General features: G+C 40.6%; 5 protein-coding genes and 1 pseudogene across 7 annotated transcripts in view; 3 read left to right on the plus strand and 3 right to left on the minus strand.

Moving 5' to 3' along the window:
- gdf5 (growth differentiation factor 5) overlaps positions 1-3166 on the minus strand; it is a 4501-nt gene extending 1335 nt beyond the window's left edge. The window contains exon 1 of the mRNA XM_086150266.1: positions 3014-3166. Within this exon, the coding sequence (XP_086006392.1) occupies positions 3014-3119 (106 nt within the window). The 5' untranslated portion in view covers positions 3120-3166. The remainder of the gene's footprint in view (positions 1-3013) is intronic.
- A 12474-nt stretch (positions 3167-15640) lies between these two features.
- sdc4 (syndecan 4) lies at positions 15641-28165 on the plus strand. Of its 2 annotated transcripts, none has more exons than XM_086150276.1 (5): positions 15641-15919; positions 24114-24303; positions 24402-24424; positions 25332-25521; positions 25641-28165. In XM_086150276.1, exons 1-5 carry the CDS (start codon positions 15869-15871, stop codon positions 25790-25792), a joined length of 606 nt encoding a protein of 201 aa, XP_086006402.1. In that variant the 5' UTR covers positions 15641-15868; the 3' UTR covers positions 25793-28165. The 2 variants fall into 2 exon arrangements, with proteins under 2 accessions (XP_086006402.1, XP_086006403.1); XM_086150277.1 differs by having other exon boundaries at positions 24117-24303.
- Positions 28166-30630: 2465 nt separating this feature from the next.
- oser1 (oxidative stress responsive serine-rich 1) lies at positions 30631-33763 on the minus strand. Of its 2 annotated transcripts, none has more exons than XM_086150267.1 (4): positions 33415-33763; positions 32648-32757; positions 32465-32578; positions 30631-31992 (listed from the first exon to the last, which is right to left on the minus strand). In XM_086150267.1, the coding sequence occupies exons 2-4, from the start codon at positions 32722-32724 to the stop codon at positions 31224-31226; spliced, it is 960 nt and encodes a 319-aa protein (XP_086006393.1). In that variant the 5' UTR covers positions 32725-32757; positions 33415-33763; the 3' UTR covers positions 30631-31223. The 2 variants fall into 2 exon arrangements, with proteins under 2 accessions (XP_086006393.1, XP_086006394.1); XM_086150268.1 differs by lacking the exon at positions 33415-33763 and adding an exon at positions 33157-33225.
- Positions 33764-36544: 2781 nt separating this feature from the next.
- Positions 36545-37339, minus strand: LOC147233051 (uncharacterized; annotated as a pseudogene).
- A 2056-nt stretch (positions 37340-39395) lies between these two features.
- On the plus strand, positions 39396-48152 carry manf (mesencephalic astrocyte-derived neurotrophic factor). The gene is made up of 4 exons (XM_086150256.1): positions 39396-39603; positions 41249-41376; positions 46544-46685; positions 46980-48152. The coding sequence occupies exons 1-4, from the start codon at positions 39516-39518 to the stop codon at positions 47162-47164; spliced, it is 543 nt and encodes a 180-aa protein (XP_086006382.1). The 5' UTR covers positions 39396-39515; the 3' UTR covers positions 47165-48152.
- A 912-nt stretch (positions 48153-49064) lies between these two features.
- On the plus strand, positions 49065-54589 carry rbm15b (RNA binding motif protein 15B). Its single transcript, XM_086150255.1, has one exon. The coding sequence runs from the start codon at positions 49267-49269 to the stop codon at positions 51703-51705; it is 2439 nt and encodes an 812-aa protein (XP_086006381.1). The 5' UTR covers positions 49065-49266; the 3' UTR covers positions 51706-54589.
- Positions 54590-67222: the final 12633 nt, after the last annotated feature.

The following is a 67222-nucleotide window of genomic DNA, read 5'->3' on the forward strand; positions in this document are numbered from 1 at the left end:
AACTTCATTCTATGGCTTATCAACTTTATCACTCTATAGTTACTCCAATTCTGCACATCCCCCTTATTCTTAAAAATGGGTACCATTACACTTCTTCTCCATTCCTCGGGCATCTTCTCTCTCTCTGAGATCCTGTTTAATAATCTAGATAGGTGTATCATCAGGACCAACTACCTTTCCACTCTCCATCCTCTTCATTGCCTTCCTCACGTCAGTTACTAATCTCTGCTACTTTGTGGTCGACAACAGTCACCTCTTCCTTCATTCCCTCCCTTTAATTTTCTCATTCATCAGCTCTTCAAAGTACTCTTCCCATCACTCTATCTTTATCTTTCACTGTATCCCCCTGTACTCCTGTCTGTTCTCTTCAGTCCCCTCAGTGTTCAACTTCTTGTTTGTTAACTGCTTTCTCCGTATATTCTCTTGCACCTCCTCATTCCACCACCAAGTGTTCCTTACCTCCTTTGCTTCCAGATGATGCACCAAGTACTCTCCTATCTGTCTCTCTTATCACATTAGTTGTAGTTGTCCAGTCATTTGGAAGTGCTCCCTGGCCTCCCCACCCTCACCTACCACTACTTTGCAGTCAGTGATCTCTTTCAGATTAGCTTACAAGATGTAGTCTACCTGCGTGTTCCTACCACTGCACTGATAAGTTACTCTAGGCTCCTGTATTTTCTGGAAAAAATGTATTCACTACAGCCATTTCCATCCTTTTTGCAAAGGCTACCACCATCTGTCCCTCTGCGTTTCTACCCTGGATACCAAACCTGCTCATCGCTTCTTCATCATCTCTATTGCTTGCATCAACATGTCCAATGAAGTCTGCACCAATTACCAACTCTCTCATCATTCTGCATCACTTCATCTACCTCAGTCCAGAACTATTCCTTCTCCACTTACTCACATCCCACCTGTGGGGCATAACCACTAACAACATTGAGATCACACCTTAGTTTTGTTTGTGTGTGTGTGTGTGTGTGTGTGTGTTTGTGTGTGTGCGTGTGTGTGCGCGCGCGAGTGTATTCGTGTGTGCGCCTCCTGAATAAATAAAGGTGGTATTCAGAGCTGATTAAGAGGCTGAAACACAAATCTTCAGCAAACTTGAAATATACTCAGCTTAGCTTAGCTTAGCATGAAGTCCATAAGCTTAGCATTGAACCAGATAGCTATGTATGGCGCTTATGTATTCAGTTAAGATCAAAACTGACACGCAGGCTGGCATGAAATCCTAACCAATGTTATGTGCCAGTTTGTTAACATGTCTCGCAGTCTGTTAGTGTGTATTTGTGTTTCATGGTTTGTTTCAGACTATGTTTGTATATGAGTGTGGACCTTGTGTGTCTGTGTGTCAATGTGGTTGTCTCAGGTTGAGCTTCAATCTGAATTCACGTTTCAGGTCATATGTCATTGTGTGTTTTATGTCAGGGTAAGCATCCATTTATGTGTGATTGTTCAGCATGTATTTGCTTGTCAGATTGTGTGTCACTATGTGTCTTCATCACTGTGAGTGTGTGCAACAGGGTGTGTGTCAGAATGTGCTGCTCTGACCATTTTTGTGTCATGTGTATTTTCTGTGTCATATTCTTTGTCAGTGTATGTTTATGCATAAGGTTGTGTCAGTGTGTTTGTTTACCAGGTTGAAAGTGATTGGATATTATGTAAGTGTCAGGCTGTTGCAGTTTGAATTTGCATTAGTGTGAGTCTGGGTTTGAATTTGTGGTTGTGTGTCAGTGGTTGAATATCAGTTTGTATTGTGCATCAGGTTGTGGAAGCTTGTCCTCAGGATGGGTGTCAGTGAACATCTGTGCACATGTGTGTATCTCAGTGTATGTTTCAGATATTCTATATATTAGTATGTGATTTTATGTAATGCAGCCTTAGGGCGGCACTGGCCCGTGTCTCTCCAAGCCTGCCTTGGGGGGGCACGGAGCAGTGTCTCCCTGTGCCGGTCCCAAGCCCGAATAAATGCAGCCGGTTGCGTCAGGAAGGGCATCCGGCGTAAAACATTTGCCAAAACCAAACATGCGAGTCAACCACAACTATACCATACCGGATTGGTCGCGGACCGGGTTAACAATGACCGCCATTGATACTGATGACCTACAGGGTACTAATGGAAATTGGACTACTGTGGGTCAAAGAACAAGAACAAGAACAAGATGAGGAGTGCATGTTTGGAGGCAGCCAAGGGGTGCTCTTACGTGCCGATGAACCTTGGCATACTGGCACTGTGATGACAATAAATGTTAATAAAGTTATTCATTGTTGCAAGTTGATCAATATTTCTTTTCTGTGAAGTTAATAAAAATACAATGTTGTGCAGATGTCTACATATATAACAATATTAGAGACATGTCTATGGAGGTTCTCAGTCATGATGAATTCTTGTTGAAACTGGACTTGAATTTCAAGTCCAGTTGGCAAGATAAGATTTTTTTGGTGGACTGTGGGGACGGGCGAAATGCTTAATAGAAAATAATTGAGAAGCACTGGTGTTATGCATGACTTTCTGCAACTCCGAAATTGACCAACGTCATAAAAGGTATGGTAAGGAAAAATAAGTCACCAAATGTCTGATTGTTATTTTTATGTCATCTTACAAACAGCTTCGTGATTAATTCCAGAAATTGTTAAACAATTAACTGTTCTTTGAATTTCATGTTGGTTGTATATTTCTTTTGTCTTCAACTTTAGTGCTTTGTCATTTTCAAATCAGCATTTCAGTTGAACAAGCAAGAAAAAAATGTATAGAAGGAAATATGCTCTTTCAATATGTATAAGTGATCAGAGGGGTTTTTACAAATGTTACAAAAGTAAAGAAACAATACAAAATATGCATAGCATATAATCGCACTTTTAAAGTTTTCCAGACTACTGAAATACAATACATTAAAGTTTGAAGGGGAAATAATTACCACTTCATTCACTTTGCTTTTTAGGTTTGTAGTTAGACATTGGGGCCATTGGGCCGGTAATTCGACCGGGAAATGCATCAAACAGGGGTCCTTACCTTGTCCTTTATCCACAAAGCTTGTCACGGTGTCGGCGGCTCCTTCCGCGAGAAGCGCGCTCCGGTTCAGGTCTCCGGAGGACCGGGACCAATACAGTGCTAGCATGTAGTCGTGCGGCGTCACCAGCGGCTGGCCGTGGGGTTCCCCGACTCTCCCTGAGGGCTTCGGACCGACGGCTCCGTCGGCTGCGTGTGCGCTGAAAGACATTGGCGGTTTCAAGTGAGCGCCCGGTAGCGCGTGGCGCTTGGCGTCCCTCTGACTCCCGGCGGGCTCGTCCTGGGGGCCGTCCCGGGGACTCGGCGCGACTCCCCTCAGTTTCACGACCACACCTTTAATCAACGGCGGGGCTGCACGAATGCGCGTGATCCTCTCGGTTGTCACAGGCGCGTCGGGTCTCCACGTCCGTGAATCCGACGGCGGCGATTTGCCGACTCGCCTCCCGGCGACGTGAGCGCCTACGCGGCTGCCTGCAGCCAGGCCTCTCCGCGGTGGTTCTGTGGATCGGTTCCGGCTCAGAGACGCGAGCACGAGAGTGCAGAAGCTCAGCACCACGGACACGCGCGTCACCCACATCCTAAACACCTTTGACCTTCTGGTCGGCCGTCATGGCAACGAACCGCGACAGTTACTGCGTCCCCCTCGGCCGCGCCCCACCGGGACACACCAGCACGACGGACTTGTATCCCGCCGGGAGACCAGTGCAGACACGTGCGACGACGGGGAGCTGGAGAAGGAATAGCGGTAGAAGCAGAGCCGGATCCTCCCGCGCGGCAACGGAGAGACCCATCTTCATCCCTGGATACGAATGTTTTGCCCTGCGTCATGTCGGAAAGCGCTTTAAGACCCCGGGTTTTCTCATCATAATAGTGCGCTTTTTCTCTTTCCCTCCGAGTTTGAATCGGATCCAGAGAAAACAGTGCAGCGCAGCTGCTCAACCGGAGCGGGAACTCCTTAATCACCCAGTGACGTCATGCTGTCACACTCACTTACAGCAGGTAGACACGCGTGCCGCACTCGCGGATCACTCAAACAAACTCGCGTCCAAGTGTTAGCGCGCGCGCGCGCACGCTGAGTCGTGAATCGGCCGGAGCCAATTTCCCTCCTAGAATCTCTTGTTTCAAGCAGTGATACGGTCATTTTGCCGATTCTGAGATTACTATCTTAAAATTGACTTCACCTTGAAATTACGGAATTATAGATATGCAACCATTTTCAAGAAAACGTCCGACAGGAAATTATTATATTGATGGAAATACAATAAAATCCTTATGAAATAAACCAGTTATTACAAGAGAACAGGGTTTCTAGCTTTATGGGGGCCCTCGGCAATATCCTCTTTTTTGCCCCTTATTAGTTTAACTGCAATAGATAAATTGTGAGACATGGAGTAGGTTCATTGGAGATCCCTTGATTTCCAAGATGGGTGAATAAGAGAGTGAATGGTTGTGTGTCTATGTATGGCCTTGCAATCAAATGGTGACCGTTCCAGGGTGAACGCTGCCTCTCACCCAGTGATGAATGGGATAGGCTGCAGCATCCCTGTGAAAGTTGCCACTCGATAGTGCCGGGACTACCTTATGATTTTCCAGTCTCACACTTGAGACCAGAAGTCAAAAGGAAATCTTAGGAGTCGCACCGGCGACCTATTCAAATCGCAGTGCGCTCCCGTCATCTAGGTCATCAAGTGTAAGCTGGTAGTCTTACAATCTTAGCACAGTCTTAGTTCAGTTTTTGCCTACTCTTGGGGCTTACGACAGTATCAATCATGTTTGATATTAACACAAGTCTTTGTATTACTTCACTATAAAGACTGAATCAACAACCAGTAGATGAGCTTGATCAAAACTGGAAATAAAAAACCTGGTACCAGCATGATGGGAATACATTGAAAGATGGGGAAAAGAAAGTTGTAGTTTTCCACAAGTCTTTTCAAAATCTTTGCAAAGTCTTCAGATGTAAGATCCACAGTCTTTATACTGAGACTACACTGAGGCTATAGTGACACTTGGAACTCGAAAAACTAATCTTTAGATAGAGCTTGTCTTTCAAAATCCTTTCAAGGTCTTAAGGTGTAAGCCAAGTTTAAGTGGTAAAGATAATGGATAGATTGATGGATTTATAGATTCCTAAAGATGTGCAATAGATAATCGGCAATCAATTACATTATACAAGGGAGACAGTCCAGAGTCATGAAAACCTCTCTTTTGGGATCCGGGATCATCAGTCTTTGCAGTTCTCCACCAGAAGCTCTCGTCAAGCAGCAGCCATGCCAGAGGGTGGACTCCTGCAGGTGTGCAGTGCACACACTGTGGATCATCAGGCCTTCTCAGGCTGAGGTTAAGAGGACCCTCCTGCCAGCCCTTTGTTGCCATATTGTTGGTTTAGAGTCTATTTTTAAATGTCTATTTTGAATTATGATAAAAAGGTCCTTGAATACAAAACTATTAAGAATAATACTACTGTTGAGGTAGCAAGGAACCTTTAAAATGTAACATGAGCCCTTTTGAGAATCTTTTTCAGTTTTCATGACGCTGTACAAGATAGAAGTCAACACGCAACCAAAAATAAAAACACAGTAGTAAATAGCCTGACAAATAGTAAATGTGTCAGGCTATACTATCTTTATTATAACTTTTATTCTAATCTAATAAACCCTGTTTTCGTCAAATTAATGCAATAATTCATTTTTCAGGAGTGGGTTATAACCCACTAGAAGCAATCACCCACTGCCAAAAAGTAGTGTTGTACAGCACACTTCACATTGGAACAGTAACAACATAAGTGGTGCTAAAGTAGCAGATGCCATATAATTATTTATCCTGAACATTCAATATACGCCTTCCCTCAACCTGCATCATGATAAATAACTTACATCTCAAGTTTACTATTGTCAGCTTTCTTCATGTATTTACTTTTTTGGTTTCTCTGCACCAAATAAAAATTCATTTTGTCACACTATTGACCTTAGCTGTGGAGTATGGTGCAGTCCAATTCATCACTTTCAAATGTCTATCCATCCATCATCTGCCCCTTATCCTGCACTCAGGTACTTGAAGGACGCTGAAGCTTATCCCAGCTGTCATTGGGCTAGAGACAGGGTACACCCTGGACAGGTCGCCAGTCAATCGCAGGGTCACATACACTAACAGACAACTATTCACTCACTCAATCGAAGCAATTTTCCCAATTTTTTCCAATTAACATGCTTCATGTTTTTGGACTGTGGGAGGAAACCATAGAACCAAGAGGAAACCCATGCAGACACAGGGAGAATTTTCTTCAAAATTTTCAGGAGAAGTGTTTCTGATTTTGAGGTTTTTTTTTTAATTTTATTTATCAATTTGCATAGAATATGTCTGATTTTGAATCCATGTTTCTCTGAACTTGCATGGACACTGATCTGACATCCTGGAGTAGCTATCACTGGGGGACAAAAAACTGACTTGTATTTACAAGTGTTTACAATATTTCAAATGCAGAAGTGATTTGATGAAGATTCTGGTTTCGACTACGTTGATTTTTTGAAAGAAAACACTTGTTAAAGCTCAGCTTAGCTTATTAAAAAACAGTGTCCGTTACCATTTAAATTAAGTAATTTCTTATACAAATCTTTTTTGTTACTTTTCTGTAAGGTGACAGGTGGACAGGGTCCTTTCAGAATAAAAGTTACAGTGTAGTCGCCAAACAGAAAAGCTTCTCAGCAGGTGTTTTGCCCCACATTTCTGTGGCTTGGCTTTGAAGCCACAGTTGTGTTTACTTTCACCCCCTGGAGTTGACATATTCCCTGCCCTCGTTACCCACAGTGTGAGGGAGGTGGTCAATCTGGCTACTGATAAAGTGCGTGTGTGTTTGAGGAGGATGACGATGGCGATGATTGTGGCAGCAAAATTGCAGCCTCTCACCTTTCACAGCTGCCACTTCCTTTGACGCACGGCGGGAACCTGAGGAGGATAGTGCCCAGGTGTTTCTGTTTTAACTGGGTAGAGAAGGAGGAGGAGGAGAGGGAAAAGTAGGAAGAGAAGGAGAGGGAGAAGTAGGAAGAGAAGGAGAAGGAGAAAAAAAAGGCCAATACTATGTTGACAGTAGCTTCTCCTCACTCCTGCGGCTTGTTCCTTATCAGAGATTATTAATGTTATTGATTATCAGCTGATCGGCTTTTCTTCATCTCATCATCTGGTCTTTGAAGTGTTAGATTTAGGTTCTAGTGTTTCCTCTTTTTTTATTTTAAGGGGGGGTAATATTGTCAGCCCTCTTAATAACGGTTTGAAATAATAGTTTTGCCATATGGTCAATTCACACAGCCAGTGTTATTGTAGAAAGTGAATTTAAAAAACGATAGATCCCTTCCAGCAGACCTTTGAATATATAGTGTACCTCATACAATAATTCAATTGAATATGAAGGTAGTTGGTGTGAGAGAGGAAGATACAGAGAATAGGGTTAGATGGAGAAAGTTGACTCGCTGTCGCGACCCCTGACGGGAAAAGCCGAAAGAAGAAGAAGAAGATACAATAATTTAATTGAATGTCTTAATGAATCAACAGTATGTGCATTTTCATCTAATCCGTTATATCGAATACACAAAAAATGAATCAGAAATTTAAATGTTGCTGATTAAAACAATTTAGAAACCTAATTATTGAAAATTAATTTTGAATTCTGTAAGAAATTTCAGAAATGTCACCATGTTGATAATATTGTGATAGTATTGTTTTGACTGCAGCAAACTGTGTTTAAACCCTCAAACGTAAGAAGGTTGATCATGTAGTTTCCTCTTGCACATTTTTTTTCTAAGGGAATGTATGTCCATGAAGAAACTGTTGTCCATAGGGACGTCACTCTGTGAGCATGCCATTCTGTAAAGATGTGGATCTATCTATGAGCTCTATCTGTCTTCTTCTTCTTTTCCTTTCGGCTTTACCCCTCAGGGGTTGCCACAGTGAATCAACCTTCTCCATGTAACCCTACTTTCTGTATCATACAGTCAACATAAAAAATTAAGTAATAAATATTGGTAGATTTTTTTTTTATTCATCTCTGTCTTTCCTCAGTCCATAGAGGACCCCTCAATACACACACACACACACACACACACACACACACACACACACACACACACACACATACACACACGCTGCAGTGCAGGGCAGAGTTTATTTAGCAGGCAGGTTTTCGTCTCTCGCCGCCAGAGACAATATTATCTTGGAATGAGCAGGTAGAAGTTGTTTGACAGAGATGCCACTGTCAAGAAAATAATCTACTCCCCTAGATATCCCCCCCACCTTCCTGCCTTTGATTCCCATCTGATATCTGTTTCCAAGGCAGTCTTTGTCTCTGAGGGTCATTAACTCTAGCCTCAGGATTAAACTGCAATTACTCTTTAACAAGATATTTTGTCAAACACATAGGGACCTACTACTGTGACCTCTGACTTCAAAATGTATGTATTGATTACACACTTTTTAGAAGTTTTATGTCATTGTTTTCATTTCTTTATAGAATTAAGCTTTTTGCAAACTGCTTCCTTTTAAACTTGTTAGCTCTGTTTCTCCAGTTATGTTGTTCTTATTGTGTTAATTAACTCACAGCTAATATTCAGATCATTTCTAGCACTTTTATAGTCACAAATTTTTCCAAATATTTCACATATTTTAAGGAAATTGTTTGATTTTTTTTTTTGCTGATTATAATCTTTCAGAAATGGTCTTGCTACTCTTTGTTAATTACCTGCTATTGCTATTTTGCGGATGCACATTGTGACTTTTTGTTGTATGATTTTTTAACATTGATGGAACCCCTTTATTCTATCTTTAGTTTATTGTTGATATCTATGACATTTGTACTTAAAGTCCTTGTAATTTTCTCACTGACTTTTAAGTCATTCACTCTTCGCGTTACTCACATATCAGATATGCTCGAAAACTTTTTTCTTCCAAATTCACCAGAGTATGAAGCCATGGCATCAGGACAGCACAGAACTCGCCAAACAGTAGAATTGTAATCTGTCAATAAGTCTTAGAATGAAACTGAACTCAGAAATAACACCTGACAAATTCACTGAGGGTAGTCCAGGCGATGGACTAAAACCCAAGGCTCCACTCAAACCACCTGTGACATAAGCAAAGAATCATTCCACTGCAGGACTTTGGTGTCCTCTAGTGTTTGTCATTGAACAGCAATCTTTCGCAAAACGCGGGTGTCCTATTTGGAAATTTCATCGACATTTTTTGAAAAATGGACAAAATCAGCATCAAAACTCGGACATATCTTATGTTTATACAATATACAAAATTAGAGGGGGTCTGCAAGGATTCAAATCTAAATGAACAGTAAATTCACAAAAAATAGAAACAGAACAAGAAATTACAGGCAAATCATCTCTATAAATGGATAAAATACAAATAAATGTTTGTGTATATTTACAATAATATACCACATGTAAATATTCTACAACTTTTTTCTGCAATAGTATGCATAGTATACTATAGTATGTGCGTGTTTGTATATACAGTATACCAGTGGTGGGCCATCAGGGCCTGCAAGGCCTTCTCTGCTGGCCTAAAAAAGCATGACATATTAAAGAAAGGTCGGGTAACTCCTAAGCTAGCGAACTTGTCACAACCGGGAAAAGAATTTGTCCGACATTTTCAAGCCACGAACTACGACCGGTACCCCTGGCTCACAGGCTCCGAGGTACACAGCAAATTGTATTGCTGGGAGTGCTTGGAGACGAAGCACACGGATAATCTATACAACAGAATAATTGAGCTCTTGAGGAAAGAAAGGAGGATGGATTTTGTCTAAAAATGATCAGAATTTTGGTGATTAAAATGCTGCTATTTTCCTTAATAATACTGAAAGTTTATAAGGTTATTATTAGTGTTTTTTATGTGTCAAAGCTGTTTGCTATAAAGGCATTTTGTCACGGGGCGCGGGGGTGGACTCAGGCAGGGAACCACACCTTCGAGGCTGAAATCAGGGTTGAAGTGCTTTATTTAGCTAGACAGGCAGGTAGGGTGTCGCTGGCAATTCCCTGGCCCCGAGACAGAGTCACACAAGGCTGGGTCTCACCAGGACGGGCCCCAGGCAGGGTCAAGGCAGGACGGGCCCCGGGCAGGGTCAAGGCAGGATCTCAGACAGGGTCAGGGTCCGGTGGTCCACCAGGGGGTCTCACGGGGTCAGGGTCCGAAGGTCCAGAGGGGGCTCTCACAGGGTCGGGGTCCGGTGGTCCACCAGGGGGTCCCGGTTTACACTCAGGGTCCGGTGGTCCACCAGGGGGTCTCACGGGGTCAGGGTCCAAAGGTCCAGAGGGGGCTCTCACAGAGTAGGGATCCAGTTGTGACAGGTGTCGTGGGGATGAACATGGCAAAGGGGGAGTCCAGGAACCATGGCTGGGTCCAGTCGTGGGGCTCCACAGTGGTCAGGGTTGTTGGACAACCACAATCCCCCGGCGCCAGGCAGAGCGTGCCGCTGCCCTTTATAGGGATCTTGATTAGCGGCCGCTGCTGCAGCTGGCGCCGATTACGAATTGAACCCAGGTGTGAGACCCTGACACATTTATTGTGGCTTCTGTCCGTTTTTGTGGCTCCCGCCACGGGACCGGACTTTGTCTCGGTGTGTTCAGATTTCATTCAGGGAAAAGCGTCATAATGGTCAGGAGCTGATCAAGCAAGAATTGTTTATTCAAAGTAAGGAAATACACTTACGAGATATCCCGGGTCAGAGATATCCCGGGCTACAATGAATGTAACCCCGAGAGGATCGTTCACCCTCTCTGGACACCCGCTGAGACGCGTCTCGCGGATGTGCAGGTGAGGAGGTTCTGGCCCCGAGCCGCGGTCATTTTATACCATCGCCTCAACCGTCGGGTTTTTTCCTAATAAGGACTTGTTTAACACACTCTGGAATTTGGCCACTTGGGGTGCCGGGCCGCGCCCCGGGGTGCGCGATCGATTACGCGTGGGGGGGGGGTGTCAGTGGAAGAGTACAAAGTTGGGCATCCCTTTGTCGTCACATGATGCGCTCCCGCGGGCGAATTTTAGCAGTACACGGGTTTTCTATCTGCTATGCACCCCTCTTTATACTGCATTTCTGCATAATAATGGATTGATTCGGTGGATTGATGCGGAGCACCACTGAAGGCCTAGGTGTAAAATGCACGGGCCGCCACTGCAGTATACTTTTGTTTCTGCAGCTTTTAGTGTCTATGTGTCTGTGCGTTGCGCGCGCGTGTGTTTTCTGAAAATCTGCCGAAATTTCTGGATTTTCATTATCTGCAAGTTTGTTGTCTCAACAATTTAAATTACTATTCCAGTATGTAATGACGAATATTTTAACTATTTTTTCTCTATTTAACAAACAACTGTGTGCATTATTAGTATCATTAAGAGCAAAAACAACTCCAGTACAGTACTAAAAAAGTTTTCCCGCTAGGAGGCGTCGAAAACCATGGAAATCTGTATGGATGTCAAAATAAAAGCCCTACTCAGAAGAAGGCGCATATTGTTTCAAAAAGCATTAACAATTGGATTGTCGGATTACTAAAGCTTTTTAAATCTAATATTAATAGTTTTTTTCCTCTCACTGCCATGTTTTGTATTCTTTCTCAGAACTTAATCTATGGTAGCGATTTACGAATGTTAATGTTGTGTTAATTCTTATTTTCTGTGTGAGTTTGGGGTTGCTGGGAATAATGTTGATATGGTTTGGGGGTGTAAGGAATTCTGTGGGTTCACCTGGAATTGAGCGCGAACGAGTCTCCCTGACTACCAACGTTATAATGTTATTTAAATCTTTTTGTATTGTATCATCAATTATATATTATGACTAATAAAAGAGTATTGTAGATTTGATTTAAAAAAACAGACGATCCAGGGAGCTATTTTTTTTGCCGCTTTGATGTTAAAAACTCAGTTATTTGTTGATGTAATGAAAATTGCTATGCCTTCTGTGCTCACAAACTTGAACATTAACGACCTTTAGCTTTCTGTCACATGATTGTTGTCACGTGACCTGCATTCATCTTATTCTAAGTAATCTAATTCTTGTGCAAAGCTGTTGAAGTGAACAACATAAAGGGTTTTTACAACATCTTACTGAATGGCAGAAAAAGGAGACCAACATTTTCAAAAGTAACAAAAAAAATCCTTTAAATAAGGGAAATAAATGTCAATTATATTTTAAGAAAAAAGGAAATTCGGCAAGGAATTGTCCTTATAGCCTCTATGAAATCAAACTACCTAAATAAATTAATAAACACTTTCAATAAAACGGGTCAGATGTCAAGCGAAGGCATCATTTCTATCATTGAACAACTAATTGTGTATTCAAAAAGTGATTGGAAATTAGACGAATAAAGCGAGAGAATGTGCCATTATATTGAAATGATATCCTTTTTTTCTGATACTGAGTTAATTCCTCTGATTTATTTTTATGTTTTTATTTAAATTAAAAACTGACAACATTTATGAGGGTATTTTGAGGGGGTGGTGTAATATTTGCTTTTGATGGCTGTAGTGAACACCTTTTTCCAGAAAAAACAGGAACATAGGGGAACTTATAAGAGCGGAGGTAGGAGCACACAGGTAGAATACATCTTGTATAGACGAGGTAACCTGAAAGATCGGTGACTGCAAAGTAGTTGTAGGTGAGAGTGTAGCCAGACAGCATAGGATGGTGGTTTGTAGGATGACTCTGGTGACAAGGAAGATGAAGAGGACAAAGGCAGATCAGAGGACAAAGTGGTGGAAGCTGAAAAGGGAGGAGTGTTGCATGGTTTTCAGGGAGGAGTTGAGAAAGGCTCTGGGTGAGCTTCCGGATGATTGGACAACAACAGCTAGTGTTATCAGGGAGACAGGTAGAAGAGTATTTGGTTTGTCATCTGGAAGGAAAGTAGATAAGGAGACTTGGTGGTGGAATGAGGAAGTGCAGGAGTATATACAGATAAAGTGGTTAGCAAAGAATAAGTGGGATACTGAGAGGACTGAAGAGAACAGACAGGAGTTCAGGGAGATGTGGCTAAAGATAGAGGTAGCAAAGGCAAAACAAAGGGCTTACGATGACTTGTATGCTTCGCTGGAAAGTAAGGAGGGTGAGAATGATCTATACAGGTTGGTGAAACAGAGGTCCGGGTGATTAAGGATAGAGAGGGAAATGTATTGATGGATGCTAGAAGAGTGATGGGAAGATGGAAAGAGAGGAGCTCTGGTATTGTATGAGGAAATCTGGAGTGGCAGAGAAGTACGTTAGACTGGTGCAGGACATGTATGCTAGCTTTGAGACACTGGTACGGTGTGCTTTAGGGGTAACAGAGAAGTTCAAGGTGAAGGTGGGACTCCATCAGGGAACAGCTCTGAGCCCCTTCTTGTTCGCAATGGTGATGGATAGGCTGACAGATGAGGTTAGACAGGAATCCCCATGGACCATGATGTTTGTGGATGACATTGTGATCTGTAGTGAGAGCAAAAAACAGGTTGAGGAAAATCTAGAGAGGTGGACATATGCTCTGGAAGGGAGATTAATAAAAGTTAGTCGCAGCAAGACAGAATATATGTGTGTGAATGAGAGGAACACGGTGGAACTGTGCGGCTACAGGGAGTGGAGATCAAGAAATTGGAGGATTTCAGGTACTCAGGGTCAACAGTCCAGGGCAACGGAGAGTGTGGAAAGGAGGTGAAGAGACAGGTTCAAGCAGGTTGGAATGGGTGGAGAAAACTGTCAGGGGTACTATGTGATAGAAGACTATCGGCCAGAATGAAAGGAAACGTGTAGAAGACAGTGGTGAGACCAGCGATGCTGTATGGACCAGAAACAGTTACAATGACGAAAAGACAGGAGGCAGAGCTAGAGCTCGCAAAGATGAAGATTCTGAGGTTCTCTTTGGGAGTAACCAGGATAGATAGGATCAGGAATGAGTCTATCAGATGAACAGCACATGTTAGATGTTTTGGAGAGAAGGTCAGAGAAGCTAGACTGAGATGGTTCAGTCATGTATGGAGGAGGAATCGTGAACATATTAGTAGACGGACGCTGGAATTGGAGCGGCCAGGCAAGAGGTCTCGAGGAAGACCAAAGAGAAGATTTATGGATGTAGTGAGAGAGAATATGAAGTTAGTTGGTGTGAGAGAGAAGGATACAGAGAATAGGGCTAGATGGAGGAAGTTGATTCACTGTGGCGACCCCTGAAGGGAAAAGCCAAACGAAGAAGAAGAAGAATTCCCAATATTCAGAGTTCCTCCTCTCAGTCCTAGACTCTTGCCCTTCCTCTTCTCTCTCTGTTTCGGAACACGCCTTCCTCCTCTCCTTCTTTGACCTACACAAGTCCAGTTTCGATTGGTTCCCTATAGGTCATCAGCACCAAAGGCGGTCGTTGTTAACACAGGCCTCAACCAATCCGGTTTGATCTGGTTATTATTATTGATTTGCATGTTTGGTTTTGGCAAAAGTCTTACACTGGATGGCCTTCCTGACGCAACCCTCTGCATTTATCCGGGCTTGGGACCAGCTCAGGGAGAGACTGGCCCATGTCCCCCTCAAGGCTGGCTCGGGGAGACACAGGCCTGTGCCGCCCTGAGGCTGCATTAGATGTACCGTTATATGTATACGTAAAAAAAAGAAAGACATGAAAACTGACCTTGGAATTAATTGACAAACATTGAGTGCTTAAAATGTGTTCATTGTTTTAAATTTGGACAGCCCAACCGAAGTCCATCCATCTATCCTTCCATAATCTTTCATCGGGCAAAAGGCATGGTACACCCTGGGTGATTAAGATCAGTAAGATTAGAGAAAGTTTATTGATCCCCATAAGGGAGATTCCCTTGTCACAGCAGTGTAACAATTATGTCAAAAAAATGAAAAAGTAAAATAAATATGAATATAAATAGAGACAGAAGACAGAAGATAGCGAGACATCCATGAATAAATAGACAATAGCAGCAACATCAGAGATAATAATGGACAACATAAAGGAACAGTAAGGTTGAAACAGACGGCTCGCTACAGACCCCAAACAACCTCACTCTCCTCAGGAAGAACATCCTGCTCTCACCTGATAAAATTTAAAATATGATTTCTTATGAGTCAATTCCATAGATTACCAGATGGTCTTATATCAAACAATTGCTGTAAAAACTTTTCAAAATTCAAGATAACATTACACCCTTCTTGGGAAATCAAAACCAACAGTAGTCCTGATTGTCAGTTCCCCATTGTTATTTTTTTAATGTCAGTTTCTTTACATCACCACAAAGGGGATTTTGATGTTTCCTCTTTTATTGAAACAGAAAGTAAATAATCATGGGGATTTCTGGGGGTTATCACAGTGTGATGTCACAGATTAAAAACTGGGACTTTCAAGTGAATAATTTCCATTCTTTATCGCACATCCAATACGAAACACAATGACGATACAATAAAAACTATGTTAAAAATGGTTCAGATTTGCTATGTTATATTATTGTTTGTATCTTGGAGACCCTCCGGTGTAGGTGGGGCCAACCTATTGAAAGTGACGAATTTCCCGTAAACTGCCGAGGTGAAGAGATACGTCATGGAAAAACTGATCGCTGATTGGATTATACTTTTCAGCGTGGCTTATATAGAGAGAGTTCGCTTTCAGTGGACTCAGTGAGGCAACAACAAGGGAGGGAAATTCTCGAAAGTGGACTTATCCCTAAAAGGCAATAAATTAAGAATATATATTGTGTAGAACGAGAAATTAATTATATCTGGATACAACAGATTCCTAGGGCCAATCAGAACCAACGTTTAACTCGTTCACTGACTTGATAAAAAGTTTTGAGTCGCCGCTAAGCTAACGGTCGCACCTTCACAAACAACTTTAAACGACAGCCATGTTGCACATCTGTCTGCTGTTCGTGCTGTCCTCCGTCGCTTCCGAGTCGGTAAGTTTTCTGCCTACCCTTTGTAGAGGCGGGATCAAAAGCCGTATCTTTGTCCGAAGTTATTCTTCGCTGATGGTAATACAACCATGGGAAAACAGATAACAGGCTGGTGAGCCTGGACATCCTCTCCGTTCTTTAACTTAATGACTATTTTTGTCAGATACTTAGTTTGACCGTCGAAGCGGTTTTATGATCTGGAGTGTGTTCAAGACCGGTGAGTGTGTTGTTGTGGCGGTGGGAATAGGGGGATCCGGACACTGGATTTCTTTGACTGCTCTTCATCCGTCTGTTGGTTTAGTCAGACGGAAATATGCCGTTTCTTTCATGTGTGAATGAAACGCTAGTTCATCTAATCGTCTATTTTGCACATGTTACCCCCCGCCCCCCCTTCGTTGTCTTGTTTTACTTTATTTGTGTACAGCGGGTTTTGTTGTCAGGGGAATTTCTCGAAGGGCTTTTGATTTGATTCAAATTTGTCCAGGAGATGGTCTTGAAATCTAATCAAAGTAAAAATATTGGGGGGACTATTAATCCTTTCAAGGATCGATTGGAAACTGTCGTGGTGGTTTTGCTGGGATTTTTTGCTCATTGGTTTGTACTTTTCGGGAAGCTGTGGTGGTTTTATGTAATTTTGTATCTCTCGAGATCGTCTCCTTAATTTTGGAAACGATTGGCTCATTATTCACTCATTAAAATCACATTGTCAGAATCCGCAGTAGTTCAATCAGTGAATCAGTCTATTTAGTTTCTGTATGTTTGTCTTAGGGGGGCAGGATGGCTGGGTCTCCGGTACATGATCCCGATCAAACCTAATGACTGGTCCTGAAGCTTTTGGTTTAGTTGCTTCTCAATGTCGCACTGAAAATATATGTGGAAATGCGTTAATCCAAAAGGCATCGATGCCGCGTTGGGAAGGATGGTGGTGGGGGATGGGGGGTTAGGCCAGCAGGGTCTTGCTTTGTTGAAAAGCCAAAGGGTGACTTAACATCAGAAGAATGTGAGTGCTGCGGCTTTTTGCTCCGCTACAGCCAAAACCAATCCACCGCCGAGATGTGCACACCTTGGTGCTTCCTGTCATCAGTCATTCGTATCAGTCAGTATATTTCACGATCGTCTTCCCGCCAAAGGCAGATAAGCTTGTACATGCCTTTTATGATAATGACACTTGGATTTACTCAGTTAATGGCCACTATCAAAATGGAAAGGCGATATACTATATATAATTGACTATGTTTCTACACACTTAGTCAGTAAGAAAGTGTGGTTTGAGGAGGGAAAACTGGATTTATTCATTGTTACCATAAACATGTGAAATGATTCAGAGATGACAGTGAATTAATCATGATAGCAGATTCCTCTTTTCTACTTTATATTTTCAACCATACCAAATCTTAGTTTTAAGAAACAACCAGAATCAAATTTTGAAAAGCATTTCTATAATTATGTCCCCTTGTGCCCTCTTCCTGCGTATCTGTGTAGCAGGCGTTTCCCAGCATTTTCAAGTTTATCCCATTGAGCCACCACTCATGGCTGAAACATTACACAAACATTTGTGTGCTGTCAAATGCTGCATCTCAAGCACTAGGAAGCCTAAGCAAAGCAAGACTCACTACAAAGGTCTTTGAGAATATTTTATGAATCTTATGGAAAAATTAAACTGTTGTTGTATTGTGAACTGTTGGGGCATCCTCATTTCATATTAGGAACATTTTAATTGCCATTATTTTACTTTCTGTTTTTATCTGATTTGTTTTCCATAACAGTCACATTTTCATCTTCATAGCCACACAGTTAACAGCAACCTCTTTTTTTCCATGGCCATTTCAACATGGTGCAGCTTCAACATCAATGCTTATACCAAGTTTTTCTTAAGTATCCTGCTGAAAATTTGTAGTTTGAACAAAGTCCTTATATTTTGAGACTGACTTTGTTGTTTGATTGTGTGACCTTTGCATCCAATCCATTGCTGATACCCTGAATTTGCTTAGAATGCAGACGGACTCAAACTGACCATCCACACATTAACCTCCCACCTAGTTGGTCAGAAAAAATGGTTAAATGAGATATCCAGGAAGAACCAGTCTGCTCCACCATGTGATGTCATCTGAGGACACCAAGCATGTCCTCAGACAAATATCAGTCTGTTAACCAATATGATGTTCCCAACCCCCTAAGCTGCTACTCCGTAGCTGGACCATTCGAGATCCTCTACCAACTGCTCAGCTTTTTTAATTTCCCACTGGAATGTGACCTTTGATCTTGACTGGCCCTCCTGTGGTTCTGCGCACTTGGTGGGATCTCAATGGGCCAGGGGTTTTTCACAAGAGATCGTGTTAGCTAGTTTGTCTAATGAGAACAATCCCCCCCCCACACCCCCCTGTTTTCCATCACTGCAAAACATAGAACGCCTAAAGAATTAAGCAGCTCTTGCTAGTGATTGGTCATTTTTAATCTATAAGCTGATCTGTTAGAGGGAGGCAGTGTGGTTTGAACTGCAGCCTCACCACAAAAAGGTTCCTGGTTTGATTCTGGAAGCTTGTTGATAAGCTGTTTTTTTTGTTTGCATGAATAAGAGAATGTGTGAATGAGAGCTGAATGAATCATTGTTCGGTTAAACCTTGCCTGATGACATCCATGATCAGCATTGGTGGGATAAGCAGTCAAGAAGTATCAACTGCCCTGTCTATTGTTGGAAAAATAAAGTCAAGTGGTCAAGTCTTAATTAAGTAAATTCTAAAGTAAATATTAAGTATTTTATGATGTTTGCCAAGTAAATATTGATTGTTTTATGATAAGACAAATTCCATGTAGACCTGATGAACAAATCTATAGTGCCTGTTTTGTTGCCTGGGCTTGAAACATTCATCATCTCAGGAAAATCTGATACTAATGAAGCTAACTATGTGTGTTGGTGCCCCCCACAGTGCAATTCTTATAGACTGTAAGCCATTAGATACCATTAAGAATCACTTATTTCAGAGTTGAAAGGGATTAGGGCAAAACTCAGTTGATGAATGATTCAGTACTAAAGCTTGAAAAATGTCAAAGTGTAGTTAAATTTGTCATTCTGAATAATTAGATTCTTCAGATTGAGACCTTCAATTAATATCTGCTAAAAGGTAGAAACTGTTGGTAGTCCAGTTGCCACAGCAAGATTTATAAGGACTATAACTGAGAATTCTCATAGATCTATTGAGATTATTGTGACATTTGAAAAGTTTTAAAGGTCATGTTTATGGAGCAGAAAAAGGAGAAATGATAATTACCTTTTTGATTGTATGTGGTGACACCTTGAGTCTTGTGTGTCTTTTAAATAGCATGTGATGTTTCAGGCTATATGGACTTTGTCATCCAGAAGGATTTTACTTCAAATAAGAAAAATAATTGATATACCCAGAAGAGGTCTGGCAGATCTTATGACGCAAGTGCAAATCCCCCCGCGTGCGTGCATGTGCACACCCACTTAAAAACTGCATATAAAGTTGCATGTCACGATATTGCCCCACAAACACACCCACACATTACCAGCGGCAGGATCAGGCAGAGGGTAGGTGGGATGTAATAATGTCTGCTGGTCTATAAAGTCCTCGGGGCTGGAATGTTGGCACTGAGAGCTGTGTATTGTCCTTGGTGTCATCCAATCAGATTGCTCCCTGCTCCTCCTCCTTTCAGTCTCTGTGTTCCATCAAGAATTGATCAAACTTCTTTACAGGTCTATTTTAACTGCCTCCTGTTGGATGTGCACATGATACATTGAAGCATTGTTGTAATTTTCATTTTGAACGCCGAGCAAGTGTTACTGCTTAAATAACAACTCAACATGTGAAAAATGTTTCACCGAGAGCATCAGTTCTGCGACACTCATATGTCGTTTGGGTTAAAAGCCGAGGTGAGAAGAGATTGTCAAGACTGATTCTGTTTGAAAACCATCAGGTTCATGTTTTGGTGGTTTAGAAGTGCTGGCTGACCTTGTTCCTGTGTAATGTGATCCAGCTGGGTTTTCATTGAGAATGGATGCAGCTGGGGGGGTGTAGGCTCTGAGCCAGAAATATCTTAACTACATTGATTGTCTGGATCACATAGCAGAACAGCACATGATTGTGATGCAAAGCCACTTCGATAATCACATTTCACCATTTAAAACCCAAGAAAGTGTCAGAAGCGAAAAATGTTCCCTTAGGTTTGAGAGTCTTTGATTCTTGTCTTGAAGTTGAATATCAAACTGTTGTGGCTAAGATGGCTTCTGGTGGAAATAAACAATGTAATATAGGTGATAGTTGATCGCTCTTGTGTCAGGTAACACACCCACTTCCAGACCACCATCTTGTACTTAAGTGCTCGATAAGGTTCTGTTTGTCATGCTGACTTCCCCTATCAATTAATCTCTGGTTATTATAGTGAATATAACCAAGGACCCTGGAAAAGGAAAACACCAAAATGAAATAATAGAAGTAATAAAATTACAATGATTAACAATTGGAAGTTCCTGTCTGTGCAATCAGCAAACATTCTATGTTAATGAATGGAGCTTTTGTTCGGTGAAAGATGCCACACACTGTCCGGTTTCTCTGAGAGGGTTGATCTGCATCTTTTGTGAGTTTTTTTTTCTGTTAATATCCTGATGATGATGGAAAATACATCTCTTACGACAGTATAAGCAGTTACTGCAAAAAACATAGAATTATAATCAAATTTCTTGTTAATTGCTTTAGAATGGTCTGAATGAGATGAGACTTAACTAAGGTTCTGCTGGGTAAGCACGCTGAAGGAATGTGGCGACTCATCAAACCCACTGAGAAACACATTCCACTCCTCTGAGGACGCACTGTCCTCACTGAGGTCAGAGGTCATCCACTGAAAAGAACACTGGACTTTTTACATTTTTGCTTCATAAAAATGTTGAAATTTCAGTGTCTGAAAATTGTTTCATTGTGTTTTTTGAAGTAGCTGTATTCCAGTGAAGTTTAGCTGCTTCTTGTTAGTCTTAAGAAGTAGGCTTTAAATTGTTATATCATTGACTAGTCCGCACGCATCAGGTCATTGAAATATTTACTGCACACAGATCCCAGATCTGATCCTGCAGTCTAGTGGTCCAGAAACAGGTAGGACTTTCTTGTTTGTAGATGATGAAAGTAATTGGCAAGAATGTGGATGCCACCAAGAAATAAGCAAACATTTGAAAACTTACTTTTCTCAATAGTGAAAATTAAGACAATAGAGGAGTTGTGCTTGGTCTTCAGTCAGTGATGTTGGTCAGACAGTAAGCATTTTCTTTTAACCTGCGTGTGTGTGCGCGTGTGTGCCAACAGACCTCAATACCACACTTAAAAAAAAAAAAAGAAAAGTCATTTTCAGCAAGCCAGCAGACACTTGTTTTTCATGGCATCTTTGGACATCAGAAAAATGACCCCAGGAAGACTGTTTAACCTTAGGGAAAATCCTGTATAGGAAATTAACAGAATCAGCTGAAAGTTATTCTCCAGTGTGGGAAGAGTAAACGGTCGATTGGGTGGATGTGGTATGGACCAATAAGAAGGCTCTGGGCAGCCGTGTGAGCGCTTGTTTCCATGTTGCCTCAGTTATATAACATTCTCATCATTTAGTTCTGGCTCCATATTTATGTCCACATAGCCACTGTCCTGCCTTTCTGGGCCTCTCGTACACTGTCAGGGCTTGTCTGCAGGGGAATAATTATTTCTTTCTGATATTCAGTCAGCGGGAAAAAGGTATATGGGTTGTACAGTTTGTAATGTCTCAATCATTTTTGGGGGGGGGGGATTCCTGTCAATTATCACCATGTCTTTTTTAGTGTGATACCTGGAACTTGGATATTAGAACTTAACAGTATTAACTAGATTAGGGATACTAAAACAATGTTGGCGTCTGGTGTCGAAAAATACAGTATCAAGTGTCCTTGGTGTTAATTACATATGGTTTTGTGTTAAAAAAATCCTCTTGTGATGCACCTCTCTCTCTAACACACACTCACAGTCAGTTCCAGACTTGTTGAAAAACAACCAGTTGGAGAGCCCTCCACCTTCTGCGGAATGAATTGTAAGAAGTCAGGATGGCATGGAGGGGGGTGGGCTCGTCCAGAAGAACTGTTTGATTTGAAAAATGAATCTTCCAGATAACATGGCTCAGGACCAACAAGGTGCACATATCAATGTCTCATCAACTTTAAGCTGCACCATGAATAGGTGGTGTTTTGTTTGTTTCTTTATTTGTTTTGTTTTTTTTACACCCCAGTAGATGGAAGTAGAAAGCTTTTAGTCTTGTTTTCATGTAAAATATTGTGCTGACATGAGACACAAACGTAACGAAACAAATTGCCCCAGTATCTATTTAAAGTCTGTGTACTTGATTGATCACTTAAATGAGAGTGGGGACAAAGCAACAGGTGATAAGTGACATGCTGGGTTAGTTAGATAAACAGGCTTGTAGTTGAGTTCACTTCCTGTAGAGGTACATGGGGGAAAGGGTGCACTGAACAACCTCCACAGTCATAACCAATGTTTAAAAGACTTGGTAAACATTACCTGATTGTTTTCAGGAGATTTCTTTGACAATAACAAAAGACTGGGGATCACTCTTAACAACTGCACATGATCGAATCAAACTCACTACAACAACAAAGTCAATGAGCATGACTTATTCGAGGGACTGTTAAGAGGGTAGATAAACATAGACAACAAACCACTTGGTTTTATCATGGTTTTGCCCACAGCTAGCAGCTGTTTCTTCTATTAATGTAGTCCTGTTTTGCTTTGTCAGCCCACTGTTTTCTATCGTCGTTTTGACATTCTGTTTCGACTTTGTCCAGTGGCAATATTTCCTGCTCTTTTTCAATGGCTGTTGGTGTCATGTTTACTGTTGGATCGGGTCTCTACATACTACCTGATTGTGGCCTGTTTTTTTCTCTAAAATTCAACCAGCTTTAACCACAAGTGAAGTCTGCTTGGGTCTGTGCCCCTCACACACCTGACAACTGTGGGTCTTTTCCCCTGAAACACTATCAGATTTCTGTGCTAAGTAGCCGCTGTTCCTGGCGCAGACTGAATCATGGGTAAAATCTTACTGTTTCTTCAGCTTCAGCAACACTTTAACTAGGACAGGGTTGACTCAACCAGCACAAAGGGCAAAAAAACATCACATTAATTCAAAGAGCTGCACAACAAATGAATGTCTGCATCTCTGCAGCAATGTTTGCAACTCAACTGCTGAGCGGTGTTGACTGGTATTTTCTTACCTCTGTTTGATCAGGGGGGACATTTAACAGTGTTTTTAAGGTCTACCTGGAAGTAACTCCCCTCCATATGTGTCCAGTAGAAAACAGTAATTTCTTGATTTTTCTCTGTTTGTGTGTATGTGTGTTGGGGGGGGGGGGACTCAGAGAAACTGGTCAGTTTCATTTACTGCCTTTGGGAAATTCCTTATTAATATTAGTATGGGGAGCAAGCTGAAATGAAGCCTTTGCATTGAAGCCTTAAAATGCGACCATGAAGTGTGGCACATCGAACAGAAAAGCTTCCCATTTCACTGGACAAAAAATGACCACACAGATGAGAATGTCCTGTTTGCCTCTTTGCATCTGCCCTATGCTTTGTTTCCCTGACTCTGTAATTGCAATTTACAATGTCGTCCTGGCCTGTGGATAAGCAAATGCTCAGATCGGGTTTGTGATTTTCAACCAGTGTGCTGTGAGAGATTGTTGAGTGTCACGTCTGTGACACGATGACATAGAGGTCAATGTTAGTTAGTGCTGCGCGACACTGGCAGTTTGGGATCACAGCAAGATGAGCGAGTGACAGTGATGAAGATGGACAAAAGAAAAAAGAAACGCCGGGGAGCTCAAGGCAATACAGTGAAAGCTATCTTTCATTTGGATTCACTTTCACTGGGGATGCAACGGCACCGACACCACTGTGCTTGGTGTGCAGTGAGAAGCTATCCAATAGCGCCATGGTGCCAAGCAAGCTTAAACGGCATCTCCAAACAAAACACCCTTCCGTTCAAATCAAGACGATGTACTATTTTGTACGCTTATACAAACAATGAGAAATGTTTTTCTTGAGGAATTGAAAGGAAAGCATAAAGTCAAGGTTTTTTTTTCTGCCATCTTCTTGCCAATTTGGATCCTCTGGATATTCTGTGTGACTTTTTTGACTTTCTGACAAGGTCCTTTGTGTCTTAGCAGGTCCGGGAGACAGAAACTTGGATGCCAATGAGGACCACACAGACTGTAGCCATTGCAATAAACCCAGACAATTTGCAAGCATCAGGAGACTTTGACTTTGATGAGGAAGATGACTTTGACTTCGATGAGGAAGATGAGGATTCCGACACCCAGGACGAGGATGAACTTTCTGGATCGGGCGATGCAGGTTTACTTTCGAAATCAGTCCCAACTTTTAAAGCTGACATTGAGAAATACTGTCTTCTTTTAACTAATCTTTCACTCTCTCCCTCGCTGCCTATGAAGAGACTGTTCTGTATGGACAAGAGGTGAGGCACACAGTCAAACTATTACTTTTAAATTATTTTTTTAATTTTTTTTTATTGACTGGAAATGAAAGTTTAAACTCTTGTGACATTGAATACATGGAATGCAATGTTGTATGGACAGAAAATTGGCCCTTCGCTAAGCTGTGTCTGTGTTACACAAGCTGACAAATCACAGCACAGTGTCAAACAGACAAGCCGAAGTACAATATCGTAATGGCAGATCTTTATTGAGTCCTATGTAACCCTTTCATTTTTCAAGTTTAGTAGACTTTAAGTATAGATATGGTTAGTCATTGTCCCTTGGGCACTTACATTGGTGCTATAGAGAGTAAAAGGAGACTCTCTTTTCGACCTATTGACAAGCACATCTTGTTTACTCCAAGGAACGTGGTGATGAAAACATGTTTTCATGGACTAAGCAGCACATGTTTAGCATGTGCTGCTATGTTTGTCTCTATAGCTGTGAATTTTAATAGCTATTAATCATGGTAACAAGCTAGCTAGTGAAAGGAACGTAGCCAAGTAATGTTAGTAATGTTGGATTTTATATAATTTACTATTTCTTGTCTTTCTAAAGCATTATGTAAAATTTTCTGTCTAAAAGACCTTTTTTTTCTTTAAAAAAAAAAAAAAAAGGTCTCCAGGGAGTTCTGTGGCAGGCAGTGGGGCAACATGCTGACCCTGACAGCTCGGGCAGCCTGTTGGACATAACAGTAATTAAAGGGGGCAGGGCTAAGTGAAGGTTAAATTATCTGGAAATTAGGAGTGGAAAAGTTAAATTAAAACTAACAAAAATTTTGAAAAGTTTTTTAAGTTGTTTTTTTTAATTTTTTTTTATTTAATATTTTGACCTTTCAGATATTGATCATTAAAAGATAAGCTTAACAAACTTCTGTTTCCCATGCAGCCTGACATCAATGACAACCATATTGTTGAAAATCTGATCCCGTTGCGGCCTAACGTTCGTGTTGTCCAGAACAACAATGGCCTTCGGGTACTTGGAAACCATGGCGAGTCTGTCGAGGAGAACCCATCCAACGTGCTGATGTCACATGCTGGAGACGACAGTCTGCTAAGCAAGACAGAGGTTCTTGCAGGTCAGTATACCATGTCAGACATGAATTAGCCACTAGTGATCAGAAAATTCCTCAACTGTTGACTATTTTGCAGAAAATTTACTAAAGGTGACTCACTGTCACATGACCTTTTGCTTTAGCTCTGATTGCCGGCAGCGCCGTGGGCCTGATGTTTGCCGTCTTGTTGGTGCTTATTCTCATTCACCGTGTGAAGAAGAAGGATGAGGGAAGCTACGATTTGGGGAAGAAGCCCATCTACAAGAAGGCCCCCACCACTGAGATCTACGCATAGATACCACACCATTGCAACATGATGCCTCCTCATCCTCCTGTTTCTTCCACTGAAGAGGAGGGGCCCCACACACTGTCTCCTCCCTTCTGGTACAGTTCTATTGGTGCTCTCTGAGCCAATTGGAGGCCACGTCACTCCTTCAGGGCGACGTTGCCACTTTGTGGAATTTATATTTCAACTGGTTATGGATCAGCTGACTTGCAGGTATAAACACTAATGCTGCTCACATCAATATGCATCATGCCCCCGTATTTATTCTGTCCTTTGACTGAAGCCCCATCTCTTCTTGTTTCGTTCATATGTTTGTCATCCCAGACTATTGAGTTTTCTGAGCAAATGATTCTATTACTTTTTTATGCTGTCCTATTATCCTTCTGATTTATATACTGATCGATATAACATGCTGCTGATGGACCTTTTCAACCATCATGAACTTATTCATCTCCTAGTTCAGTGACTTTTTTTTTCTATCTGCCACAGATTAATCCTCCTTGAAATATTAACTAAAAGAGAATATCTTGTAAAAACTTAAGACTGTCAAGTAAAAAGTAGTGAAAGTCTAAAAAAAATCAAAAAAATCTCTGTATACTTGGAGGGAAAAAACATCACAAGTATTTAAGTGTCCAGTTTGATGTCACTATATTCATCTCTTGTGCAAAAGTCATACAAATCAGGTCCAAAGAATTTCAAATGGCTTATCTTGTAAGGGCTCCACCTTCAAGAGTTTTACTATAATGTAGTGAGACTGCAGAAGGAAACCAATTGAGATTTCTGCTCTGTTTTTTTGCCAGTCTTGTAGCATAGTGTCAAAAGACTTGAGCACTGCATGACCTGAGTCACACACACGGAAAAATTAGCTGCTCAACACCACTGGCTTTGTTTTCTTTTTGTTTTCAAGTCAAACTTAGTGAAACCAACACTAACTGAGGTATGACACACCCATATTCCCCATACACACAGAGGTAGGTACAGTTGGTGTTTTTGGGTCATCTTGTGTCCTAAATTTCTCAGTAATAATCAGATTGGCAATGCCACCAAAAATAGGCAACTGGTTTCAAAAATGCTTGGGTTCATTGTCAGTCTGATAACGATTGCATTGTACAGCTCAAAATTAACTAAGCTTAGAGCCTCAAACTGTTTTCAAGCCATCTGCAAGAAATATTCTTAGTACATACAGCTGCGTTTGGACCATGATTTTTTTAATTTCATAACCTCGTCCTTGCCATTGGTACAGATAAGGGATTTTTCCCCAATAAAGTAAAAAAAGAAAACAGCAAAAAGTTGTGGAACCTCTACTGTGATTCATTCTGTCTTGAAAAAGATGAAAATTGTTGTTGAAACAGGCTCAGTAAAGTTGAGTTTTTTTGGTCTGAAGGAAATTTAAGGTTTATTTTATAAATGGTGTGTTAAGATTAGAATCTGCTTTTTTTTTAATGGTCTGAACATTTGGTGAAACTGAAGATTTTGGGCAAAAAATGAGGAACTGTCAGGTTTTAATATAATGTATGCTTAAAAGGATTCTTTAAAAAAAAAAAAAAAAAAAAGCAATGTCACACAATAGGTTTTTCTTAATTAACAAGTCCGCAATTGATGATCCGTTTAAGTTTTCACTGAACAATTTTGGTACGTCGAGTTTTTTTCTTCCAGTTACGAGGTCGATATTCCTCTATAAGCTACACAGTGTTTATGTAACAGTGACTAGGAGCTCTGAAAGCTATGGATCAGTTCAGTGGTCATTCTTTTGGTCCAAACATTTATGTAAATAACAATTTAGTTTTCAAAAATGGACATTGTCTCTGGGCTGCCACAATTAAAATGTACCAAATATTTAAAAGCCAAAATCTTGAGTTTCCTGCAGAAAACTGCCTGCAATTGACTGAAGGTGATGTGACAAACACATTTGATTTCTTCCCACTTTATTAAATGTCAGGATTCTATTGCCTTTTTTGCCTTTTTTGGGGGGGGTCCCCTCATTAAGCTGTTTGTACATGATTTAAATTTTTATACGCTAGTTTGAGATTCCAGATCTAAATAGTTTAAATGTTTTATTTTGTAAGAGTTTCTTTTTATCTCTCATTAAACTGTTGCTTTTTATATTTATATGGATATTTGTTAGAAGGAACCTTGTCTGATCGGCTCTTTCACTGCAGCCCAGATATGTTTGAGCAGATCTGGATGAATGATGCTAGCTTTCTGTGGACAAAACTCCAGGAATTAACCATATGTTGTCACATTGAGAGGCAGGAGCTGACAACATTGTCCAGGTCTGCTTTTAGTGAGGGGATTCTGCTGCTTCTGGTCACAAACACATTGTGAATCACAGACTGACTTTTCTGACGATTATTGAAATAAAGCTATTTTTATGCACAACTACAATGTAGTTGGAGTGATTGTTTTTTTCATAAAATTGCAGCGATTTTTAAATGTATTTTACAGAAAATTAAGACTCTTTTAAGCACAACCAGTGTCCAGTAGAGCAAAAGGATGATACAGAGAAAAGGGTTAGACAGAAAAGGTTGTTTTCACTGTGGCAACCAGTTACTGTCACACCTTCTCAGCAACATCAAATAACCCACAGATAACCTAAAAATAGTTGTGTAATAAGACCAGTAAAATTGAAATGGGTGGGGGTTGTAAAACATTACTTTTACCTGGAAACCATTGAGGAAAAAAAAGTTTTTGGAAAATCAAATTTCTTGGGTATTTTAAAGAAATAAGTGATGAAGTTTCTGAAAATAGAGGTGAAAAACACGAGAGAAAAAAAAAAAAAAAAAAAAGCTGCATAGGGATGATTCCAAAACAGGAGTGAAAATGACAAATGACCAGGCACAAAAATGAGAAAAGTACAACACATGGACAAAAATGTTTTAATTGAAACGTTCTTCAAACTTAACATTGTTTTTCTAGTCAAGTAAGCCCAAGGGGGAAAAGAAAATAGCTTTTGCTTTGTTTAAAATGATGTTCAAACAAAGTCTGCTCCCTCATGAAACTGAATGAACAAATGAAGGCATGAGTTAAAGTTCAACAGGAAACACAAACACTTTGAGAAGCCAAGTTTTCTCTCACTTTCTTCATGTTTCAATTATTTAACTTTTACCTTTATGATGTATTGTTGATACCTAAAGTCGCTGTACTTAGTCTTTGTTTTTGAAATATTCTTTTGCGCCATTTGTCCTAGGCCCAATGTTCATATTTGATCAGACCTAAATCATCTGACTGAAAACAAATGAAAATGCTTTTTAAAAAAAGGGATATAAAGTGTATCCGTGATTTGTGTGGTTCATTTTTTTTTTTTAATGTTACCACTGAATATTTAACCTTTTTGTCCAAACTGACGTCAATAATCAAATCAAAATTGTTATTACTTCTCACAATTATATTGAGTTCAATTAATATTTGTTTTAGGACTCAAAATGTGCAAGTTTAAAGGCTGCAAACAACCACAAAAATAGGCAAGAAATGAAAGGGTCCATCCATTGTCTGCCACTGATCCTGCGTTCATGGTAACAGGGGAAGGTGGAGCCTATCCCAGCTGTCAACCGGCACAGTAAACCCTAGACTTGTCACCAGTCAATCACAGGGACACATATACAGACAAACAACCATTCACTCATAGCAATTTTTTTCCAATTAACCTGTTGGATGTTTTTGGACTGTGGAAGGAAAGCCAAGCAGACACTGGGAGAACATGCAAATTGCACACAGAAACATTCCTTCGTCAGAATCGAACCAAGGTCATTTGTGCTTGGGCCGAAGTGCTAACCAGTGCGCCATTAAATATATTAAACAAAAAAAAAAAAGAAATTGTTAACAGCAGAAAATCTTTATCTAATGCAAATAATTTTGCATTAGAAAAAATTTGACTTTCAAATACAAAGCAAAGTTCATAGCTTTAAAGTTGGTTGATATTTATCACCTGATTTTTACCTAACCAATGTATTCAGCTCATGCAGCTCATGCTGGAAGCAGAAGTAAGTCCCAGCTGTGATCAGCAGGATTTTAAACTGGACCAGGCACCTGACTATTAGAGGGCTGCATAGAAACATTGAGACAATTACTCGCTCATTTACATCTAACAATCAATTTAGAATTTTATACTTTATTAATCCCACACAGAGAAATTGATTCTATGAATCATCTATTAGCCATTGCTGCCATCCATCGCCGCCAGGGGAGCAGTTAGGGGTTCAGTGTCTTGCTGAACAACACTTTTACACACTAGGAGGAGCCGGGAATCAAACCAGGAACGTTTGGTTCCAAAGGTGATTGCGCCACACCATCACTTGACAGAATCTACTGCCATAAACCCATTGATGATCCGTGCAGGCATGGGAGAGCATGAAGACACCTGCACAAATGTGCTCAACTGTTTAATGGGACTCCTACATAAATCTCTGAAGACTTGTTTTTTTTCTGGGAATGTCTTGACTACTTTCTGCATCATTTCCTGCTAAACTTTTGCGAGTGAGTTGGTGCAGGAAAAGTGATCACTAGAGATGAGAAACTATTTGATAAAATGTGTTGTAACTGTTCCTGATGGTAAATCTGGGGATCAATAGTTGCAACAACCTTCTTAAATGACTTTTTTTGACAGATTACGATAAAAGATCAGTCACGAACCAGTGTATGATAAAGCTGACCAGTGGAATGAACCCATGAGAGGATATCACAACACCGTGCGTGCTGCGACGCCAATGCCATCTGCTGGGCACATATTGCTGTTAGCAATTACATACCAATTACATTTTCTTGCTAGCATCTTCTTGCTTGTTCAGAGGTTTCAGTCATTAGAGGATGTTTGATAAAAATTATATAAAAAGGTCAAATGAGGTGGAAAATTCAACTGAATCAAAACCAAGTTTTTTATTTCTCATTCAGAACAAAATTTATTATGCTAAACAAATTACTTTTTTCATTTTCAAATGAAGTTTCATATGTAACTGCAGTCTGATGAAAACAATGAAGAACAAAAATAGAGTGTGATTTGGATCCAGGGATCAAAAGTTGTGACTTTTAACCAGTCGATGCCATGGCACCTTGTAAAAAAACACCAAGTGGTCACACATTACCACAACAACCAGCTCCAAGCTAGGGAGCAAAGTTCAGCTTAAGTCCCACCAAATATTGTCCCTGACTATTCAAATCAAAATGAACAGATTTTCATACTTCACATAATTCTATTTTGAAAAATCTGAGTTTGGCTATTCCATTTTTCAACCTTAGTCCACTTGATCCAGATAAGTAAAAACTGTTTTTTTACCTGAATATGAGTTTTCACATTTTTGTTTTCCAACCATTTTCTGTGATTTTTATTCAGTCACCTATTAATAATCAATATGTGGGAATGTTTTTCTCAAGTTGAAAAACTGTGCATTCAGGTTGCAGACCAAGGGGCTAGGGAACTTCCTTTTTGAATAGGTCAGACAATGTGTCAAGTGTACATCATCTCGGCCATGTGTGACATCTTCTTGGGGATATAAAGGTAAAACTCCATGTAGCCAGCCAGGTCCTCTATCGTGATGTCATCCACGAAGCCCCTTGCCTGCTCTGAGCATGAGCGGGGTGAGCCAGCTGTCAATGAGGAAGAAGTTGATGAAGATGGTGTGCTGAGAGTTCTAGCTGTGCTATGGCTCCTTTCACACTCTGAGACAACATGGCGGAGCCCTGTGAAGGAGTAAACTTCCACACCTTTCCACCCCTGCTGACGGGAGGTGCACTCACACTGGGCTACTGCAACATTGCCATCCGTAGAAGTGGAGCAGCTGCTCTGTGCGCACAAACAGGACACAACATCTGACGATCCTCCCTGCAGCTGTGATAGAGCCCGAAAGTCTTCTGCCACTGGTCCAGATATGGCCCTGCTTGTGTCCTCTTGTCCCCTTTCCTGCTTAGACAGAGAGCCGGGAACCGCCGGGATGTCACATGATTGAGGTGAAGGAACACAGCTCTTGTATCCAGAAGCAGACCCAAATACGTGACCAAGAGGGGAGACATCTTTCTGGGCAGCGGAAGAGCCAGATGTTGCAGGCAGAGGGGGCACAGGCAGCTCTGGTACGACCAGGTGCTGCTGCTTCAGACAAGAAGGTGGTGGTAGGGCTGCGTTGCCACAGTACGTGAACCTTGGAGGCTGCAGGATTGGTGACTTGGATCTACGACGCCGTTGAGACCTGGAACCTCCTCGAGATGATTTCCTCATACAGCTGGATAGACGAAAAACAGACAATACTGTACATGAGCTCTACCTACTAAACTGTAGCATCAAGTGACTGAAAACTTCCATAATCAAAACTTGAGTACTCTCCATAAATCAGGTAGAAAATGTTTGCTGTTATTTTCGTCAATTATTCACAGCTTCAATCCATTTTATGTTGATTCAGAACTTAAACATTTGGACAGATGTCGCATCTCAGTAGAAAATAAATATCAATGCGATGTTAAATACAACATCAACACCAATTAAGCATAAGCAAACATTAACATGTCCTGTTATGAGGATGTTAGCATTTGAACTTATGGAAGGACCAACATTTTGGTTAATTAGAAACTTAAAAACAATAAAATGCCAACATAATCTAATTTGGAAACTTATATCAAACAGCATTCAGCCAAATATCAATGCCATAACTGAGCAAAAAATTTGTAGGTTATTTATCACTTGATGGGTTAACAGACCCGTGCCAGTTGTCTTTGGGACAGCTGAGTTTGGGTTTTGTTGCAGTGGCATCAAGCCCGCCTCTTGGTGCAACTCGGGGGGTCGACACATCTGACACACTGGCAGCCCTGACACTGAGAAACACAGACACGTATGAAGTGAAATACACAAATCCAACGAGAAAATAACTAAAGGTGATTTACCTGTCAGCATCCACACGCAGCTTTTTGAAGGCTGTCTGCAGTGTCTCCTCTTCACACTCCTTCCCTTCGGCCTCCATAGTTGGAGGGGGATGCTCCGACCAGCCCCCCAGCTGCAACATACCATTATTTGTTGTATTTTTAATCAACCTGTCTGCACAAGGTCACACACATACAATTACCCACAACAAAATATCTTAAACACAGGTAGATGATATCCAAAACCAATAACAAATGACAAGAAAAATCCCCTAGGAATTTAGCAACACTTTAGAATAGTAATTATCAGCAAGAAATTACCAACAATGAACTTGAAATACAGGGCTATAAAGGGCTGAGAAAATTAATCAGAAATTTTAATATAATTGCCATGACAATGAAAAATATAGTTATCTGATTAGTAGAAAAATGTTTAAGGCACACCGCATAATACTGGCCATGTTATTTCAAAATCTATTAAGTTGATCGTTTCCACCATAAAAAAATAAAATAACAAACTGTACACAAAATACCCCTTAAACGTGTAAAATGGAGCACATTGCCAAGTACACTGTTAAGTTTGGTCGCATCTCGTGTGACCAATTTAGAATCAAGCGGCGACACAAACACTCGCCAGTAAACAGGTTTCATAATCACTCCCACCAAGCTGGCCAGTGACTTCCGTTAGCAGCAGCTTAGCTAGATGGCTAACTATTATTGTTAATTTCGCATGTGCTCGGCGAATCAAACGGCTCGGTAAGTCTTGGAATGACATGGGAGCCGATACTCACTGTTTAGGATGTCCTGACCCTGGTAAAGAGAGATATCCGGAGCATAAGCGGCCCCCCTTATCGGACAGGGCCCTCGACTGCAGACCAACAATACAGACTAGCTGATAGCTCCAAAATGCTAACTCACTGTGCCCCCAAGAAAAAAAACACGCCCGAAGGGAACAACCGTGCAGGGAATCTCTTGTACCACGAGCTCCCTCACAGACTAACAAGATGGAGAACATCGATGGCCATGAAAGGTGCCGCTCGCGTCCAATTTTAGACTTCCCTGTCCACCCGCCCAGAAAAGACGGACTCCGACAATAAACTCGAACTGGCGCTTTCGCGCTTGCAAGTGCGCGTCCTCGCCACTATTTGGTACCGTGAGGCATCACAACACCGCGCGTGCTGTGACGCCACCGTTTGGCCAAGAGCCCGAATGGAGGGCTCGTCTCACTTTACAGCCGGAAATAAAATGATGCCAAGCGCAGGAACAGTAGGAGAAACTGTAATTTAATAAATCATCCTCTTTTCCTGTCGACGTTTCCCTTCAGTAGTCGCCACAGCGAATCAATCTCCATCCCTCCATATTCCCTGTATCTTCTCCTCTCAAGTCAAATAACTTCATGTCCTCTTTCACTTCATCCATAAATAAATGAATAGACAGACAGTCAGACTTGGTGTTTTTGTCTTTATAGCTAATGTTTGTTTTTAGGACGCTTGCTGCCATTTACTGCTTATAACTTGTTTTTTTTTTTTCTTCATTTTTTTTAGTAGCTGTCCAAGCGCTGGCAAATGAGATGTGACTGGTGGAATGAGATCAGTGTCCCAGGGCGGATTGACACCCAGGTGTCTGATTTAATTCATTTCCTTGCTCCACACTTCTCATATGAGTCACAGATCAAACAAATAAAATTTGTTCAAACTTGAGGGGATATTTATGTGACTTTTTCAAGTGAGGCATAATTTTTCCCCATGATTCCTACATTTCAGTGATGCATCACAACCCCCAATCCCTTTAATAAGAACCTAATATCCTAAATTCATTCATTCATTATCTGCCACTTATCTGCTTCAACCTATCTCAGTTGTCATTGGGCAAGAGGCAGCATAAAGCAAAGATATTTATTCATGTCTAAACTATACTGCCTGTCCTTCCCACCTGGTTGCAGTGGAGCTGGTGCAATGCTGAACTAGCTTTTGGCAAGTAGCAGGGTTTATCTTGGGTCAGTCATCAGCTGATCACAAGGCCACATATAGACAATTTAAGGCAGAGATGGGCAATTTTTTTGTCTTTTTTGGAATTTAGATTTTCTTACTGACCAGCCAGTCAGAGGTAGATGAGGTGAGAATTAGGGAGCATAAAATAAAATGTATATGAAGTCAATTTCCTTCTTTTGTTATACTATTTAAGTAATACATTCACAAATTCAATAACTGAAAAATCCTAAAACAAAAACAACTGTCCATTGACAGAATTATAGGGAACAATATTGGTCAGTCTATTTTGCCAGTGTATTAAAATCTGGTGACAGTTTTGTATTAGAAATCTGAGGCTGAGAAACTTTTCTCTTAACCTAGAGTACCAGTGCTGATGAATATTTGGTCTTTTTTCAGGTTTGAACAAAATGAAGCATAACAAAACATCTGTGTTTTGTTGCCAAAAATGTTAATGTATAAGACCAGAGAAGAATGCAGCCTCAAGGCAGCATATGGGCCAGTTTCTCCCAGAGCCGGTCCCAAGCCTGGATAAATGCAGGAGGGTTGCCCAGGAAGGGCATCCTGAGTAAAACTTTTACTAAACCCAAACATGCAAATCTTCTTCTTTCGGCTTTTTCCCTTCAGGGGTCGCCACAGCGAGTCAACTTTCTCCATCTAACCCTATTCTCTGTATCCTCCTCTCTCACACCAACTACCTTCATATCCTCTCTCACTGCGTCCATAAATCTTCTCTTTGGTCTTCCTCGAGACCTCTTGCCTGGCAGCTCCAATTCCAGCATCCGTCTACCAATATCTTCTCTATCCCTTCTCTGTACATGACCGAACCATCTCAGTCTGGCTCCTCTGACCTTCTCTCCAAAATATCTAACATGTGCTGTTCCTCTGATAGACTCATTCCTGATCCTATCCATCCTGGTCACTCCCAAAGAAAACCTCAACATCTTCATCTCTGCAACCTCTAGTTCTGCCTGCTGTCTTTTGGTCATTGTAACAGTTTCTAGTCCATACATCATCGCTGGTCTCACCACTGTCTTGTACACCTTTCCTTTTATTCTAGCTGAAAGTCTTCTATCACATAGAACCCCTCACACTTTTCTCCACCCATTCCAACCTGCTTGGACCCGTCTCTTCACCTCTTTTCCACACTCTCCGTTGCTCTGGACTGTTGACCCTAAGTACCTGAAATCCTCCAGCTTCTTGATCTCCACTCCCTGTAGCCTCACTGTTCCACCTGAGTTCCTCTCATTCACACACATATAGTCTGTCTTGCTGCGACTAACTTTCATTCCTCTCCTTTCCAGAGCATACCTCCACCTCGCTAGATGTTCCTTTACCTGTTTTCTGCTCTCACTACAGATCACAATGTCATCCGCAAACATCATGGTCCATGGGGATTCCTGTCTAACCTCATCTGTCAGCCTATCCATCACCATTGCGAACAAGAAGGGGCTCAGAGCTGTTCCCTGATGGAGTCCCACCTCCACCTTGAACTTCTCTGTTACCCCTACAGCACACCGTACCAGTGTCTCACAGCTAGCATACATGTCCTGCACCAGTCTAACATACTTCTCTGCCACTCCAGATTTCCTCATACAATACCAGAGCTCCTCTCTTAGCACCCTGTCATATGCCTTTTCTAGGTCTACAAAACCACAATGCAACTCCCTCTGGCCTTCTCTGTACTTTTCTATTAGCATTCTCAACGCAAATACTGCATCTGTAGTACTCTTCCTAGGCATGAAGCCATACTGCTGTTCACAGATGCTGACTTCTGCTCTCAGTCTAGTTTCCACTACTCTTTCCCATAACTTCATTGTATGGTTCATCTACTTTATCCCTCTATAGTTGCCACAATTCTGCACATCCCCTTTATTCGTAAAAATAGGCACCATCACACTTTGTCTCCATTCTTCAGGCATCTTCTCACTCTCTAAGATCCTGTTGAATAATCTGTCAGACAATCTACCGCTGCCTCTCCTAGACACTTCCACACCTCCACAGGTATATCATCAGGACCAATCACTTTTCCACTCTTCATCCTCTTCAATGCCTTCCTTACTTCACTTTTACTAATTTGTGCTACTTTGTGGTCTACAATAGTCCCCTCTTCTACCCTTGCCTCTCTTTCATTTTCCACATTCATCGGCTCTTCAAAGAACTCTTTCCATCTTCCCATCACTCTTCTAGCATGTGTTAATACATTTCCCTCTCTGTCCTTAATCACCCGGACCTGTTGTACATCCTTTCCATCTTTATCTCTCTGTTTCGCCAACATGTATAGATCATTCTGACCCTCCTTCCTATCCAACCGAGTATACCAGTCATCAGAAGCCCTTTGTTTTGCCTTTGCTACCTCTATCTTTACCTTTCGCCACATCTCCCTGAAATCCTGTCTGTTCTCTTCAGTCCTCTCAGTATCCCACTTCTTCTTTGCTAGCCGCTTTCTCTGTATAGACTCCTGCACTTCCTCATTCCACCACCAATTCTCCTTATCTACTTTCCTTCCAGATCATACACCAAGTACTCTTCTACCTGTCTCCCTGATAACACTAGCTGTTGTTGTCCAATCATCTGGAAGCTCTCCCTGACCACCCAGACCCTTTCTCAACTCCTCCCTGAAAACCATGCAACACTCCTCCCTTTTCAGCTTCCACCACTTTGTCCTCTGCTCTGCCTTTGTCCTCTTCATCTTCCTTGTCACCAGAGTCATCCTACAAACCACCATCCTATGCTGTCTGGCTACACTCTCACCTACAAGTACTTTGCAGTCACTGATCTCTTTCAGGTTACCTCGTCTATACAAGATGCAGTCTACCTGCGTGCTCCTACCTCCGCTCGCATAAGTTACCCTATGTTCCTGTTTTTTCTGGAAAAAGGTATTCACTACAGCCATTTCCATCCTTTTTGCAAAATCAACCACCATCTGTCCCTCTGCATTCCTATCCTGGATACCAAATCTGCACATCACTTCTTCATCCCCTCTATTGCCTTCACCAACATGTCCATTGAAGTCTGCACCAATGACCACTGTCTCATTTCTGGGAATATTCTGCATCACATCGTCCAACTCATTCCAGAACTTCTCCTTCTCTTCAGATTCACATCCCACCTGTGGGGCATAGCCACTAACAACATTGAGCATCACACCTTCAATTTCCAGTTTCAGACTCATAAGTCTATCTGACATTCTTTTCACCTCTAGGACGTTCCTTACGAACTCCTCCTTCAAGATAACTCCTACTCCATTTCTCTTCTTGTCAGTACCATAATAGTACAACTTAAAGCCTGCTCCTAAGCTTCTAGCCTTACTACCTTTCCACCTGGTCTCCTGGACACACAGTATATCCACCTTCCTTCTCTGCATCATGTCGACCAACTCTCTAACTTTTCCTGTCATAGTCCCAATTTCAATTAGTACCCTGTAGGTCATCAGTACCAATGGCGGTCGTTGTTAACCCGGTCCGCGACCGATCCGGTATGGTATAGTTTTGGTTGACTCGCATGTTTGGTTTTGGCCAAAGTTTTACGCCGGATGCCCTTCCTGACGCAACCCTCTGCATTTATCCGTGCTTGGGACCAGCACAGGGAGACACTGCTCCGTGCCCCCCCAAGGCAGGCTTGGAGAGACATAGGCCAGTGCCGCCCTGTGGCTGCATTAGATAGACTTATGAGTCTGAAACTGGAAATTGAAGGTGTGATGCTCAATGTTGTTAGTGGCTATGCCCCACAGGTGGGATGTGAATCTGAAGAGAAGGAGAAGTTCTGGAATGAGTTAGATGAAGTGATGCAGAATATTTCCAGAAATGAGAGAGTGGTAATTGGTGCAGACTTCAATGGACATGTTGGTGAAGGCAATAGAGGGGATGAAGAAGTGATGAGCAGATTTGGTATACAGGATAGGGTTTGGTTTTGGCCAAAGTCTTACGCCGGATGCCCTTCCTGACGCAGCCTCCTGCATTTATCCAGGCTTGGGACCGGCACAGGGAGACACTGCTTCGTGCCCCCCCAAGGCAGGCTTGGAGAGACACGGGCCAGTCCCGCCCTGAGGCTGCATTTTTTAAGTGATATCTGTGTTTGACATTATTGTAGGGGAAGATAGTATTTAGGGTCCCCCCTGGATCATGTCTGCCTAAGAGAGAAGAGTAACCAATCAAATACCCATTATATCTGAATGTTCATCAATTTGTAATTACTATTCTGAGAAAAAGTGCCAATTAACCATATCACATCTGGTTTTCTTGGTAGTTTCCTATTCAAGGCTTGTTTTTTTTTTTTTTAATTAATTTTCTCAACAATTTAACATTGTTTTAATTTGGGGTTATATCTTTGTAAATCTGATTAATACATCTTTGCATGCATTCTTAATTCATCTCTCCAATTCATTCAATCTTTTGGTTCTCCTTGCATGACCAGAGGAGTAAGAAAATGACAAGATATTAAAAACTTCATATTCAAAATTGCTGTAATCTCAACTATCTTCGATAGTCGCTCTGCAAATTCAAACCACCTGAAACCCAGCAAATAGTGAAAACAAAAAAATCTGTATATTCAATTTCAACAAATGTTATGATTACACGTGAGCGTTATGCGAGTTCTGATGGGCTGTGACGTGTCGTCAAAGAAAAAGGAGTACATTGGACCAATCATAGTGCGCCAACTGGACGTTGTCCCCAAAAAGTTGTTATCTGTCCAATCAGAGGCAAGTGCGTGGAGGCAATGGCGGGAGGGTCACGCCTCTTGACCAATAGGTTGCTGCAGTTTAGGTGACGCTACACGGGAAGTTCGTGTAAGCTGTACACCGGCGTTTGTAACCATTGAAAACGAATAGCTAGGTGAGTGTTCTTTGGTTTATAGTGACCCGAAAATATATCTTGCGGAACTGCGGGAGTTACCGGACCGAAATGTTGAGTCTCAGCGGGTTGTTGTTGGCTCTGGCACTCGCTCTGGTCCCTGGGGCCATCGAGGGTTTGAAGGAGGGCGAATGTGAAGGTAGGTTTGCCCGCCAGCTGCAGTTAGCATTAGTTAGCCGCTGTTCGTGAGATTGCCATATTTCAGACAATAGCAGCTGTCCATTGCAACACTTGCACATAAATCCGACACTGTCTCTCTGATGTGACAGATACGTATGTTAAAAAAAAAACTCTAAACATTATTTTGTGTCAATTTCCCCCTCAGTGAATGCAATTGTTTGTGTTTAAATGAATGCCACTGATCGGTATATTTTTCCGTTATTTTTAATGTCTACATAATTTATTGAATTACAATGTATTAGTTATGTTTGTTTTTTATTTATAATTCATATTTTGTGCTTATTGATATACTTTTATCAATCATGGCTTGTAATTTTTCGTATTTGTTTCAGACAGCTTGTTGAGCCACGTGATAACTGTTAAAGTATTAACTAATGTAAAAATTGTCTGATCGAAACTTGTTAAAGCAAGTAACTCCATAGAAACAATTTATTTATCTGGAGTGTCATTGTTAAATGAAACAAATAGTGATTGTTTTTTCTTCCTGCATACCTATTAGTCTTTCTGGAGAATTTTACCCTTAGGCTACTTTTCAGTGTCCTTCCTGAAACTTGAGATTTTTTTACCAGGCGTAACTGATATTTGCATTTCCTAAGCAGCTGCTTCTCTTCTGGAGTCAAAATAGATAGACCTTTATTCATTCCATGGTGGGGAAGCTTGCAGTGTTCCATCAGCAAAGGCCAACAGGTTATGTAACAAAATAAATAGAATATGTAAAGGAAATAATATGTTTTGAGAAAAAAAATATACCAAGTCAATAAAAGTATAGTAGAATAAGAATGAACTGGATCTGGAATTAGCACATCAGGGAGACAGCACATCTAATATTTTAGGAGATTAAGTTTGACCAGACTGAGATGGTTTGGTCAGGCACAGGGAAGGGGTAATGAATATATGGACCAGAAGGATGCTGAGGTTGGAACTGCCGGGCAAGTGGGCCAGAGGAGGGCCAACGTAAGACTTTGACAGATGGAGTGAAAGAGGAAATGAAGTTAGTCAGTCTGAGAGTTCAAGATGCTGAGGATAAGGTTACATGGAGACGGATGATTCAAAGCAACCTGTGAAGGAAACTGGCAAAGGAAAAGACATATTATTTCCTTCGGGATTAATAAAGTTGTTCTTATTCTTATTCTTATTCTTATATTATAGCATTATATTTAACATTCTAAATAGATTTGTACTGAGATTTGAGGATTTAGGTAAAACAGTCAAAAGTTTCAAATGACCTGTAAATTTAAAATAATGATGGAAAAAATTAACTTCAGAAGAATTGAAAGTGTGACCAGCAAATTATCCACAAATGATTTGAAAATTGCTTCAGAAAAACAGAAACAAAAGGTGCAAACATAAAATGGAATCAAAAGTATCCGGTTCTAGATCAACTAAAGGATGTATGTTTCCTAAAAGTAGGTTCAACATCTCACTTTGGATTAAATTTGATTCGGTGTTCTTTGTTTTTATGTGGATTTGTATCTGATTGTCAGGTTAATTTTAATAAAGAAAAATAGATTAATATTCAGCAATATCTTAAAGTACTACTGTCAATTTGGTTTTTAATATGGTTGACTGACTTCCTGATATATAACTGAATGTGTGTGTTGCAGTGTGTGTGACGTTCCTAGGGACATTCTATCAGTCTCTTCAGGACAACAAGATAAAGTTCACCAGTGACAACATTGAAGTGGCCCTATTAGAGAGCTGTAAAGATGCGAAGAGCAAAGAGAATCGCTTTGTAAGTTGATGCAAGGAAACCCTCCATCCAATCCTAAGGTCTCGAAACATAATGTTGTGGCTGAAGGATATGAAAAAAATCTACTCTTGAAGAATGTGGGTGTTGGTATCTATCTTAATATGTGTGTGTGTGTGTACGTATATATTTGTGTATATATGTGTTTGTGTATATATACAGTGCCTATCATAAGTGTTCACCCCCTTGGATGTTTTACCCTTTTAGTGCTTTTATAAATTAATCATCGTCAATAAAATTTGGCTTTTTTAACACAAAATTTATTGGAAAAACCTCTTTAATGTCAAAGTGAAAACAGATTTTGACAAAGTAATGTCAATGAAATTAAAATATGTAAAGAAAAATAATGGTTTGCATAATTAATCACCCCCTTCCAGTCAGTATTTTGTGGACGCACCTTTGGATGCAATCACAGCAGTGAGTCTGTGTGGATAAGTCTGGATAAGTCTTGTACATCTGCCCATAGCAATTTTGCCCAATTCTTCCTTGCAAAACCTCTCAAGCCCTGTCAGGTTGCATTGTTATTGGCATGAACAGTCCAGCCAGAAATTCTTTATAGGATTGAGATCTGGGCTTTGACTCGGCCACTCCAGAACATTTACCTGGTTCTTTTATAACCATTCCTGTGTAGCTTTTGCAGTATGCTTCGGGTCATTGTCTTGCTGGAAAATAAATCTCCCAAGCCATAATTCTCTTGCAGACTGAATAAGATTGTTCCCCAGGATTACAGTGTATCTTTACAAGCCTTCCAGGTCCGGCCGCTGAGAAACATCCACACAGCACGATGCTACCACCACGCTGAACAGTGGGGATGGTGTGTTTTTGGTGATGTGCAGTGTTTGGTTTCCGCAACATGACGTCTTGTCCAATGGCCAAAAAGCTCGATTTTTGTCTCATCAGACCAAAGAATCTTCTCCCCCTTGACCATTGAGTCTTCCACATGCTTTTTGGCAAACTCTAGTTGAGATCTAATATGACTTTTCTTCAACAGTGGCTTTCACATTGCCACTTTCCCATTAAACTTTGACCGGTGAAGAACCCGGGCAGCAGTTGCTATATGCACAGTCTCTCCCATCTCAGCAGCTGAAGCTTGTAACTCCTTCAGAGTAGTCGTAGGGTTCTTGGTCGCTTCTCTCACTAATCTCCTACTTGCATGGTCACTTAGTTTACAAGGGCGGCCTGATCTAGGCAAATTCACACAAGTGCCATATTCCTTCAATTTCTTGATAATGGATTTCACTGAACTTCAATGCCATGGAAAAAATTTTTTTGTATCCATCCCCTAAATTGTTCTTCTCAATCACCCTTTCCCTGAGTTGCTTGAAGTGTTCTTTTGTCTTCATGGTGTAATTGTTGCCAAGAATATTGATCCACCAGTCTGGACCTTTGGACACAGGTGTTTTATACCTCAATCACCTGAAGCCCACCCACACCACTCAGGTGATCTTCATTTCACTAAATGTGAGAATATTGGCAAGAATTTGATGGACCTCTATTAAATTAGACCGTGGACTTAAAAAGGGTGTGATCAATTATGCAAACAATTATCTTTCTTTATGTATTTTTATTTAATTGACATAACTTTGTAGAAATCTGTTTCACTATGACATTTAAAAAGTATTTACAATAAATTTTTGTGTTAAAGCCAAATTGTATTGACCATGATTGATTTATGAAAGCACTAAAAGGGTAAAACATCCAAGGGAGTGAATACTTATGATAGGCACTGTATTTATGTGTCTGTGTGTTTATGTGTATACATATGTGTATGTATGTCTACGTGTAGGTGTCTATGTGTATGCATGTATATCATACATATATGTATATTCATACTTATGTATGTGTGTGTATATATATATATACACACATGTGTGTGTATGTGTATATATATGTATGTATATACACACATATGTATGTGTGTGTATATACGTATGTGTATTTATGTATATATGCATATACTTACATATGTATATACACATATTTATTTATATATGTGTGTGTGTGTGTGTGTGTATATATATACACTTATGTATATAGATATATTTATGTATGTATAGACATACATAAATACACATATGTACATATATGTATATATATTTGTGTATGTATGTATATACATATATTAAAATACACATACATATATCTTTTTCTTCTTCTACTTTCGGCTTTTCCCTTCAGGGGTCGCCACAGCGAATCAACTTTCTCCATCTAACCCTATTCTCCGCACCCTCCTCTCACACCAACTACCTTCATATCCTCTCTCACTACGTCCATAAATATTCTCTCTGGTCTTCCTCGAGACCTCTTGCCTGGCAGCTCCAATCCCAGCATGCGTCTACCAATATATTCTCTATCCCTCCTCTGTACATGACGGAACCATCTCAGTCTGGCTCCTCTGACCTTCTCTCCAAAATATCCAACATGTGCTGTACCTCTGATAGACTCATTCCTGATGCTATCCATCCTGGTCACTCCCAAAGAGAACCTCAACATCCTCATCTCTGCAACCTCTAGTTCTGCCTTCTGTCTTTTGGTCATAGTAACCGTTTCTAGTCCATACATCACCGCTGGCCTCACCACTGTCTTGTACACCTTTCCTTTTATTCTGGCTGAAAGTCCTCTATCACATAGTATCCCTGACACTTTTCTCCATCCATTCCAACCTGCTTGGACCCATCTCTTCACCTCTTTTCCACACTCTCCATTGCTCTGGACTGTTGACCCTAAGTACCTGAAATCCTCCAGCTTCTTGATCTCCACTCCCTGTAGCCTCACCATTCTACCCGAGTTCCCCTCATTCACACACATATTCTGTCTTGCTGCGACTAACTTTCATTCCTGTCCTTTCCAGAGCATACCTCCACCTCTAGATTTTCCTCTACCTGTTGTCTGCTCTCACTACAGATCACAATGTCATCCGCAAACATCATGGTCCATGGGGATTCCTGTCTAACCTCATCTGTCAGCCTATCCATCACCATTGCGAACAAGAAGGGGCTCAGAGCTGTTCCCTGATGGAGTCCCACCTCCACCTTGAACTTCTCTGTTACCCCTACAGCACACCGCACCAGTGTCTCACAGCTAGCATACATGCCCTGCACCAGTCTAACATACTTCTCTGCCACTTCTTAAAAATAGGCACATCACACTTTGTCTCCATTCTTCAGGCATCTTCTCACTCTCTAAGATCCTGTTGAATAACCTAGTCAGAAAATCTACTGTTAGCTCTCCAAGACACTTCCACACCTCCACAGGTATATCATCAGGACCAACTCCTTTTCCACTCTTCATCCTCTTCAATGCCTTCCTCACGTCACTTTTACTAATTTGTGCTACTTTATGGTCTACAATAGTCACCTCTTAAGTCTATCTCATAAGTCTATCTGACATTCTTTTCACCTCTAGACGTTCCTAGCAAACTCCTCCTTCAAGGTAACTCCTACTCCATTTCTCTTCTTGTCAGTACCATAATAGTACAACTTAAAGCCTGCTCCTAAGCTTCTTCCACCTGGTCTCCTGGATACACAGTATATCCACCTTCCTTCTCTGCATCATGTCGACCAACTCTCTACCATTTCCTGTCATAGTCCCAATATTCAAAGTCCCTACTCTCAGTCCCAGGGTCTTTCCTTTCCTCTTCTCTCTCTACTTCCGAACACGCACTCCTCCTCTTCTTCTTGTTCTTGTTCTTCGACCCACAGTAGCCCAATTTCAATTAGTACCCTGTAGGTCATCAGTACCAATGGCGGTTGTTGTTAACCCGGTCCGTGACCGATCCGGTATGGTATAGTTTTGGTTGACTCGCATGTTTGGTTTTGGCCAAAGTTTTACGCTGGATGCCCTTCCTGACGCAACCCTCTGCATTTATCCGTGCTTGGGACCGGCACAGGGAGACACTGCTCCGTGCCCCCCCAAGGCAGGTTTGGAGAGACATAGGCCAGTGCCGCCCTGAGGCTGCATTGTTTCTCCTCCAAACATGACAAGTTGAGTTCTTACCAAAAAGTTCTATTTCGGTTTAATTTGACCATAGGAAATTCTCCCAATCCTCTTTGGGATCATCCAAATACTCTCTGGCAAACTTCAGAAGGGCCTGGACAGGTACTGGCTTAAGCAGGAGGGCACATCTGCACATGTGCTACTTTGTGGTCTACAATAGTCCCCTCTTCTACCCTTGCCTCTCTTTCATTTTCCACATTCATCAGCTCTTCAAAGTACTCTTTCCATCTTCCCATCACTCTTCTAGCATCTGTCAATATATTTTCCCTCTGTATCCTTAATCACCCAGACCTGTTGTACATCCTTTCCACCTTTATCTCTCTGTTTCACCAACATGTATAGATCATTCTCACCCTCCTTCCTATCCAACCGAGTATACCAGTCATCAGAAGCCCTTTGTTTTGCCTTTGCTACCTCTATCTTTACCTTTCGCCACATCTCCCTGAAATCCTGTCTGTTCTCTTCAGTCCCCTCAGTATCCCACTTCTTCTTTGCTAACCGCTTTCTCTGTATATACTCCTGCACTTCCTCATTCCACCACCAAGTCTCCTTATCTACTTTCCTTCCAGATGACACACCAAGTACTCCTCTACCTGTCTCCCTGATCACACTAGCTGTTGTTGTCCAATCATCTGGAAGCTCACCCTGACCACCCAGACCCTTTCTCAACTCCTCCCTGAAAACCATGCAACACTTCTCCCTTTTCAGCTTCAGCTGATGTATATGTATATGCATATACATAGACATATCTACAGTGTGTGTATACATATATATATGTATATGTGTATGTTTATATATATGTATATGTGTATGTTTATATATATATGTATATGTGTATGTTTATATATATATATATATATATATATATATATATATATATGAATGTGTGTGTGTATATATGTGTGTGTGTGTGTGTGTGTGTGTATATATATATATATATATATGTGTGTTTGTGTGTGTCCTGCTTTTAATGGAATTCCAAACTAAATACAGATCATAAAAATACTACTGAATCAATAAATATCAACATTTGGGCCTCAAATACCAATGCAGAATAAGATAAAAATCTGTCTTTCATTATCCAGGAAAATATTAAATGATCTAGAAATAGACATGTATAAATGTATTTTCAATCAATTGCCTCTTCCTTTTTCAGTGTTATTACATCGGAGCAACAAGCGACGCTGCCACCAAAATGGTCAATGAGGTGTCAAAACCACTCAGTTACCACATACCAATCGAGAAGATCTGCGAGAAGCTCAAGAAGAAGGACAGTCAGATTTGTGAACTCAAATATGGTACTCTTACTGTTTTTTTTCAACCTGTCTATCCTCATGGAAAACTCATCCTTGCTGGAAGGATGGAAAGATTTAAAGAGTTAATTTTCCAGTTAATTTGGGTAACACTACCAGGAAAACCTTTGGACAACTTTTAAAGAAAGTGATTCTACTATCAATTCACTAAATCCTTAGAAGAGCTCAACAATTAAATTGTTTGGAATGTAAAAAAAGCAAAAAACAAAGAACTGAATATCATGCTTTTCTCCATTACATCTAAAATAAACATAATCTTTCCCCCCCTTTTTCCCACAGACAAGCAACTGGATTTGAGTACGGTGGACTTGAAGCGTCTGAAAGTGAAGGAGCTGAAGAAGATTCTGGAGGACTGGGGTGAATCGTGCAAAGGCTGCGCTGAGAAGTCCGACTTCATCCGAAAAATCACTGAGCTCATGCCCAAATATGCACCAGCTGCTGCCAAGGCACGGACAGAACTGTAACATGCCTGACATAAGGACTTGACCGAGTCAGGAGAAACCTTCTGAGATTGTAGGTTTATGATCATCAGATTCAAAGGGGGCGACAACAGGGTGGAACAAAGTGACGCTTTTGAACACAGCATCCTTCTGACCTCTGTAAGATCGCCAAAAAAAATGGATGGTGGTTTTTCCTGTTATCCCCCCACCATGCACAAATTCACCTGGTGGACAATGTCTTGCTCTGAGTAGCAGTTTGAAGATTCTTTCTGTTAAAAAGAAAAAGGAAGCACTGATTTATGATCCCATTCATTGTGTTTCTTAAACCTCGGGGTCTGAGCATGTCTATGGCAACACGAAAGTTATTTTTGATATTATGAGTGTGGTAATTTATTGACTAAAAGGTGTAATATTTACAAAAAATTATGATTACAAAGTTAATGTAATTAAATGCAACAAAGCTTGTAATTTAAAAATAACTTGCTTGTAATGCCATAACTTTAATCCCTTTATTCTTGACATTGGAAAAAAAAAACTACATATTTCTCTGCTCATTCTGTCATTGACCTTAAAATATTCATAATTTTTATAAATAATTATCTTCTTTCCAATTCTTTTAATTTCTTCAAAAATATTGTCAGAAATTAAAACCATTCTGACTATGTCTTGCCATGTTGCCAATAAACAAAGGGAATTTGTGGAAATTACAACAGAAAAAGGAAAAAAAACAGACTACTTAATGAAGGTCTAGAATGCAAATCAACACCTATATGCAGCGAAACATTCAGGTATTTATTGTCTTTTTATTTCCAGCTTTCTCTAACTTATGAACTTTGACCTCCAGGCTGTGCTGGAACCAGATTGGTGGCTCGGTTTGTGGAATATTGTGACCCCAAAACTAAGAAAAGCGGTTCTCCTTGGCAGTGAAATGTTAAGACTATTTTTTGAAGAGAAACAAGGGTTTCTAATTAGTTTAACTTCTCCATTGCATTCAAATAAAAGGTGAAAATTTTCATGTGGTCTCTCATGTGTGGATGTTTGGTTCTGTGTTGGTCAAATAGCTCCAGAACCTGACTTTCATTTATAAATCAAAAGTAGGTATTGCACAGAAACTTGTCTTTATTTTGTGTTTTTGTCAGTTACGAAAGAAAACAGAATTAAAACCATTACAAAACTTTACATTATTTAAAGTAAATAAGACATTCTCACAACTCTTTTGTTGAAATAATTGATGAAGTCATCATCTACAGTATTTGTCCTGTACTCGGAGCCAGGGAGGGCCTGGAATCTATCCCAGCTGTTATTGGACAAGAGGTGGGGTACACCCTGGATGGTCACTAGTTGATCACAGGGTCAAATTGAGACATAACCATTCACACTTAGGGGCAACACTTTGGAAATACATTAGGATCAACAGCGATAGACAGTTTTCAATGTATATTTTAACAAGCAAATTGTAAGTATTTGATAATTACTAATTAATAGTATTTGATAATTATTAATTATCAATAATAACTGTATAAAACTTTACTAGTTTTCCAGTTGTTCTTTATGTTGCAACCCCATAACATTTTCTAACTATGGAATTTTTTATATATTTTTTATCCCTTTTGGCATGTATTAAAAAAAAACGCGATTTTAGGCCTTTCATCCAATGTCCAATTTGTCATATCTTTTTGTTTGCGTTTTTTAATTAGTTTTATCAAATCAGAAATATATGTGTCACCCACTTCAAAAGACAATATTTGTACCGTAAAACAAACAAATAAAACATTGAATACACAAACAAGGATTTCATGTAATTTAAATGTCACTAAAGACCTGAGCAGAACGTCATGACGTTTCAATGTGCGTCAACGCGTGCTCCGCCCTCAACAGGGAACGCGCACATTCCTATTGTCCAAGATGGCGGTATTGGTGCAGGTCCTCCGATGGTGAAATGTTTTTAATGGTTTTTATTGCCATATTTCTACATTAATGCAAGACTTCCAGGTCGGGAGAGAAGCGTGTCTTTTCCCGCGCGGTCGTCTGCTTCGAATCTTGGACTAACGACGCCGGAGGTCGTCCTCCGGCCCTGGATTACCGTTGCAGGAGACGAAAAGTTTGAGCTCCATCATCGTGTGAAGATGAAGCGGCAGGCCGGGAGGGAGGCGAGTCCGCCCAGGGCCGCCGCTAAACGGGCGCGGGAGCGGGACGGCAACCGCAAGGAGGAGCTGCCGCCGCCGCTGGCTCTGCTGCTGGCAGAGAGCCGTGGCTACCACCGCCGAAGCCGCAGCCGCGAGCGGGAGAAGCCGCGGCTGCGGGAGGAGCGGCCGGCCCCGCTGGAGCTCCATCAAAGGCACGAGCTCAGCCTCCTTGGCCGCCCGCCGCTGCGCACAGCGGCGGCCGAGCTGCCCGCCGCGCGGCCCGGGACGCTTGAATACAAGACGCTGCTCATCAGCAACTTGGGCTCGCAGGTGTCCGACGAGGACGTCGAGGACGCGCTTTTTCACGAGTTCAAGAAGTTCGGCGACGTCAGCGTCAAACTGTCTCACACGCCGGAACTCGGGCGGATCGCCTATGTTAATTTTCGGCATCCCGAAGACGCGAAGGAGGCGCGACACGCCAAGTCGTCCCGGTTGGTCCTGGGCGAGCGGCAGCTGAAGATCGAGCCCATGTACGTGAGGAGGCGGAGTGTGACGCCCCCTGACGTCAGCTATTTACCGTTGCACGCGCCTTACCCTTACAGACAACGCTCCCTTTCCCCTCCCGGTCAAGCTGTCAGTAACATCCGGGATTTGCGAGCCCGTCATTATGCCCTGGAGACCCTTACCCGCGAACGCGAGCGGCTGTTAGATTTTTATGGGATGTTGGACGATCGCGGGCGTCCGTATGGCTTCCCGCCGATGCCCGTTGTGGAAGATTTAAAACCAGAGGATGACCAGCGGGCGACCAGTAATCTCTTCATAGGAAATCTGGACGGTAATGTGACAGAAGTGGAGCTGAGGCGGGGCTTTGACAAGTACGGTATCATCGAGGATGTGGTGATCAAACGTCCAGCTCGTGGTCAAGGTGGTGCCTATGCTTTTGTCAAGTTCCAGAACCTGGACATGGCTCATCGCGCCAAGGTGGCAATGCAGGGTCGTCTGATTGGCGGAAATCCCATCAAGATTGGCTATGGCAAAGCCAATCCCACCACGAGGCTTTGGGTCGGGGGGCTAGGGCCTGGGAACTTGTTGGCAGCCCTCGCCCGCGAGTTTGATCGCTTTGGAAGCATCCGGAACATTGACTATGTAAAAGGTGACAGTTTTGCCTACATTCAGTACGAGAGTCTGGATGCTGCTCAGGCTGCTTGCACGCAGATGCGTGGCTTCCCCCTTGGTGGCCCTGAGCGCCGCCTGAGGGTTGACTTTGCCAAGGTTGAGGAGAGTGCAACCCGCCCTTTCCCCCCTGGATACCCACAGCCTATCCAGCTCCTCTCACACTATGACCTCCTTGGTGAAGCCTATAGCCGCCATCGCAGCCTGGAGCGTGAGCTGCGTACTGCCAGAGATCGAACCTCGCCACCATCACACACTCTCACTTTGCAACGTGAGCGGTCACTGCTGGAGAGAGACTTCCCTGTCAGCCCTACTCGCAGCCTGGAGAGGCGGGTGGCTGGTGTGGAGGCATTTGGTCGTCGAGTAGTGAGGAGCCGCAGCCGGAGCCGTGAGCGCTGGCTGAAAGAGCGGGAGGAAAGGCGGACCCGCAGGCGGAGTCGTAGTGCCTCTGCTGACCGGCAGACAGAAGAACGAGAGAAGGAGAGGGGGAGGTCCCGTGTTCAGAGCCAGGGAGGGGCCATGTCCCCAGATGCCAGCCCTGACCGTGCACGCGTTCGAGCTCCTGACTCCACAACAGAGCCCCGGGACAATTCCCCTGACAGAGCAGCAGCCAATGACATTGACCTGGCCTCTAGCCGCCATCATAAACGCTCTTCTACTGAACGTTTAAACAACCATCACCACCGGAGTAGCGAGTCCGCATCCTCTCCTGCCACGCTCACACACACATCGTCATTGCCTGGCTCGCTGTCTGAGTTTGCACAGATGACACTGTCGAAGACCTGGCATGGATTCTTCGCACTGAAGAACAGCAGCTTCCCCACAGACCTCTTCCTGTTGGAGGGTGGTACTACCTTCTTTGCTGGTGTGATGCGGGATGTGAAGCAGCAGAACCAGCTGAAGATTGCCCAACGGCTCCGCATGGACCAGACACGCCTGGATGAGGTTGGGCGGCGCATTAAGCTTGGACACCCTGATGGCTTCGCCATCCTACTGGCACTACAGGGACCTGTGGACCGGCAGGCGCCGGCGCCCGATCCTGGCTTGCAAGTCCGTCTGCTGCGTCACCTGATCACGTACCTGCGCAACAAGGAAGCGGCTGGTGTGGTCAGCCTTCCGTCTGCCAAGGAGGGAGGGCTTGGCGCCATGTTGTATGCCTTCCCACCCGGTGAGTTCTCACAGCAGTTCCTGCAGGAGGCAAGGAGGACAGTGGGGAACCTTGATGAGGATCACATGGTTATTGTCATTGTCAGTGACACCAACTGACGCATGTTTGTATGTAATGCAATGTTATGTTAATGTTTATGACACTAAGAGACGTTTTATACTGGGATGTGATAATCAAAGCGCTGGCCTCATTATTAATGACATCACGAGCAGGCATACATTGACTTATTAGGAGGCTTCTCATCCAGGTGTTTCTATTATTGTGTTCACTTTAAAGAAGATGAAAAAAACAAATCGATCTAAATCAGCCACAAATTAAAAATTGTCTCAAATCCCCTGTAATTGGCACAAGTCTTTTAATGACTTTTGGAAGTTTCTTTGATTTTTATTTTATTTTTTTTATTTCCATTTAAAAAAATCTTGTAAAATGTTTTTTTGTGGTTTAAAATTATACAGCCTGTAAAACAACAATGAACAGAGTCGATGAAAAGTCACATCCGGGCTCCCGATAATTTAGCCATCTGGAGTCAGTGATGAGTCAATGAAACTGTAAACTGGTATCAAGAACACTTATTTAAAGAAAAATATAATGTTTTAAAGCAGAGTTCCCCAACAACCGGGCCACGGACCGGTACCAATAAACCTTTTAAATGTATTTCATTTCCATTAGTCTTCCCCCGGCGCCTCACTCCTGCACTTGACTCAGTCAAGTGCAGAAAGGGTTTTTCAGTAAGTCGGCAAGCTCACCCTTGCTTAAATAGCCTGCATAAAGAGATCGGTGGCACTAAAAAGGTTGGGGACCACTGTTTTAAAGTACAGAACAATACAATAAATAACACTAAATAGAAAATAAAGATTCTGAGAACTTCCTCATCATTTTCTGTTTTTAATATATATTTTCAGAATATAAAGTGAGATTGCTTATGGAAAAAACATGGATGGTGGAGAAAAAAAGAAGAAACTCTTGCAAATCACAACTCGAGCTTACCTTAAAACATTGTTTTACTTTTTTTGCAATATCATAGAAACAGTCAAGAAATAGTCATGAAATATTCTAAACATATTTTCAGGAAAGTAGAAAGAAACTAAAACACAAAAATTGAAATAATAATCTCAGTGGCTCAAGAATTTCTTTTCACTAGTGCTGATAGCCTACTGAAACTACATAACTATTGGGAGGCCCGTTCAGAAAACAGTTTCATGTTGAATGGAAAAAAAACAAACCATGAAACCATTGGAGGTCATCGTTTATTTGTTTCCATTTAAAACTTGCTATAAATACACAACAATTTATTGTAGCTTTCATACATAGACAAATTTGTTTTCATTTTTTTTTTCTCATAATCACACATTTTCACACATTTTTTAATACGTTTCCTACCTTTGTAGGATTTTTTTTTTCAATTCATTTATCAGAAATTTGTCAACTGAGTTATGCATTTTTCTTCATCATGATAACATTGTCAGACATGATTTTTTTTTATTAATTTGAAATGTTTCAAGAATTGGAATTTAGTGTATCCCCCCCAAAAAAATATGTTTCTTAAAAGTTAAATTGGAAATCTCTCTTCTCAGGCAGCTGATACACTTTGTTCCAAACAAAGAGTAGTAACTTTTGCTTTGAATGGATGAATGTTGTTTACTTTCCATTGTTTATTTTTCTGCCAAAGTGTGTGATCTGAGAAAAGAACCTTGCCTAATCATTTTAAATACTGAACAACAAATTTTATTTCAATGACAAACCAAGATGAGAATCACTTCCTGCTCCAATGGATTAACACATACCTGTGGACCTTTCAGTGTGGCAGGCTGCTCAGCTCTTCTTTTTTTTTTAAGTGTTTGGTCACTAGACCAGCGGTTCATCTTTCAGCAGGAAATGATGGAATAAATGTCTGGAACTAAAAAAAAGTTTTTTCAGTCTGAAAATACAAGTGAGCTAATATATTTAAATATTAAATATAACGTTAAATATTGCTGCTAGAGTCCAACGCCGTTCTCTGCTGGGTCCCGAATAAATTGATTTTTAAGTATGACAATTACTGTAAATATACATGACGAGATCAAACGTGACGTATAAAATAATTTAATGAATGACAAATCCCAAATTACTTTCTTCATATTTGATCTTTACAAATTATATGAAATGCAGGTACCGTTTTCCAAACTTAAAAAAAAAAAATCTTCCACAAACTATCTTTTGCGGCTTATATATTTTCATCTATTTTATGTTTTTCCAATGAACCTCAGACTTTATCACCTTTAAAAAGATAAAATCTCTAAACGATGAGATGCCTATTCTTTGAAACTTAAATAAGGTGATCAGGGTTAGATGGTCTATGAATCAAGAATGTTTTTAAAAGTAAATAAATGGGAATGAATAGATCAGCATTAACTCATTATTACCAAAAATATACTGAATAAGGAATGTTTTAAAAATGGCGAGGAAAAATTTGGAATGAGGACCAAAATTTTTATAAAGTTTTTTTTTCTGAATTTCCATTTTTTTTTTTTCCTTTTCTGTCTTCAGCAGCTGGTTATATCGTCTTTTTTCAACTGTTTATTGAATGTTTGTAAATTTGGAATGACTATTATATTGGTGTTTTTACCTGATTTAATTCCATTTGTATTCAGAAGTGTCTCATATGAGCAAGACATCAATGGACACACCAGACAGAAGTGGCTGACTGTTTCAAGTTAATTTACTTATATTCAGTGATGTTATATTTTATTTCAATTGAATTTCACTTTGTTGCTGCTCTGTGTTCATTTGTTTGCTTATAAAAGTCAAAGCTGTGCTACGGCATAGAAGGAAAAAAAACCTCAATGTTCTTCACTCTTAACATACAAATGAAACACTAAGGTTGTATAAACCAAGTTTGTGAAAGGACAGAAAACGACAATCTGGTTCTTCAGTTTCAATGGCTCCTGTATCCGGTTACAAATATGTAATAAACATTTTATGATTTTATAAAACTTTAAAAAATCTTTTGGTGATTCATCTGTCAGCTTCACTGATATGACTAAAATACTTTTAAGTTTTCATTATAGATAAAATCTTGTTACTTTTTGCTCATTCGCTTTTTTTAAAGAATAGATAATTTTCCCTCCCCCCCTTTTTTTTTTTTACAATTAATCATTCATTTAAATTTCTATTAATTTCTATTTTTTTTGAACAACAATGAAATTTAGTGCGTATTTTATCATTTGAAATGTTAAAAAAGTACCACAAATATGAAAATAATGTAATCAAAAATCACTCTGAATATAAATATACCAGCAAAATGGTCTTGGAAATTTGAACAGTATTTTATTATTTTAAAAAAAGATAAATGAATTGAATTAAAAAATGTTGATTAATATTCACAGCAGGTCTACATACCAGTCAGAGACGATTGATAATTTCAAAGTTTAAAGGTTGAATTAGGTTCCACAATCAATGAAAAAAATGAAAGCATTTTTTCCTAATTAAATTACTTTTTTGTCTGCTTTCCCCTAGTTTTATCAGAGAAAGTTCATTTTTCACTGCTTTTAGATTTTGTTTTTTCTAAATGAACCAATATCTGTACACTTATATAAAGATCATTGATCCTGTGCAACTTGAGAGGCAGAGATCTCCTGTGATCAGAAGCAATGCAGTTGTGCTGTACCAACATGACTGAAATGTTTGATGCCAACATCACTGAAATTGTGTTGACCTAATGGTGCTGTTATTTAGTTATTCAATGCTGGTTTCATTCAGACATTTGATGGTAGCATTGTTTTAAGTGTTTGGTGCTGACATTTCTGAAACATATGCTGATTATATTCAATCTTTCTGTGTTAACACTGTGGAAACGTTTGGTGCAGATATTAAAATCCTTGTCACTACCATTTGTTTAAACATTTAGTGCTAACATTGTTGAAATATTTGGTGGAAACATACAGAGGTTTCAGATAATCTAAATATCAATGATGATGTCATATTCCATCACATTCCATCACATTCCGATGGTCAGATTACTTCTCAGCGAGACAGTGACGGGTACAAACCCCCCGGATGTCTCGGAACTTCTTGTTTGAATGTTTATTGTTGGCTGATGTTGCTTTAAAGTCAGGTTTAGGGTTAGTTGAGATGATATCATGATACTTGATCAGTACCTACTTGTTTTCTTATAGAATAAAATAGCCCTCCCTCCATTTACGCACAAACACCCCTGCCTTCTAAAGATTGACTTCTATTGCACTGAAAATACACTCATTGATGTACACAGATTAAGAGACACACATGCACACATTAAATTCTAACTAAAATTACATTCTACTAACACAATATTGTTATCACGATGTGACAATGTAATTATAATAATTAGGGCTTTGTACTTTTTTTTTGCTTTTTAATGTATGAATATTTTAATGATCCCCAAGGGGAAATTTGTGCATTATGGTCGCAGGTTAACTGCTGCAACAGGCTGCCGTCTTCCAGCGCCATTTTTATCTTTTTTTCCTTTTGACAAATACTGAAAATCCCTTTGTTTCTTTAGATACTTGTCCAAATGCCCAACAAAAAGTGTGAATTTGCACAAATGACCCCCAGATTCACAAATATTTTAGCTATTTCTAATGCTTTCTAATTATATTTATTTTGTTGTAATTTGATTTTTATGGGTTATTTTTTGCAAAATATTGAAGTTTTTTTGCCAGTATATACTCAGGTATTGCTAGTTTCCTTTTTCATTTGGACTTTGAGCTGATTTTTTTTTGTAGATTTTAAGTGTTTTGGGGAGCTTTCAAAGATAATTTGTAATGCCCCAAAGGACTTTAAAGATAAAAAAGGTCATTCCTAATTTGTGAATGATCATCAATTACTTACCCCACCCAATTACTAAAATTGCCCCACAGCGCAAAGTTCTCTGGTTTGGTTCCTAAAGGAGGCCTGCTGTGCGGACTTTGCATGTTCCTCCCATGTTTTCTGGGCTTCTCCCACAGTCCAAAATATTGGCATGAATGACAGAGTGAATTGTCGTCTGTCTCCATATGTGGCCCTGTGATCAACTGGCAACTGGTCAAGGGTGTACACTGCGTCTCGCTCAATCGCTTAATCTGAAACTACATTCAACATCTAGAATCTAATGAAACAGATGACCTTTAGAAGTTGAGCTCAAAGATATGCCAAAATATTTAAATTTTCAAATCAAGGGGTTGAGAATTATTTTTTCTGCAAAACTTACAACCTGTTTCTGTAGCTTCCTCTTTAGGTGCAGAAACATTAAGAATTGAGGGTTGATCAAACGTTAACTTTGAATTATGAGATATTTATTTACAAAGGTCCACAAGAAAATTGAAGTAATAATCTAAATGAATTGACAAATTCATTTTTAACTTTTTCAGTAGTCACTATATTCTGGGACTCCCTCTTCTCAAGAAAAGGGTTCAACCACCCTGTGTGCTGCCATGGTCACAGGAGCGGAAGGATGATTTATCTTGTATACTTGGGTATATTTCACGACGTCATTCTTAATGTTTCAGTGAAATAACCGATGTCACAATTTCCCCAGCAGGGAGCAACAGAGCAACAACATTAATGTGATGAAGAGCACTCTAGAGATCTAATGACTGGATGAATATTAAACGACAGGATCAATTATATTCATTAATGATACTTATCATAATGGGATAATTGTTTTTAATTGAATTCGTCATTAATCATTGCTTCATGATTATCAAAATTATCCACAGAACAACATGAACCACAAAGAAGACGAAGACGAAGGGAGAGAAGGAGGAAAAAAAGGAGACTGTATGTTTTTGGTAAACCTGCTAGTTCTGCTTAGAAATTACATGTTTTGAATTTTTTCACAAATTTCATTGTGTTGAACTTTTGCAAAATTGTCTTTGCAACAAACTATATGCTAGACAGATGTGTGAGCCTCAAAATGTTCTGACTGTTGGTCATAAAAATTTAATTATATGATATGAGACCATGGCTACAGCACAGCTTAACATCACTTATGTCCTCAATTGAACAGGCAGTCTAAAAGCACTGTAAACCTTTCTTATCTAAAATAGACTACACTTGCAAAGATAAAGCTAACGCTATAGAGGGACGTGGATGCTGCTGAAGCTGAGATAACAAGCCAACAGACAATTTTGGAGGCCATCAAAGACAAGAAAACTGACATCTCTGACAGGTTTTAAGGAGTTTAAGCAGCAACTGAAGGGCTTTGGAAAGACTTCGGTGAATATGTGGAGCAACTCAAAAGTGCAGAGACATGCATTTCTGATTCTGACGACACTGTTGCTAGTATAGCAAGGTCATAGGCAAAATTGACCATCAATCCAAAAGTTCATCCTGGAGAGAGTCCACAGAATTAGACAGAAAAACAATGCAAAAGCATCCCTAAGAATGCTCATCAATGCTGAAAAACCACAGCAAGATGACAGTACTAAATGGGTAAAACCTGAAAGTGATACTATATGAGGACAGGGCAGTATGGTTCTACACTGACCTAGTGGCTGGAACACACAAGAAAATAAAAGGCCTATGACTCCATGACGTGACAAATCTGGAACACATGGACAAGACTTGGAATATGACTCCCTGCCAAGCTGTTAGTGACATACTAGAATTATTTTTGATCATTAATACAAAGGAGACTTCAGAGCACATTAGATGAGAGGCTATTAGCATTTATTAAGGGCTGAATCGTTCATTTTACCACATGTGGAAACTAAAGCAACTAAATTTACGAAATCTGGTAAAGCAGCAGGACGAATAAATGATACCTTATAATAATACTAGTACTACTACTACTATTACTACTACCACTACTACTACTACTAATAATAATAATAAAATAATCAAAATCAGAGACTCAACTTTGGGAAATCTTCAGTGAATCAGTTCAAAAAGGAATACTCATTCCCTCCCTCAGGGTGCTTTGATCACATTCCTCCCCAAACCTGGCAATCCAAATGATAGATGTGAAAACATGAGACTGAAACCAAATAATAGCTTTGAAAACATTATTAGCCATCTGAATTCAGACTTGAAATACTGTGCAGCATTCTATTGAAAGACTGGAATAGAGATAAAGGAAGATCAAAATGAACTGGTCTGTGGTCACCTGGGGTCCCATCATGTATGAGGGGTCCTGGTATCTTATATGACCAGAGGGGGGCATCAGACATGGCTTTTTTAGCACTAGATTCTGAGAGAGCTTTTGATAGGTTGGAATGGATTGAAACTACATGAGACTTTCAAGCATTTTGGACAGAAGGAAGGCTCATGTAAAAGAGCAACATTTCTATACAGTGGTCCTTAAATAATTCCGAACATCATCATATCAAAACTGGCAAAGATTGACGGAGGTTTTCAACAGGGGTTTCCCTTGTCCTCTATCTTGTTTATTTTTGCAATGGACCTTTGGCAATTGCTGTGAGCACACTAATATATTACTGATATAGAGATATGAGGACTTGACCACAGCATACCTCTTTACCAAGATGATTTATATGCTTCATCTTAAAAATTTTGAAAAATTCATCTCATCCCTTTTAGGTGTAATCAACCATTTAGTAATGTTTCTGGCTATAACATCAAGCACATAAAATCGGCCATAATTGCTCATTTCAAGTTTCAACTTGATTTCAACCACTATCTTTCAACGGCATCCATCAGCCCAGCGTCTGACAATGTCTTACAATATCTTTGATCGGGCGGAAGAGCCTACTCAAGATGAACATACACTATATGGCTAAAAATATTCCCTCACCCATCCCAATAATCGGAATCACTCCCTTGGCCATAGGTGTATAAAATCAAGCACTTAGACATGCAGACTGTTTTTGCAAACATTTGCAAAAGAATGGTTCACTCTCAGAAGCTCAGTTAATTCCAGCGTCGAACCGTGATTGGTTGCCACCTGTGCAACAAATCCAGTCGTGAAATTTCCTTGCTCCTAAATATTCCACAGTCAACTGTCAGCTGTATTATAAGGACATGTAAGTGTTTGGGAATGAGAGCAACTTGGCCTTGAAATGGTAGGCCATGTAAACTGATAGAATGGGGTCAGCGGATGCTGAGGCACATAGTGCAAAGATGTCGCCAACTTCCTTAGGAGTCAGGTTCTCCAAACTTCATGTGGGCTTCAGATTAGCTCAAGGACAGTGGGCAGAGAGCTTCATAGAATGGATTTCCATGGCTGAGCAGCTGCATGCAAGCCACACATCACCAGGTACAATGCAAAGTGTCAGATACAGTGGTGAAAAGCACAATGCCAATGGACTATGGAGCAATGGAGACGCATTCCCCGAAGTAACGAATCATACTTCTCCTTCTGGCAAGCTGATGGGTTTGGGTTGCCAGGAGAATGCTACTTGTCTGACCGCATTGTGCCAAATATGACACTTGGGGAAGGGGGGATTATGGTATTGGGTTGTTTTTCAGGAGCACGGCTTTGCCCCTTAGTTCCAGTGAAAGGAACTCTGAAAGCTTCAGAATACAAAGACATTTTGGACAATTCTGTGTTCCCAGGTTTTTGGGACCAGTTTGGAGCTGGCCACTTCCTTTTTCCAACATGACTGTGCAAGGTCCATAAAGACATTGATGACAGTCTGGTGGATGAACTCGACTGGCCTGCACAGAGTCCTGACATCAACCGATAGAACACCTTTGGGATGAATTAGAGTGGAAACAGAGCAAGGCTTTCCGTCAAACATCAGTGTGTGACCTCACAAAAGTGCTTCATGAAGAATGGTAAAAAATTGCCATAAACACATTCCTGAACCTCTTCCCAGAAGAGTTGATGCTATCATGGCTGCACAGGGCGGATTGAACCCTATGGATTAGGAATGGGATGTCACTTAAGTTCATATGCGAGTCAAGGCAGGTGAGCGTCATGGTACTTGATGCTCCAGGCTTTATTTATCCCTTCTATGGCCACCCTAGTTTAGGGGAGGTATACCATACCCCAATATGCAAGTATTACTGGGCGGCACCCAACTAAAGATTCTTGTTTCATTTCACCACAGACAAATCTCAAGCATGGGCGAATAATGAATAATGCCTTTAGGTTTCCATTTTCCACCTTCTTCAGAAAAAAATCTTAAACAGAGGTGTCTCCGAGTCCTGTTATTTAAAATACAATCACATTATGACAAGAAACCAAAAATATCTCAAATATTCTTTCTCTGTTTCTAGCTTCTGTTTGGGATAATAGCTAATTCTATCCAGGAAAAGCTGATGCAGGCTTTAAACTATGGGCAGACTGAGCAGAAAACAAGTAAACTAAATCTTTGCAAAAAACGGTAACATCTTAAAATTTGATAGGATAATTAATCAATATAATATCCCCTGCATACATTTCTTAAAATATCTTCAATTAAGGAGTTTGATCAGGGTAAAAGATGGACAAATGTATGACTGTACCTTAAAAAGTTGACACCTCTACTTTTGCTGCAATGTCAGATGTGATATTAAGTGGGGATAACAAGTATCTGATGCACTTTTTCAGCTTCTCCCACTTGCAAAGCATGTAGCATGCCTGTATTTTTTATCATAGGTACTCCTCAACTGTGAGTGACAGAATCGAAAACAAAAATCCAGAAAAAACACATTGTATGATTTTCAGATAATTAATTTGCTTTTTATTGCATGGCATAAGTATTTGATACATCAAAACAGAACTTAATATTTGGTACAGAAACCTTTGTTGGCAATTACGGAGTTCAAAGGTGTCCTGTAGTTCTGGACCAGGTTTGCACACACTGCTGCATGTATTTTGTCCCACTCCTCCATACAGTTCTTCTCCAGATCCTTCAGGTTTCGGGGCAGTCGCTGGGCGATATGGACTTTCAGCTCCCTCCAAAGATTTTCTGTTGGGTTCAGGTCTGGAGACTGGCGAGGCCACTCCAGGACCTTGAGATACTACTTACGGAGCCACTCCTTGATTGCCCTGGCTGTGTGTTTCAGTCATTGTCATGCTAGAAAACCCGGCCACAACCAATCTTCAAACCTCTTACTAAGGGATCTTGCAATACATGGCCCCATCCATCCTCCCCTCAATACGGTGCGGTCATCCTCTCCCCTTTGCAGAAAAGTATTCCCCCAAAAAAATGATGATTCCACTTCCATGCTTCACGGTTGGGATGGTGCTCTTGGGGTTGTACTGTACTTGTCCTTCTTCTTCCTCTGAACCCGGCGAATGGAATATAGACCAAAAAGCTCTCTTTTTGTCTCATCAGACCACATGGCCTTCTCCTATTCCTCCTCTGGATCATCCAGATGGCCATTGGCAAACTTCAGAAGGGCCTGGACATGTGCTTGCTTGAGCAGTGGGATCTTGTGTAGCCGCAGAATTTTAATCCATGACGGCGTATTGTGTAACTAATAGTTTTCTTTGAGACTGTGGTCCCAGCTCTCTTCGGGTCATTGACCAGGTCCAGCTGTGTAATTCTGGGCTGATCCCTTACCTTCCTCATGATCATTGATGTCCTGCGAGGTGAGATCCTGGTGTCTAGGTGTCTTTTATTCAGGTAAGGAGTTCAGACTGGTGCAGGTAATACAGGTAATGAGTTGAGAACAGGGGGGCTTCTTAAAGAAGAACTAATAGGTGTGTGAGAGCTGCAATTCTTACTGGTTGGTAGGTGATCAAATACTTATGTCATGCAATAAAATGCAAATTAGTTACTTAAAATTACATAAGTTTTTCTGGAGTTTTGTTTTAGATTCCGTCACAGTTTAAAAGTATCTATGATAAAAATTACAGACCTTCACATTCTTTGCAAGTGGGAAAAGCTGAGAAATACAACTTACCTTGTATGTCAAATTAACCTGTATGGATAAAAAGCAATTTTAAAATTTTTTAATCATCACAAATTTTCACATATGAAATCAGTGTAAGGGTGATTGCTTGATTTTTTTTTGCAGTAACCATGGTTATACTATTCAGTATTTAATATCTCATTATAATAAATACTTGTATATTCATACACACACACACACACACACACACACACACACACACACACACACACACATATATATATATGAGTAAAACACAAATATTCACTTTTATTTATTGGAAACATTTTTTTATGAATCAGTTTCTCATTTTTTTGCTTTCCTGTGGAAATCCGCCATATAAATGTTATTTATATACTCCTTCCCTCCCTCCCTCCACCAATTGGTTTGAATTGCATTTCTTGGAAAGAGACAAAGACAGCCAGAAGAATCACATACACACACACACACACAAACCTACAAGTTTCACTTCTTGTCAATTCACAATGTTGACAGTTTGATGACTCTGACGCTCAGTGGTTAGCACAAAAGCGCTAACCACTGAGCCACCTTTTCTACTAAATTAGATCTCAGAATAAGTCGAAGGCACAAATACACACACACACACACACACACACACACACACACACACACACACACACACACACACACACACACACAAATAGCTGAAGTATTGGACAAATAAAGGCAAAGTAGAGGGTGGGGGAAATCACTGTTTTGAATATAATTTGTATAAACTCAGTAGTGGGCAGACAGCGCCCACATTATTAATAATAATAAAAAGCACACTCACAAGTCACAGTGTCAATGACTTTGAACTCAAGTTCCCAGGTCCCCAGGTTTCTGAGACAATTTCTGTCCCAATTGAATGAGCTGGGCTAAACGACAAACAGAAGGATACCTGTGTCAAACATAGACAACACCAAAAAGTGCTTTACAAGCAGAGGCGGATTTCAAGTATGAAAAGGGTGAGTTCTGGTGGTATCAATTTGGATGAAGGCAAGGAAAATGGATAGTCTACCTGCCCTTTCCTGTGTTGATGTCAAACGTCACTACATCTGCTAAAGGGTTTCAAAGTGGAATCTTCACCTTATCCGACTGAATTGTCACAGCCGCAAAGACCAGTGTCACCACCATCTGGCTGTCACTCTTCAGTCAATGGTACTTTTGCGCTGCTGTCTAGAGGTGTGGAATGAAAGGAAGGTGGAATGTTGCCGTTTTAATATGCTGAAAGTGGCTCATTCTGGGCATTCATATCCATAAAGACTGCTGCTTAGATGGTTGGATGATCAAATAAGTAAGAGTGAAAATGTCAAGGCGCTTCAGGAGCTGCTTGACACAATATGATAGTATGAGGACGCTCCATAGACCATCCCCCAGTGCACCATCCAAGTCCTCCAACCATGCCCTTCATAAGTAGAAAACAAGTCAAATATGATTGTTTGGTTCAGTGGATGCATTGATCCAAACAAAGAGGAAAGATATGAAAGACATGAACACTGTCACCTGATGCTGCTGGAAAAGACAGTTCACTGATGTCTAAAGTCAATACCCAGGAGCAAAGTTGTCATTCTTTTGCTTTGGGCATCGTCACCGTCAAATGTGCCATACTCCATTTGCAGAACCTAACCCTCCCCAAGTACCAGCGTGGCCTGTGTTCTTGGTATTTGATTAACGAAATAAACGTATCCACTTTTGTGGGCTAGTTAAGGTTTTAGCATCAAATGATGTGAGTCAAAGCCTATGCAGCTGGAATCATTGGCTGGAATCTATGAGGGTGAGGAAGATTAACCCCAACCCTAACCCTTATTTGGTTGGCCAGACATAAAAATTCTACAATTGAAATTAATGGGCTGGACTTTGTCAGCTGGAGCTTCCAGCTAATTGTTGTTGTTTGTTCTGTCTGACCTGAGGTCAGGATGTTTAGAATGCTTAAATGCCCTTGTTTGGATGCTCACTTTCTGCAAGACTAGTCATTAATTGGTTCAGCTTCTATATAGTAAGTTAAATCTGTAAGTAGTTTAAAAAAATTAACTCTTCCTAAAAGAAAAAAAAAAACGAGGCTAAGCTATGGTCATGCTGAGATCCTCTGGGTTCTTAGGAGTCACTTAAAAAATTACAGATCTTACTGTGAACACTCAATCTAACTTTGATCAAATATAGGATTTAAATCCTATCTGATTATGAAGTGAATAAAAATAATTCAAATAGATTGAATCTTCGCTTAGGCATTATTTGTAATATAAATTAATACAGTCACTGAAAATTAAAATCTTTTTGAGGATAATCAATTAATCTGTCAAGGATTTCCAAGGCTACCTCTGATTTCTCTTCAAGGAGGAAAAAAAAAAAATCCTGGCATCGTCTTTAAAATTGCAAGGTTTTTCATTTCTAAACAGGTAAAGTCCGCTGAGCAACTTCACATGTAGTGGCTACAATGTGGATTTCGATGAAAACTCCAGTGCTTGCATTCGCTGAATTTCTAACAGGCCACAAAACTTCTGAATTTATGCTGATATCAGCCTTGCAAATCTCACAGGTTTTTCTCAGTTGTTAATTGTTAAGAAAATAATTTACTATGTATGACAATATTTTTCACTGGATGTTGTCAAGCTTCATGGAAATGAATTCAGCGTGCTTTTATTGTCTCTAAAAAGATAAATGAAAACTGTACCAGTTTGACATGAGTGCAAATTTTATTTTAAATTGGATCATGAATTGTGAGAGAGAGAAAAACAGGCGAAAAGATGGACATTAGTCATCTTCAAATGCAATAATACGAAGATTCAGTCTAAATACAAGTTGTGTGTTGTAGATAGCTTCCCACACACCACAACGATCTCAGAGACATACAGATGTATCTGCCATGATTATTTTCAGACAGGTTTGATAGAAAATATTTACTTAAATTATAGAGGGCATGGTTTTCCAATCAACTCTGGCAGGTCATAATCAAATGCTCTTTTTTGATAATTTGTTGCAGTTATTCTATTAATGTTTGGATAACTTCTTTTTTAAACTTGATGTTGTTTAGAAAGATACAAGAGACTATCGTTGACAGAAACATCATTGCAAAATGTTATTATTGTCTGATTTATCAACTGTTAGAGGGTAATCGGCTGTTGGTCTGATGGTCAGATGTTGACAACTGATCTTTGTGTACTTGCTTGAAGATGCTAAACCTCTCATCTGAAGGGCTTCTTCATAGTTCAAATACACTGCAGTATATAACTTGGTAATAACGCATTCACGGAACGAAACCGAGTCCAGTTGCAATAATTAAAGTATGGCAACAACTGAACATGACCTGGATGACTGAAAACCTTCGCAGATGCCTGGACAGAAACACTTTTTCTCTCCATGGAGGAAACTTTGTTGTCAAGGTGATTATTGAAGTGGAGGCTTCACAGTCATACCTGTAGCCCTTGACATTACAGCTACATCACATCCAACCACACTCATGTTGTTGCATAGACATCAAATCAAGTTGTAACTCATGCAAAGAGACTGATTTACATGAAATGACAGATGTGGCAACAAAAACAGTGAAGGAAACAGTCAGGTTTATGGTCACTGAATTAATAAACCAGGTTATCATTAGAAAAATCAAACAGAAATGCAGTAAAAACTGCTGAATCATCCGTATTGCTTTCACTTCACAGTATCAGTGTGAAGACCAAGGCCTGTTTGTATGTGTGTGTTTATATGCATGAATGATTTGACCTGTGTGATCGATGAGTGATGGAAACATGCAGAATTGGTCTGTAACACTATGAATGTCAGTTTACGGGTAAAAATAAAAAAGAATATGATCTTACACAGACAAAATTTACTTTTTTATAGAACTACAATAAATACGCATGTATGCTCCTTTATCTAAATAATCTTATGCATCTTATATGCTATAATCATGTATTTCCTCCATGTTTTTTTTTGGTTGGTGTGGAATTTATAATCAATACTTACACTAGAGAGAAGCACAAAGAAAGAAAACCATGGGGATGGTTCATCATGTATCTGCATAGTGAACTTGAGCACCAAAGACAGACAACAACTGGTCTTGCTAAAGATATATGTTCTGCGCCTCATTTGACCCTGATACACACATGCTTGGTACTGCTCTGTTTGCTTCTGGAAGCTTCCAGAAAAGCAAGAATGGACCAAACGAATCATCAAGAGCCTGTCAAACTCTGGTACAGTAGATCGGGATAATTTCTTTGAATCCTTCTTAAAGATAACTTGAAGCGGCAAGAATTCCTGCTTTACATCAATCACCCTTCCATTGATGAACATAACCAGTAACATTTAATTTCCATCCTATACACAGTAGAGTGTGAAAACTGGAGATGCTCAAGGAACAATACTGTGCAAGAACCCCATCCCCATGATCTGTGTAATGGTTATGGATGGCCTCTCTAATTGAAACCTCAACTGTGTCTTGATTTGCATCTGAGTTCCTCATTGAGTTTCAGGAGGAAGAACAGTTAGCTACTAGGTGAGAGACACTGAGATATAAACCTGTCACCCTAATAATTTGACGATGTACATCACAATTAATTTCTCTTGTTAGCTCAATAATTCTGAAATCAGCAGATGGACCTCAGATCAAAATTGAGAAGTGGTCTTTAATTCAATTTTGGACAACTTAAAAAGGTGAATGTTTCACATTGTAAGTGTCATCAAAGTCTGACAGCAGATTTTTTTTTCAATTGTTTTTTAATTGACTGCGGCTTGCAAACTTAGATATTAGCCACATTTTCCACTCATTTTTTCAGTTCGTACATTTTGTCTTGAGGCAACAGTGGTCCAACCTCAAGAATGCTCTTAGTGGTTGTC

This window comes from Fistularia commersonii, chromosome 7, assembly GCF_037954325.1.
Source record: "Fistularia commersonii isolate RoL2024-O1a breed Wild chromosome 7, RoL_Fcom_v1.0, whole genome shotgun sequence".
NCBI lineage: Eukaryota > Metazoa > Chordata > Actinopteri > Syngnathiformes > Fistulariidae > Fistularia > Fistularia commersonii.

Excerpts from the sequence above, each read along its gene's own strand:
- sdc4 (XM_086150276.1), top strand. The coding sequence starts at position 15,869 with ATGTTGCACATCTGTCTGCTGTTCGTGCTGTCCTCCGTCGCTTCCGAG. Across the intron at positions 15,920-24,113 it reads CCTCCGTCGCTTCCGAGTCG|CAGGTCCGGGAGACAGAAAC; the intron begins GTAAGTTTTCTG and ends TTTGTGTCTTAG. Across the intron at positions 25,522-25,640 it reads CAAGACAGAGGTTCTTGCAG|CTCTGATTGCCGGCAGCGCC; the intron begins GTCAGTATACCA and ends CTTTTGCTTTAG.
- oser1 (XM_086150267.1), bottom strand. The coding sequence starts at position 32,724 with ATGGAGGCCGAAGGGAAGGAGTGTGAAGAGGAGACACTGCAGACAGCC. Across the intron at positions 32,579-32,647 it reads CTGCGTGTGGATGCTGACAG|TGTCAGGGCTGCCAGTGTGT; the intron begins GTAAATCACCTT and ends TGTGTTTCTCAG. Across the intron at positions 31,993-32,464 it reads CCCAAAGACAACTGGCACGG|CTGTATGAGGAAATCATCTC; the intron begins GTCTGTTAACCC and ends TCGTCTATCCAG.
- manf (XM_086150256.1), top strand. The coding sequence starts at position 39,516 with ATGTTGAGTCTCAGCGGGTTGTTGTTGGCTCTGGCACTCGCTCTGGTC. Across the intron at positions 39,604-41,248 it reads GAAGGAGGGCGAATGTGAAG|TGTGTGTGACGTTCCTAGGG; the intron begins GTAGGTTTGCCC and ends TGTGTGTTGCAG. Across the intron at positions 46,686-46,979 it reads GATTTGTGAACTCAAATATG|ACAAGCAACTGGATTTGAGT; the intron begins GTACTCTTACTG and ends TTTTTCCCACAG.
- rbm15b (XM_086150255.1), top strand. The coding sequence starts at position 49,267 with ATGAAGCGGCAGGCCGGGAGGGAGGCGAGTCCGCCCAGGGCCGCCGCT.